The sequence below is a fragment of the Delphinapterus leucas genome, chromosome 16 (genome assembly GCF_059928025.1).
Source record: "Delphinapterus leucas isolate spDelLeu-1000000601 "Yukka" chromosome 16, BTC_Dleu_Yukka2, whole genome shotgun sequence".
NCBI classification, from domain to species: Eukaryota; Metazoa; Chordata; class Mammalia; order Artiodactyla; family Monodontidae; genus Delphinapterus; species Delphinapterus leucas.
Window position 1 is genome coordinate 42358619 of NC_143144.1, and position 71349 is coordinate 42429967.

Consider the following 71349-nt stretch of genomic DNA (forward strand, 5'->3'; position numbering starts at 1 on the left):
CTAGGGGTCTAGAGACCATAGTACAAAATCGAGCCTTGGAGATGCACCTGTCTGTTAACCCAACAGCCAGACCCCTGCCTCCCTCTCACCTTGAACTCCTCATGACTGAGGTGTCTCTGAGGAGCCGCAGCTCTGAGTGCTGAGTGTGGGAGAAATCTGCAAGATCTCATAGGGAAGGTGGCATTGCTTTGGGTCTTGACAGGGAACTGAGTTTCCTGGCAGAAAAAGAAAGGTGGAGCCTTTTAAGCAGAGATAGTGCCATAAGCAAGAGACAGAGGAGAAAGCGTAGTGGGCCCTGCTACCCTGAATTTGGGAGGCACCCCTGTGACAGAGCACAGAGCCCAGGTTAAAAAGGCACAGTCTGGTCCCCAGAGTATTGACTTGTGCAGAGTTTTAAATTTAAGTAGCTTGCCAACTGGTCCATCTTCTCGAAGCACTTAATGACCTTCCATAGTTTATGTGCTTAATTACTTATGTATAGTGCCATTTTCTTTTCCCCCATCCCCCAGAATGTACACTCCAGGAGGAAGGGGGTTTGGGTTGTTTCGCCTGTTTGTTTGTGCTTCCTTTACTGAAGTATTTCAAACACTTATCCCATGTCTGGAACATAACAGGTGCTCAATAAGAATTTTAATGAATGAATGGAGGAAGTGATGGCACTGATGGGTCCCACACTAATGTCTGTCCTGGGGTTGCGGGGCGCGGCCAGACAGAAGGCCCTGGTTTCCCTTCAGCCCACGCGGGTCCCTCCCAGTGGCTCCCTCAGGCTGTGGGAGCAACAACCGATTTGTGACCAAAAGCAAACAAGCGAGATGCTTTGACATTGGCTTTGGCCGGACTTGCAGGTAAGGCTCCACAAGCGCGGCTGTCGCCGGGCTCTTGCCTCTGTGGTGTGCCCCTAAGTCCCGGCCACCCGATATATGACTGAACCTTGCAGCTTCACCCGTCTGTGCAGTGATCTGGGGCAGGCCTGAGTCTTGGTCCACTCGGACCGCAGGAGCGCGGGGGAGGGGGAGGAAAGGGGGGAAATGAGAGACTTCGCCACCAGAGGGCGTCCGAGCTCAGCTGCCGCGCGCCAGCTTGTCAGCAGCGGGCTAGGGCTCCAACTGGGACATTACCCGCCCCAGGTCTCCCTAGAGGAGGTGGAGACCGGGGAATGCCGGAGGACCGTCTTATCCATTGGATTGTTAGTTCTTTAAGGGCAGGGACCAAGTCAGTGGGATTCCCGGCTCTACACCCAGCACCCAGAAGCGGGCTCGGCCCGGAGTGAATGAATGAATGAATGAATACAGGTTCACAGAGCACCTAATTGGGCGCGAAAGTAGTTTGGGAAAAAAAACGAAAAATGCAAAAGACACCCGTCCCCACGGCCGGAATCCCGGGGCTCTCGCAGCTTCCTGCTGATTGCCCCTTCCCTTGGCCCCCAGTTGGAGCAGCTGAGCCCAGGCCGGACGGGCCCCGCCCACTCCCCCAAAGCCAGAGATCCGGGACTCCAGAGACTTGTTCCCACCAAACACCCCTTGAATGGACGCGGGGACAGAATCCACTCCATTGTCAGGGTATGAGGGAAAGAGCAGAGGGAGGTGGCCGGAGAGGCTTGTGACCACTAGCGAGGCTCAGAAGGGCACTCTTCTCACTCCTGCGCCTCCCAGACCGCCGCCTGCTTGCAACCGTGTGCTCTGCTGGGGCCATCTCGGGTGTCCAGGTTAGGATGCGGCAACCTACCAGGAGGGCTGGACACCGCCGAGAAACGACCCCGTGGGTGTAGTTCTCTGCACCAGAAAGACGTGGAGCAGCCTCCTGGTTGTGGGGGGAGAGGGGAGTTCTTTCATCACTTTGGGTGGTGCTGGGCATCCTTTGGGGAGAGGGAGAAAATAACTGAAGTGTAAACAATTATTTCTAGCTTCCATTTCTTGAGTACAGACTATGTGCCAGACGCAGTGCTGAGCACTTCGTGGTGGTCGGGAGGGGAGTCTCAAGTCAAATCCCACAGTTCCCCTCCGCGGGGTGGGAACTGGGTTTATTCCATTTCACAGTGGAAAGAGCAGGGGTGCAAAGGGCTAAGTAAATTCACGTTTACTAAGAGCCTCCGGGGCGAACTGCCATTATTTCCTTTTGGTGGCAGAGCACTCTATTTTAGAGCTTCAATTTCACAGTTGAGGAAACTGAGGCTTGGCTAATAAGTTATAGCTCTGGCTTGGAATCGAATCGGAGTCGCTCTGACTGCAAAGACTAGTCTGTTTCCCTTAGTCCCAGCTTTCCCGGCCGCGGAGCAGCGAGCTGAAGCCGGTGGTCACCTCCAGGTCCTACACTCCCCCAAAAGGACCCTCATAGCTACCCGGGACGCAGCTGGCCTAGCTGGCCCTCACCTCTAGGACCGATCTGTTTGTTTTTCTTTGGTTCTCATTCTGTTCCCGCCTCTGACACTCAATCTTTCCATCTGCATAATGGGAACAGTAACCAGTCCCATCCCCGACCCTCACTGAGCGGCTGACTTCCTCGGTGCAGGTTAGGCCTACAAAGCAAGGGCCCAGCGTAACCAAGAGGTCAAAGGCTGGGGCGCACCGCAGGCCCAGGAGCATCCCGGGCGCGGAGCAGGGGTGGGAGGGAGGGGACAGGGGGAGCGGCCGCGTGGGAGGAGACTCTGGTCAGAGCCCCGGGCCGCAGGCAGAATTCGGCTCCAGGCCCGCCCCTTGCCGCGCGCCCGCCCCGCCCCACCCCGCCCCGCTTTCGCCTCTAAAGTGCTGGGCGCGCGCCTCCTGCTGCCGCACTTTCACTCTCCGCAGTCGCATACCCTCCGCGTCCTGCTTCCGTCCACCCGCCGCCCGCTCTTGCCATGGATGCCAAGATCGTCGCTGTGCTGGCCCTTGTGCTGGCTGCGCTGTGCCTCAGCGACGGTGAGTGCGCCCGGCGACGGAGGCGTGGGCAGGCGCCAGGCTCTTGACTCCGTGCGGGGCCACGGCTCCTCTGCCCCGGCCCGCGCCGTCCCGAGCGAACCTAATCCGCGCCGCTTTGCACCCGGGAGGTCGAGGCAGCCCACCTCGCGGGGCGCGCTCCCTCGGCGTGCGGCGTTTGAGGTCCCCAGCGTAGCGCCCCCCGCGCTGAGTCTCGCACTCCGCTGCTGAGCTCGGGTTCCGGGACGCGGGAGCGGCCGCCAGACCTCGGGCGGGCTGCAGAGCGAGGTCGGGCAGGATAACTGGATGCGAGGGCGCCCAGGGCGCTTTCGGAGCCGGAGCGGGAGGGCGCGGAGGTGTGGAGCCGAGTCGGGAGCCGCGGGTCCCTGGCCCTTGACCATCCACCTCCCAGCTAGTGCCTTCCCACGGCCCAGCTCGGTTTCCAGAGTAGAATGGGCTCCTGGCTCCGTGCGGGGCCACGGCTCCTCCGCCCCGGCCCGCGCCAAGGCCCCGCTGGGCACCGCGCTGGAGATGCGTTCTGCGGTTCCTGTTGGAGAGAGCGCTTTGCAAAGCCTGTCTGGCATCGCGACTTGCTTGTGGTGGCAATGCGATCGGGTGGAGCTGCGAGGCGTCCCTCGCAGTCTTATCGTTTCGAGCAGCTGTCGGGTTTGCAGCGAACGCCTGGCTGCGCTTCTGTACCGCAACGCGGTCCGCAGCGACGCGGCGAAGCTGGAAGCGCATCCAGACAGTGCCTTCCCTGCCTCTGTCTGGGGTCACCCAGGAGAGGCCCAGGGGCGATCTGGGTCATGCATGCGCCTGCCCAGCCCCCAAAACACACCTGCAGGCTGGCGCCTTTGTCACCAGACAGGCGAGCACTGCTCTATCTCGGAGTGAGCGCTGCAGCAAAGTTCAGTCGCCAAGGCTTTAGGCCATGGGGAAAGGTGGTGTACCGTTTCACTGTGAGAGGGAGAGACCTTTTTTCCTTTTGAGGCTTAAGCGAAATCTCACTGTCCTGTTACAGGACACCACTGCTGCAAACCAAAATAAACTGTTGCCTCTGAACACACAAAACAAAACCATGTCAGCACGGTCAGGCCATGCCAAGCTTTCTTGGCTGCGAAGTTTCCAACGAATCCTGCAAAGGGTTGAAGGACACTGTCCTTGGTGCAGCTGAGGTCTGTGCAGGGCCCCAGGCCCTGGAGCAGTCTGCTAGGTGCCAGCTGAAGACCTCTGCTGCATTCTCACTGGCTGGTGGCTGACCACCTGGGAAGTGTTCTTTAAAAGTGTAGCAAGTTGCTGGTCAGAGCTGCAGAGAGACTGGCACCAAAGGGAATTCAGAATTTTTCTGTAAGCTGAAAAAGTAACCTAGCCTGTGTCTTTACACTGACACTGACACCCCCAACCCAGGTCATGGGGCACACTCTGGTTTGGGTATTAACAATTGAGTGGTTTGGTGAGAGTAGACATGTCATCATCCAGCTGTGGGAGGAAATGGTGCTTCTTCTAGCTGCCCCCTCCTCTGGGGAACTGCAGAAGTGACTAGAATGCAAGGACCCAGGTCCCTGAGTCCTGGGCACAGCTGACCTGGGGGGAGCACAGAAGGAGTGGGGGCCTCATCCACAGACTCCTCCTGACTCTGGGAAGGGTTGGTTGCTTGCCCATCTGAGTTGCCCTCTTGGCAGCCAAGTGGCCAAGTCAGGGTCCTGGGCTCCCGCTTAGTCGGGCTCTCCTTGCACGCATAGGCCAGAATGAACTTTTTGACCACCTGGAGCCTGTGTACCCATGCTGGGTCCCCTTGTTCAGGCTCTGACTCGGGCTCCTGCCCTCCCTCCATTGGCTAACCTCAGCCAAGCAGCTGGGTCCCCGGATGCCCTGGGCTTCTAGGGGTTAAAGTCAGGGTGGGCCCCATTCCTAGGCCTGGCTGGAGGGGCTGGCTTGGGGGCTTTTGTCTCTGCATTCGAGTGGAAGGACTGCTCCGGAGCGGAGCCAAGTTCACCAGAAGCCAAGTTCCCCCGAGCCCTGGGTAACATCTGGACCAGTCAGGCCTCTTGCCTGTACACGGACCACATGCAAAACAGTTGGAAAAGTTAGTAATATTGACAAAAAGCTGGCAGGAAGGTCACCAGCTGGACACAGCACCTAGCTCTCTTGGTAAGAACACTTGGGGCTCTGTCACTTTAAAAAACCTGTTGAAATTCTCCACTTGACAGGCAGGCAACTGGGTCCTGGGAGCAGGAATAAAAATTGCCTTTGAAGGAAATGGATAATCCCAGGAGGTGGAGAGGGGAGAAGAGAAAAAGAGAAAGCTTGTGTTCTGAGCTCAGAATGGGCTCTGATTTCTGGCCTGATCGCCACTGCTTCGCTAATGGACTCAGAACAGCATCTCAGGGACACGGGGGAGGAGCTGCCCCCAGCAGCTGTCATACTGTGCACCTTGCAGTTTGCTGCTCTGGGGTTGGGACCAGTCCTGCCTCACCAGTGGGCCCCACATGCCGGTTCTGCTCAGCTCTGAAGGACCCCTGAGAATTTCAGGGGAACCTGGAAGCAGGACACTCGGAGGGGAGACTTTGGCTCTTCCTTTACCCTGGCCACCCAGCCCCCAGCTGCAGGCCACTTTCCCAGGTGACCTGGTTACAGGGCTATACAGACTTCTGCAGGGACCCGGTACACTTGCTAAAAGCCAGGCCCCAGCAGCGACTTTCTGGACTTAGCCCAGGTGTAAACCTGAATCCTGCTCCAGGCTCTCCAGTGCCACGAGTCACTGAGAGCCTTGAAGCCAGGCTTTCTTCTTCCTGGTTTTCAGGGAGTCAAGTTTGGTCTTGGGGGGCCAGGTGGTCTGCTTTCCCCCTGACTTGTTGGCCATGCCATCTCTTGACGGAGTTCAGCCTCGAGGAAAAAAAATTAAGTCCCTCACTCACAGGCCTCCCCAGCTCTCTTGCCCCAAATATGGAACTTCAGAACCACCAGGAGCCCTCTGGGAGCTCTGTAAACAGGCAAACTTTTTTTTTTTTTAATCTCTGGACTAAATATTCTCAGACCTACATTTAATCCCTGATGAAAGGATCCACAAATTCAAATAATTTGGGGTATTAAGTAGGGCTTGGATAAAATCTGCAGAAAACATGCACACATACACGCGCGCACACATATACGTGTGCGGGCGCGCGCGCGCGCACACACACACACACAAAAGTCAGTACCCACCCCCCCACCCCCCGGGGCTTGCAATTCTAGACTTCCAGGGTGAGCTGTGGGTTCTGCAGGAGCCCTTTGCTAATTTACACTAATGAGTGTCAATTATGGCATTTTGCAAATTGGTGAATTGGCAAACAAAGATGTAATACAACCCAGGAGGCTGGAGCATCCCTGCACAGGCAATGAAAGCCACGTTTGCCTCCAGCCCTGGAAGTGCAGGGAAAAGATGGGCCCTTGCCTGCCCTCTGGGGACGCCCAGGTAGGAAGCCAGTGGGATTCTTTTGTGATTGCCTGGGCTTAAGGTAAATGTGAGGACAGAGAAGACTGCAGGTGGGGGAGGGAGCATTCCCAGGGGAGCTGCAGTGGCTCCTGGGAGAGAGCGAGCCTGGAGCCTCCTTCTTCCCCCTCCCTGTTCCCTGAATCGGGAAGTCTTTCTCAGTTGGCCATGGAGCAGTTTATTTTGCAAAGAATAACTAGGAACCTCAGTACCTTGGACTGAAACAGTTCTCTCCTGTGATTAATGTCCTTTATCTTGAGACACCCAAGCAGGGGCCTTCCGATTTTAGCTTCCCTTCCTCCTAGGGTCCAGCTCTCCTCAGGTCCTTCTGGCCTCTTGCCCTGTGGAGGCTGAGCCTCAGCCCACTCAGAGCTCCCTGTGCTGCCCAAGGAAAATGTCTCTGCCAGGATGCACCCATGACTCCTCCCATCGTTCCCCATCCTACCCTCATTCCACCATCTGATCACTCGGCTGCAGACTCAGACACACTTGTATCCCCAAGGCCTGGCAGGATAATAACAAGCTGCTTTGTTCTCGTTACCTCTCTAGGGAAACCGGTCAGCCTGAGCTACAGATGCCCTTGCCGATTCTTTGAGAGCCACGTCGCCAGAGCCAATGTCAAGCATCTCAAAATCCTCAACACTCCGAATTGTGCCCTTCAGATCGTGTAAGTCTGAACATCCTCCTGCAGGGATGTTACATTTGATGGGCATAGTAACACCTAATTAAAGCTAGAGAAATGACACAAGCCGAGTGTCCAGGCTCGAGCCTGGCGTAATTAGGGGCAGCTGACTGTACCACCAGGCAGGAGTTTTAAAAGCTCCTCTTACCCTTGGTGCCCTAACCTTGGTGCCGTGCTCACTCAGAGAGGGTCCTTGCCTCTTCTTGCCAAGTTTCCTCCCTTTAAGTGCAAGAGATGGGAGCACATTCAGATGCACCCTTAGGCTGGAGAAACATGGGATTCACCAAAGTTTCTTTCTGCTGAAGAACAGTAAATTAGCCAGCCCCTTGCTAGTAATAGTTCTGCCAATTTCAGGGCTTTGGTGCCCTAATTTAATCCTTTATCACATAGCACAAACTCACAAGACTCAAATTCAGTTGAAGTCAACTGTTTGGTGAAACTCAAAATTACCAGCTCACTTAACTGCATTTTCTGAAAGCCAACACACAAGGTTTTAGTTTTGCTGGTGTTGATGGCAGCTGCTAACATTTGATTTTATTCATGTGGGAAACGAGACATACCAAAATCACACATACGTGAGACACTAAGATCTCTCCTGGAGAGCAGGAGGCTGAACCAAGTCCAGAAAGAAAGCCACACGTGGCCCTCCATTGCTCGGCCCTCCGGTGCCCATGTGTCCCCGTGCTCGCTCACAGCGAGCTTGGCCATGTGTCTAGATGTCGGGGAGTGGAGGCTCGGGGTCTCCTGGGCAGAGCTCACCTCCTGAAAAGTCCCAGCACTAAAAGCAGGATGGGAACACGGCAGTTGGAGCAAAAGCTACACCCATCTGACGACTCTCCACCCAACACCAACTGGTTTTAGGTTTGACTTTTCTTTTTCTCTAGCCTTTGCTGCCTTGAATGTGTTTGTCATTTACAATATGCTTTAGGGCACTAGAAGACGAATTTTTTTTGTTTTCATTTTCTTTGCTTGTAATAAAATACTCTCTTTTGAGAAGTATTTAATCAGATAATGAATTCAGCAAGGATGGGCCCACTTTGCAGTGCAGACTGTGGATTCCCTCGCCTCGAGGTTGAAGAAGCCAGATAGAATCCTCATGTCTTTCCCGGCAAACACGTTAATAAACAGCAATCCCCAGAATTGGACCTGGATCCGCCTTGCTCTGAGCCAGGCCCTCTGCACAGCTCATTGACTCAACAGGCAGGCTGTGTGAAGACTCCTGGTGTCCACGAGCCTCTGTGCTGGCCCCATGGGTCCTCCTAGACCCCAAGTGGCTGGGCGGTGGTGTCCTCGGGCTGCTTGAGATTACCTGGTACCCAGGGGCTTTATGGAGAGGGGTCCAGAGACAAGTCCAGGTCCTCTTCCAGGAGTCTTCAGAGAGGGAGGCTCTGAGTAAAGGTGAGAATTGGGAGGAAGGTGCAGTACGAACTTTCAAAGAACAAATGAGACCATGAACATTCAGTGAACTTGTAAAATCTCTCTGGAAACCATTTTCTGGCAAACTACCTACACTACCTCTCCCCTCCCCCTCCCCGTCCCCCCCACTGCCCCTCCCCGCACTGTACTCTCACCTCTCCCCATCCCCCAGACTATGCGGTACCTCTTTGTAGGTCTCCTGCCTCTAGGCTTACTCTTAAGTCTGTCTTCCATGTACTATCAAGATGGTCCATCAAAAGAAAAATCTGCTTCTGCCACCCCACAAGTTCCCGTCATAAACAAAATTGCAGATGAAGCCCCACCGCTTTGCCCCTTACATCTGGCCGCGGGCTTCTTGAATGTCCTGTCTCCCAAATTCCTCACATCGTCTCTGCACTGTTACCCCTTTGGGCTATTTGCTCTTGCTTTTCCTCCCCCCCTTTACTTCACTTGCCCAGCTCCTACTTATCCTTCAAAAGCCAACTCAAATGTTCCCTGTGTGAATTCTCCCTGGACTCCTTAAAGACTTTTCTTCACTCCCCAGTGTCTCTGGGGTAAAACTTGAAGCACGGCTAGCACTGTCTCCCCAGCACACCTGGGGTTCCTCCCGAGCCTGAGCCTGCCAAGCGGGGCACCCCGCTCCAGTTGGGTCCTAACCTGGGTGTCGGATGAGCAGATGTCCAGCTCACAGCCAGGTTCCCCTCCGATCAGCTGCACACTGTCGCCTCTTCTGTTTTGCCAGGGCAAGGCTGAAGAACAACAATAGACAGGTGTGCATCGACCCGAAGTTGAAGTGGATTCAGGAATACCTGGAGAAAGCTTTAAACAAGTAAGCACAACCACCAAAAAGGACTTTCCACTAGATCCACTTGAGGAAAGCTAAACCCATGTGAGATGAAAGGGCAAAGGTGTGTGGGGGAGGAAGGCCTGAACGGTGAGGACCAGGTGTGCCTGGGGGGCAGCGCATTGACCTGGGCACGGGCGAGAGGTTTGCCCAGCATGTAGACAACTGCATTTATAGCCTACGGTACAATATCGCAGCGTGTGTTCATCTGTGCCCCGTACCTTTCACATTGGCTGTTTTATAACTGGGGTTTTTCTAAGAAATTGTATCATCCCAATAGCATTTCCCACCTGTCCGTTCCCTCATAATCATCACAGTCATGATCATTCTCATTACCTTTTTTAAATCGATGCTTTGTATTTGGTTTGTTTTGGAGATTCTCCTTTTCTGCCCGGGGGAGTCTGAGCACAGTCAGGTGATGGCCGAGCAGGGAGCTCAGATAAGCATCCTTCCTCCAGACGCTGAGGCTCGGAGGAAGACTGTGGGCGACTCCAGCAGGGGGTGCCTCTCCTGAAATGACAACCCACATGCTGACCAGTGCTAGGCAGCGGCCACTACCTTCGCCCCCTCTTTCAAGCTCAGTGATTGGATGGGTGGGCTCCACGTAGAACCGCCATCACTGGGGACTGTGCTCAGAGACCCTCTCCAGGTCACTCCCGGCCTCTTCCTGCCTCCCAGAATATGCTTTCATCTGCTTCTGCTTCTCATTTCTCTACGCACCCAGCTGGAGGAGGGTGACCGCAGGGGCTCCCACCCTGTGGCCCCCTCCTCCCTTTGCCCGCCCCTCCTCTGCAGGCCCTCTGTGAGATCCTTCTCTGGCCTCCTCCAAAACGGGGCTGGCCCTCTGCTGGGGGTATGAGATCATGTCTCCTCCTTCCCATGAAAGACGGTCTTTGCAGAATCAAATGCAGTTTTCAATCTGAGAGCTTGCTTTGAGGAATTTGGTTTCTGTAATTGCCTCTGAAACCTATGTATGCCATGGAGGCTCTACAAACTCTGAGGTTTCTGAAATCAGAAGTGAAAAAATAGATGAATCAACGAGCCTCTTGCCACTAACCCCTCCTCCTGAAGCCACAAGATGGTTTCAGGTTCCAATCAGAAACGTTGGCGAGATGAAATCCCCTGCATAAATGTGATCCACAGATGGGCCTGGTGGTATTCGTAACTTTTTGCAAGGCATTTTTTTATATATATTTTCGTGCACAATTTTTTAAACGTTACTTTAGTAAACAAATGTATTTCAGAATATATTTATAGTCGAACAATTCCTATATTTGAAGTGGAGCCATATGAATGTCAGTAGGTTACATTTCTCTATTACCGTAAACTACTGGCGATTTGTAAAGAAATATATATGATATATAAGTGTGACTGCAGCTTTTTAATGTTACCCACAGTGTATTTTTCCACTTGTACTAAAATTGTATCAAATGTGACATTATATGCACTAGCAATAAAATGCGCATTGTTTCATGGTATAAACCTCCTACTGTATGTGGGAATTTATTTACCTGAGGTGAAGTCCGTTAGTTGTCAGACATGGGGCTCACACACATTTCTGGAATTTATTCGGATAAGCTGGCCTGCTGGTCAGGTGCCTTGCATCCCTCCTACCGAGTTCACATGCAAGTGACAGCACATGGACCTTGCTCAGGAGCAGATTAGATCTGCAGCTCAAGTTTTTATGTCTTTTTTTTTTTAAACCCAGTAGAAGCAGTGGGGCTAGTTTTCTGAAGAATCATATTTGACTCACTAATTCCTCCTCCCCTTCTTACTGCTCCTTGGTCCTCCTAACATCCCCACGTAATCTCCAGAGACTCAATCCTCATCATATCCAGCTTTCACACTTTCCCATGTAAAAATCCCATAATTCCAGCCCATGGCTAATATCAAGCTTTCTCAGGAACAGGTGGCCTTACCCCATAAATCATTAAATACCATTCAGCTTGAATCATTTTAATGTGACAGTCAAGAGCCAATTGCTCTAATAAAGTTGCTCTAATAAAATTCTGCTAACCAGCTCTCTCCCTTGCTCTCCAGAACAATCCCAGTCATTCCCAGGGGGTGTGTGCACAGGCGTCCAGAAAGGAGAAGGTGGGATCAGGCTGCTTTCTTTCTCTCCTCCTGGAAGGCCATCTGAACCTTGGGCCTCCAACCTCCAAAGCTTATTCGATTTGAAATGCAGAGATTTTAAAGATAAAGCAGAGAGTTCAGCTCTGCATTGAGATGTAAAGAAGCCCTAGGAGAGCAGGTTGGGGTGAGACGGAAGACCAGTCCAGCCTGTCCCTGGGCGTGCCTTCCCACCCTTTCGGATCAGTTCACGGGTATCTGTGTTCTGGAAGCCCGTCTAACATTTTTTTGAATTGGGGAAAATGTCTAACTTATTTTAATGAAGTACTGACAGACAGTGCTTTGCCCGGGGGCCTCCAGACCTGAGACTAAAGACAGGGTTAAACAAATACACGGGCCACTTTTAAATATTGTGCAGACTGAGAAAGATTCCTGTTTATTTCAACGTTATTAATGGTTCTACTAATTTTATCTAAGGGGGCGCAGAGAAGAAAAAGTGGGGAAAAGAGAAAAGATAGGAAAAAAGAAGCGACAGAAGAAGAGAAAGGCTGCTCAGAAAATGAAAAACTAGTTATCTGCCACCTCGAGAAGGACCACAGTGCACTCTGCTCTTGTGTCTCCCGGCGCTTTGTAAATCTGCCCTAACCCTCCTCCAGGGCAGAGCCCCTGCTTCCCGGGCGGGCGCTCAGACTTCCATGGGGGAGCAGCATTTTGCCGCCACTGTGGCCACCCCGGGTCCTGTATTTATGTGCTTTTTAGGGCCTTTCCTGGTCTGCTAAGTTAAGAAGAAAGTAGTTGTACAAAGACCGGGGTTGGAGTCTATGACACAGAGCCTGTGTGCTCAGGACTCTATCTAGAACAGCCTGGGACTCCGGGATGGCCCAGCGCTCCATCTAGAATGGCCCAGGGTCTCTCTCCAGCATCACCCTGGGCTGGTGAGCCTCCACCCTGCCCTCCGCTCCCTCTCTCGCAAGGCCCATGATCATGAGCGCTCAGAGCTCACACAGCTCCACACTCTTACAATCTGCGTTCCTGTCTGAGGCCAGCGTGTGGCCACCTGGCCTGTGCACAGAGCGGCCTGCTGGCCCAGCAGCTGGCATCTCACCCAGCAAGGGCCATGTGCCTGATACCCTCTCACCTGCCACTGCCGGTGGCATCACTGCCTTTGCGGGGCAGAGCTGGCTGTGGCCATGCCATTTGCAGGCGATAACTGACTTCTTTCCCCAAATGCCTGCTGCCTGGCTCTCCACCACTCTGCCACCTGGGGTAGGACTTTTCTGGCCTCTCCCTCCCTGGGCCTGGGGCTGTATGAGCGGTTTTACCTCCAAGCTTGGGTGGGTTTCTTCAGACCGTGTGGGGAGAATGGCTGACAGCTCTGCATTTCCAGAGAGCAGTTGTGGAAATGCTTCTCAGGGAGCCTCTTTGCAGGGCAATTCACTTTGTAGATTCTTTAAACGGGTCCCTGATGCAGAGGAGTTGTGTGAAGGGCCTGTAGCTCTGGGGACCCCTAGCCTATCCCCTTCCCCCTTCTGCGTGACCCCAAGTGATTAGGTTCTGGGACGCAGCTGCCTCAGTCCTCACTCACCACCCCGACCTCAACACACATACACATGCAGATTCATGGCTGAGCTTTCTTGCCAAGTCTCTCTAATTTGGACTGGAAGGAGGGGGATCACAGGGGAGAGCAAGGCCCTGATTTCAGTAGTGCTTTGAAAAGGGAAACCTTGAATATCTACTCTTCTCCCCATCCCCCTGTCACACATGGACACACACTCACCCTGTACCCCAGACCCCTGGTCATAATTTCAGTACATGGATCCAGAAAGACGACATAGTTGAAGGATGGGGCACATGGATTTCAGGAGAAGGAACCCAAGGTCCTTGCCTGTCACCTGGGTCACAGAGCGCTGTGTCCCCCTCACGCTTTAGTGCGCTCCTTTTAATTGCAGCATAAGGAATTACAGCCATTACTTTTCCTCACTGGAGAAGTGTCCCCCTAGGGCACTGTAGCCAAAGACTTTTACTTCCCACTGCCATCCCTTGTACCTGGCTAACTCCCCCAGCCTGTGGCCCTCTTGCCAGCAACAGGGATAGCAGGCCTGCTCCCGGGCGTGTGGGTTGCCCACTTACCTCATCCTGCCTGTGGTGCCTCCGAAGGCCTCTGGATGGCTGCTGGGCTACCCAGGGCTGCAGTCCTTTCCGTGGAAGCCAGCAGCAGTTCTTGTCTGCAGGACCTTGGCCAGGGTAGCGCTACTCTTACAAAAGCACCTGCAGAGGGTCAGACCTGTGACTCCACGCTCCCTTTTTCACACCGCAGGAGCAGTACATTTCTGTGCCAGAGAGGGTGACAGGTCTGTTCTGGGAGAGCTGTTTGCCCTGTAGCAGCTGTGGGTCAAGCTATTGCTTCCCTGAGGTAAGCAATAGCTTACAAACCGCTTTCTGCAGTGCCCAGGGAGACAGCATGTGCCACCTCTCCGGGGGAAGCCGAGGCTGCGGGGACTCAGAGGGTTGGACCCACATTAGAAAACATAGGCAAGCCCCTGTCTGTCCTTATATGACTCCATTGGCCCTGGGGCCTCACTGTATCTGACCAGAGGGCCTCAGCCCCGCTGAAGGCAGGGTCGCCGTGGAAGAGCCGAAGAGCTGGACCTCCATTCCGTTGTGGGTTGAAACTGACTAGGCAGCGCTCGCGCGTCTGCCACCAGGTGCGCATGCGCGGTCCCAGTGCCGGCTGCCTGGGGGCCTAGCTCCGGGGCCGCTCCGCCGCGCCAGCCCAGAGGTCTTGGGGCTTAATGTCTATGCTGGGCTAAGGCATCGCACTTCGTCCTGCCTTGTGACCACTGTGCCATGCCATCTCCGTGCCCTTGTTCGTCCATCCGCCCTGTGCTTGCTGTGCCCACCTGCCCTCTCTGCTTCCCGCCTTCCATCCGTCCTTCGCTTCTGCCATGCTGTCTCTCTCATTTCAGTCCCCCTGCTCAGGGTCTCGGAAGGCAGAAGCACCACAGAGATTTGGAAATCAGGGGTGTGTCCCCGGCTGGAGCGGGGCTCAGCGTCTCAGGTGTGCGGCCCGGCCACTGCAGGAACCCGCCTTAATGGTGTCTCCCTCTGTTCTTGTTAACAGGAGGTTCAAGATGTGAGAGGCGCAGGTTGGGTCAGACGCCTGAGGAAACCTTACAGTAGGAGCCCAGGTCTGAAATCAGAGTTAGGAAGGGTCTGTAGCTAGCCACTCCCCTGCACCCAGGCAGGCCTGAATGCATTTCCAAGGGCCTTGTCTTGCACAGTTTGCCTTACTTCACCATTTGATTATGTAGCAAAATATATGGCGTTTATTTCTCATTTAGTCTGATTATCCAGTGTCACTGGCGACAGATAGGAACTTAGATTAAGGCCATTCTTTTACCTGCTTTGTTATAATATCCTTCCCGGAACCCCTTATCTAGCCAGAGGTTTCTGAGCTGTGCAGGCTGGAACCCCAGACGGAGGGAACCTTGCCCACATCACCATGTCCAGGGTGGAGAGCCACCAGGAGGTGTCAGGACCAGTCAGCGTGGGCAGACCTTAGTGAAGGCTGCCCTGTGCAGGGGCGGAGGGGTCGGGGAGAGGTTCTGGGGAGCCAGGCAGGAGCCTCACCCTTCCTCAGGGTGAGAGCAGGGTTCTGCCTCTTTGGCGAGTACCGCAGGGCTTCCCTGAGCTGAGGCAGGCAGGAGTGTGAGGCCAGGGTAGGGTGAGATTCACCCCTCATCCCAAGCTCTCCTCTACATCCCATCACGTCCTTCTCATCATTCTCTCTCTCATCCATCATCATGTGTATCCAAGACTGTCTCCATGACCCAGGAAAAGGACTCTCTCAAGAGCAAAGCTTTACTTTAAACTGGGCACCAAGAAGTAAATCAAAATGTCTCGTGTTACCCGGTCCTGAAAGCACTGTGCACGTCTGTGGCTTGTTTGGAATATCGTCCATTGTCCAATCCTGTGTTTTTGTTCAAAGCCAATGTCCTCGGTGCATGCGCTGTCAGTTCCTCCAATGCAAAGCCTGAGAGTGAGGAGATGCCCCTTGGGGCCTTTGACCAGGTTTTTGATTAGGGCTGTGATCCTTTTGGATGGAACCTTGTTTTCCCCATGATCACAAACCCATGTTGGATCAACAGAGCCCAAGGGAATTCGGTTTGCTGCAGTATGACCTTCGAGGACGCAGACCCTCAAGGCGTCTATAATTGTTGGTACCTCAGAACTACAGAGGGTTGTGTCTTCGTGGTGTCGGCACTGTTTGGGGAACAACAAGAAAAGAATTTTCAACTTTTTCTTGGTTTTGAAAGCCCAATCCCTAAAATAATCAACCCTGGACTTGAAGATTCCTTCCCGATTAAAATCTAACCTCACTTTTGCACCATTTGATGATCCCATCATCTCTTAACTTTGCACAGTGGCCCCTGGACCTTCTCTGCTGCCGCTGTCATCTTGTGCTTACAGGATGTCCAGCAGGGCATTCCTCTTAGAAAAGAATGGGCTGGTTGGGAAAGTAGCTTAAAATTCCTGACATTTAGGTTGTTTCCCTTTATTGAGAGCGGTTTGTAGAGCTGCGTTAAACAGTTTAAAACTCTCACTTTCCGAAAAGGAGGCACTTGAGGGCTTTTGGCTTGTTTTGTTTTTCATTTGGTCTCACTAATACTTTTCCCCTCTGGTTAAGTTTTTTTTTAATTAAGAAAGTAGAAAAAAAGAAGGGCGAAACAAGGAAATGTATCAATTGACAGGATGATGTAAACAACATGCAGAAAGGATATTCTTGTAAAATAATCTTGAATTGTAGGTGTTCTCAGATTTAATAATCTTTGGGTTATCAGTAACATGTGTTAGGCATTTCCATAAATATGCCTTTAAATTAGATCTTCATGCAAATAGACGCAAATCCATCAACCAAACAAAAATTCACATCCTCAAACCAGCTTTGTTATATTGAAAACAATGGAGTATGGAGGGGCCTTTATTAGTTATAAGGGATACAGAGCTGGTTTCAAAACCCTCTTCTGAAGTTAACCTGTCACTACAGGCCTTCTGAATTATACATGAAATGATCTAATTTTCAGTGGGAGGGTCATTTTCCAAGTAATTCAAGACATTTTAAAATCATATGGAAAATTTGGAATTATCATCCCCTGGAGCCCATGAACCAGAACCATTAAATCTCTTTCTCCAAGAAAATTAACATGGCCCTAAATAAATCTTGACTACAGTTAAGAATAATTTTTGTTTCTCCCTTATAGGGGGAAAAATAGATAAGAGGAGAAACTGCAGGAAAAATGATTTGTGTGACAATCCCTCTACTTGCAATCTGCTCCTAAGTGGAGACTGCCCAGCTAAAGCAAATATGCATTTAAATAGTCCATTTGCAAAGGAAAAGGCTCTCCTGATCCCCTTTTGCTTTCAAAATACAAGTTCCGTGGATCACTTTGATTAGGGGTCACCTAGCTGTTCTTCCTGGTCCAGTGCTGCCTCTACCTGACCTTCCCTTGGGCTCCGTGTAACCTCCAGGGTGGTCCTCCACTGCCAGCCTTTGCATCAGGACCCAGGCAGAGAAGACTTGGGGGGACTGAACCCACAGGCGTGCTATGTGTTGGAATCCGAATCTGTGCCTTGTGTTGTTTTGCACCGTTCTTTGTCCCACTCCGGCCAGGTGCTGAGACCCCAGCGAGGCACACGAGGGACCCTCTGCTTATCTGCCTGTTCTCCAGAGAAAGGAGGGCCAGCTTTGAGCAGAGGGCCTGAGTAGCAAAAGGTTGCAGTCCCCACTGTGTGAAGTCCAGAGAACTTCTAAGCCTTTTCACTTGATCCGATTTGACCTTCCTTTTCTGACTGCCCCCTGGTGTTATCACTATGGGATCTCTCACTGGGAGTTCATCACCTTTCCCAGGTGGTGCATCCTTTTGTAGCTGGATGAGAATTGTGGGGTCCTGATCTCTCTACACATATTTCCTGGGAAATTTCCCATCCCTGGGAAATGTTCCCTGGAAACCTTCAAGTCCCCTAAGGAGACCACCGACATTGTCAAGTTGAAAAAGCCCATAGACTGTTACTCTGCAACCTCGCTGGACTCTCAGTCTCTGAGCGGTGATGGGTTCAGTGTTAAATGCGATAAATACTGTATTTTGTATTGTTTAAACTGCATCTCCCACATAATGTGAAAATGGTCCAGGAGAAGGCAGCTTTCTATATGCAGTGTGCTTTTTTTTTTTAACAAGTAACAACTCCTTTTGAGAAACAACAATTTCTACTTTGAAGTCATATCAATAAAAAGATGTATATGCACTTATAATTTTCCTAATAAAGACATGTACTCAAATGTAGCAGCCAACGGTTTGAAATTAGTGTTACCATTTGGAACTCTCCAGACTTGGTTTTTCCTCCTCAAACCCAACACAGAGGGGTTATGTAATTCTAGCTGCAATAGTCAGTGAAAAACAGGCCATTGTAATCGTACTCATCACAGGCAAGAATTCTGGGGGCAGACTTGCGTCTCCTAGTCTGTGTACTTAGCAGGGGGAAAGGCTCTCCCTTTGCTCTCCAAAAGCGAGCCAGCCCGCTACTCCAGAAGGGATAGTTTTGTGCAAGGGCCTGGGTGTTTGCCTGTCAGCCGTGGGGAAAGAAACTTCCACTCTGTACTTCTCAGGCTTAGTAGAAGGCAACAGAGGCCCCGTCCCTGAAGGCATGGCCAAATACCCAGCATCTTTTGTATTTTCTGTCCTGCACCGGGGCCTCTGCTGGAAGCCAGTTGCTGATTCAGCCAGCAGTGTCCTGAATACTGGGGACAGGGGCTGAGCCCAACAGACAGGGTTCTGTCCTCACAGAGGTCGGTCAGCCTTTCCCACTTTCCACCACATCCTCTCTGATCCAGTCAACCATGCTGGAAAGGAGAAGCCAGCACAAAGCCCCCAAACCCAGATTGTTCTGTCCTCCAGACCCTCTTGCCCACATGCCCAGATGTGACCACGTCACCCCTGTGCTCAGTACATCCCGGGTATTTCTAGGGTGACTGCAATGTGGTTACCAAGTTGCAGATGAACTGGAGGAAGAAGGAAGGATTAGAGGGACCACATCCAGAGGCAGCGTGGCATCCTGGGACAGGCGTGGGGGTGAGGATTAGCAGGTCAGTGCTTGAATCCTGGTCTTCTCTCTGCTCACTGTGTGACTTGAGACCCTGGCCTGACTCTCGGTCTCCCCATAGAACGCTGGAGCTTAGAATCACCAAGAGTTGTGAGGATTAGACTGGGATCCTTCTCTCTCACCCCACTGCTCCCCGGGGTCTACAGTGTTGGGATAAGATCCTGCCTGCCTCTGCTTAGACCCTCAGCAAAGCTCTGGTACCAGCTGGAGCTCAAAGTGATCTTAGAAGTTGAGCTTCACCCGCTTAGCCAACAGATGGGGGAAGTCTGTTGGTTGGGTCTTGTAGGTGTCCCGGTGCCTGTGCGGTGCTGGTCCCAGCATGTCCCACCACTATCCTGGCAGCAGGAACTCACAACCTAACCTCTGGATTAATTCCATGGAATGATGTTGACTCTTCAGAATGATGTTTCATTAAAAAATAATAATAATAAATAACTGGATCCATGTCCTATCATGCTTTACACAGCGGATGGCCCTCATTTAGCCAGCCAACAATATCTGCCACGCCAGGCCCGGTACTAGGTGGGTAGTATGGATACTGTGGTGAGCAAGCTGGCGTGCCCCCTGATTTCAGGGAGCCTGTAGTCTGGGGGACTGTCTTGCAATTAAGTGAGCATTTTCGTAAAGCTTGGTAATGTAGGTCAGGGTGCATCCAGGGGTCAGGGAAGCTTAGAGCACCATCGAGGGCTCCTTTAAAAGAAGTGCTGCTGAAGCTGAGACCTGAGAGAAGTAGATTATTTCCAGGGAGGGGAGTATCCACTGACCCATGAGGACTGCCCTTGTGAGCCCACATGGTGTCCTGCTGTGAGTTAGAAATGGGAGCTTATTCTGCCAGGGGCGCAGCTCCCATGGGAAGCCCAGCGTGACGGCAGAGAGAGCTGGATTTCAGCCCCTCACTCCCCTGCTGCACCCTTGCGTAAGGCACAGACTGTACACGGCGGCTGAGAAGGCCTGGGCCCCCCACGCGGATGGGGTCCTGACAGCTGGGAAACATGATAAAGGGGTGCCCTCGGTACAGCTGACTGCATGGTTTAGACACCTGACCCTGGCTGCCCGGTCCAGTTTTCTGCCCCAGGAGTGCAGAGTTGTGATTCACACTTCATCGGGTTCTCCGGGTTTCTCTGGGCCTACAACTGAGAGCCTTGTTCTCGGGAGTGTGGGTAGCTGGAGAGAGAGAGACGTAGAGGGAGCTACAACTGGATGAAACAGATTCAGGGAGAGAAGGGGGGTGAGAGGGCAGGAGGCCCTAGATGCAGGTGAGAAGTAGACAGGGAGGTCCAGCCACACTCCCTGTCCTCGGCTTCTGTGTGTTCCAGATAAATCCCTCTCAAGAGCTAGGATGAGGATTTCTGCTAATTACACCCAAATAACCATCATTGGAGGCAATTAGACAGGCATAGGGGGCAAGGCAGGTGGGGAGCAGTGAGGCTCTGGACATGGGCTCGCACTTGCACAAGGAATCATTTTGGAGACCTCCCTACCTCCTCCCCAGCCTCCCCAGGGGTCTTTTCTGGGGTTTGTCCCTGGCTTCAGCTTGAACTCCAAGGAAAAACCCCTCAGGCCTGTGCTTCCTACCTTGTTAAGACTGATAAATGACCCAGAAGCATCCCTAAGCCCCTCCCCCCATAAAAAAGTACACAGATTCTGTTTAGGACCAAGATGCTCTTCCTTCCCTGAAAAGCACCAACCCAACATGCCCAGCATAAACTGTGGTGAGATGGCTGAGTCATCAGCCTGTGGAGAGCGCTAGCCCAACCCCAGATGTGTGGAGGGGAGGCTGCAGTCCACCCACAGCCTATGTGTCCAATGAGAACAAACTGGGACAATGGATTCTCAAGTGCATCCATCCCCAGGGCATCCCCTGCCGGGCTGCAGGCTCTGTAACGTCCTGTTGGGGATGGGGGAGCTCTGCGGTGAAGAGTGCTTGTCATAGTGGGTGTTTATAAAACATTTGATATGTGAGCTGATGTCCTCGAGTTGTGAGGCATCAACAGACCCTGGCAGCAGCTTCCCGGGCAAGCCACAACCAAGCCCTGGTGTTCCTACCTGGCACTGGAGCTAATCTCAAATTCCAAGGAGGTTGTTCTGCTAAGTTTCCAGAAGTTAACACTCATTTTAGAGCAAATGAATTGCAGCTACCTCTCGGCCCGTGAAACCAAACAGAAACATAGCAGAGTGAAGCCCTAGATGGAGGGGGGGGAGTAGAGTGGCAAGGGGTGCTTATGGGTGGGAGGAGCCTTGGATTTGTAGTGAAAGCGAGTAGCTGCGGATTGCTGTATGACCCATCCCCAGTTCAATCTAACTCAGTGCACAGGCCGCCTGCCTGCACCTCTGTAGCTGACTGGAGCTCAGAGAAAAAAGTACATCCCCGCCATCCGGTCTGTTTAAATTCCTGACACTCACCACAAGTGGGTCCTTAGTGCCGCCCGGATGCTACCACACTTCCCTGTTCCATTTCTCCTACTTCTCCTGGGTGCTGATTCCACACTTTCCTCTCTCTTTAAGTCTTCATCCCCCTCTCCCTCCACACTCCCAGCTGATGGTCTGGCTTCTATGTCAGAATGAAAGGAAGAGGTAAGAAGGGCATTTCCGTGAGTTTCCCCTCTCGTCCACTGTCTGTCCATCCTGTACCCAGTGTCACTGCTGTCACCTGGGAGTGGTGCCGAGTGCTTCTCACCTGCAAAAGAACATTCCTCCTAACTTCCCCCGTCTCCTACACCATCAATCTTTCACTGTCTCCGTCATGCCAACATGCTATGATAGCTCCCTTGGAAAGCAAAACAAAACAAAGCAAAAATAAAAAACAGCCTCTATACTGTATCTTCTACCCCTAGGTCCCCCTACAACTTCTACAGTATTTCTGTTTCTTATCACACAAAAGTCCTCAGAAAAGTTGCCTGTATTTCCTATGTCCACTCCTCTCCCCCTCTCTCTCTTAGCCTTCCTGAACCCACCCTACCACTCACTCCACTAGAGCTGCTCTTTGTCGAGGGCGTCATTGAGCCCCGTTGGGAAATCGAATGGTCGGTTATCGGTCCTCAGCTTCTTCAGTCTCCTGGCATCATTGGACAGCGTGGAACACCCTCCTGGAAACACGTTTTCTGGTTGGCTCTCAGGAGACGACTCCTGACTGTTTCTTTGGCTTCACGCCTTCTCGTGTCTTTGCTGCTTCCTTCTCATCCTCCAGACGTCATCCAGACAGGAACACCCCGGCACTCAGTCCTCAGATGCTCTTCTTAAGCACCAGGTGAACTCACTCACTCTCTTGGCCTTGAACTCCATGTGAAGGTTAAGGAAACCAGTGATCTCTGTCCTGGACTCTCACCTTGTAAACTCAGCACCTCCTCTGAAATTTACCATATGCAAGATGAAACTGCTAATTCCCAATTTTCCCCCAACCTGCTCATCCCGATTTCTGCAAATAACAGCTCTATTTCTTCCAGTTGCTCAGGCCAAAACCTTTCAGTTATCTTTGATTTACTGTATTATCTTACAGCCCTCAGCTAAACCATTACCAAACCCAATTAGTTGCCTTCAAAATATATCCAGAACCCAATCACCATGCTACCATCTGATCCAAGCCACAGTCATCTCCTCTTTGAATCCTTACACTAGCCCCTAAGCTGGCCCACCGTCATGTCCTGCAGTGTCCTCTCAACAGCAGCAAGGGTGGCCGGGCATGCTGATGTCACTCCTACTCAGACCCTCCAGTGGCCAACAGAGGCTTACGCCTGTGGGCCCCTGTCATCTCTCTGATGTCCCCTCTCTCTACTCTGGCCACGCTGGCCTCCTCTCCCTTGAACAGGCCAGGACTGCCCCTGGCAGAGGACCTTTGCACTTGGTGGTCTCCACCTAGAAACCACATGGTTTACCCCCTCCCTTCCTTCCATCTCTGATCGCCATCACCTTGTCAGAAAAGCCTTTGCAGACCCCCGATCCTGTACAGCAGCTCCTCACCTGCATGTACCCTGGCACCTTATCCTGCTTTTTCCTGTCCACAGCACCACCTGCCCTGTTTACTTGCTTGCGGACTGCTTCCCCACAGGAGAGGTTTAATACCACGCAGGAAGAGAGGGGCTTGGTCTGTTTCACTCACTAATTATTCTTCTTTGCGGCTGGTACATAGAAGGTACTAAAGAAATATTTTTTGAATGACTGCCTGATAAATCAACAGGATGCTAACATATTGGATGTTTTCTTTGCTTATCTCTAAAATAAAGATAGCAATGCTCGCAAGGTTGTGCGTTCATTCATGCACCCAAGGTCACACTGGTAAGTCATTACTTGCATCCAATTCATCTTACTCTACTGTCCGTACGTCCGTGGTCACACACATGACCCTTCTCTAGAATCCCCTGTGCCTGACCCTTCCCCCTGAAGTCCCCATCACATGAAGAACTATAGTGGTTCATTTCCTGTGAGTCCAGATTAAAGAATCATCCCTTTCCCCAGAGGCCCCTCCTTCTGAGCGTTCCTCCCCGCTGTGAGGATCTGCACACACTCCCTGTGCAGACCACAGGGGCGGTGAGTGCTGGGCTGGGGTCCAGTTGGCCTGGGCTCTGCAGCCGGGGGCTCAGGGGGAGGACAGCCACAGCCAGTACAGGTCCCCAGGGACGAGATCTCTGCTGCTGGCGCTTCATCACAGGCAGTGGATGGCTGGCCAGACCTTAGGACCCAGCAAGAACCCTAGAGGAGCACGATTCCCGAAATACTGAGCAGAAAAGAACAATCTACAGGGGTCAGCTACAGGAAACTGAGGCTGTGTGACCACAAATGGACACGAGTGGGAAGTGACAGGCTGGAGGGTTTCCAACCTCCATAACCATCAGGATTCCCTGCCTCATTTCTAGGGATGCCCATGTCTTTCCCACTGCCCTTCCCAAGTGCAGGGCTCCAGGTACCTGGATGCTGCTGGCTTGGCCTGAAGGCGGATGCTGGCAGCCAGACCCAGGAGGAGGTAAGGCCAGGGGCTGAGAGCTCAGGAAGGTGGGTGGCAGCAGGGACTGTGCTCAGCTTTCCTCGGCAGCAACCAAGCACTGCACTGCAGCTGGAGAAGTTGCTCAGGGGAAGCGGTGACCTGTCAGCCTAGAAGGCCCCAGATGCAGCCACAGGCTCTCACCTTGTCCTGGCCTCTTCCCGGGCATTTTCCTGAACACGGGAACATCAGCCCAGGTCACACAGGCTTGTAGGCCGTGAGGAAACAACCATTCTGAGCATTCCTGAGCTGTGGGGGAGGGGACTGTCCTTCCGGCCACTGTGGGAACCCCCAGCACCAAGCCAAGTCCTTGGCACCTAGGCACGAGGCCTGTGAGGGACCAGCTCTTTCCAGTTCTTCCCCTGATAGATCACCTGCCCAGCCAAGGCCTGCCCCCTGCTCAGGAGGCCAAGGGGAACCAGAGGCTAATGCATTCACCATGCGTGTCCTTATGTGGGCAGGACAGAGTTCCCAGTGGGGAAAAACAAACCCCTTGGTCAGGTGCTTTCCATCCTGCTGACATTTCTGGTGCAGCCTGTACCTGCCAGGCCCATAGCAGTACTTTCTAGGCATGGTCTTCTTGTCCTCCCAACAATCCCACGAGAGACCAGCCCTCTCCCGTGTGATGGACACAGGCACCAAGGTCTGGGGTGGCCATGGAGCCTTCATGCCTCAGAGCTGGGACGTGGAGATGGCAGATCTGATCCTGGGCATTTTGGCTCCAGTGCACCAGACAATCCGTCCTTGCTGTTTGCAAAGCGGGGCCCCAGGCAGAGGTGGTGCGCAAGGGCTGCCGGGTTTCAGATCCCTTCTGCCCTATGTGGCCCAAGCGTATTTCCAGACCGCAAATGAGAATCCATTTAGAAGAAATGCTAGGCAAACTCTGGCTGTGATGTCAGTATAGCCTGTCAGAAGCAGCAGTTTTTAAAAATGAAATAGCACTGAATAGAAAAGAAGAGAATAAATTGGAAAATATGGGAATATGTCACACTTACTAAAGGGAAGAACAATTCACACTCATGTGGGTATGTGTGTGTGTATGTTTCATAACGTCAAATGCAATTTTTATTGTAGACAGTGGTCAAAAGTGTACTGGTCTTGTGTACATACAACCCAGTGATGAATGTGTCTCACCCTCCCTGAGTAGAAGGAAAGAAGTTAGAGGATAGCACTAGATTTCCTTGATTTAATGAGTTAAAAAAATTCTTATGTTTCTAAAATGAGGATGCAGTAATAATAACAGTATGTATCAAATGGCTACTTACTTTTTTCTTCTTTCCTAAAGAGCTGTAGGCTTCTCTAGAATAGCAAAATCAGATCTAATCCACAGTGTACTTTTCTGGCCCATGTTCTCAAGTGGCAGGGGGGCAGGAGCCAGATCGCCATCATTATGCCTTTCCAGGGAGTCCAGTTCCAAAGGAGACCCCAACTGACCTCCCCAAGCCTGGTCTGTACTCAGGAAGCCCAAGGAGCAAGGGCCTGGAGCCTAGGTTCCAGAGAGGGTAGGGCCTGAACCTCAAGGTTCCCAAAGAGCGAAGCCAGAGGGAGTAGTCCCCCGGGCAATAAAGAGTATCGGTGATGCTGTTAAAATGCCCTTTCAGGGTCCTTAAAAATGGAGTGATCCTGGCCCCCGATGTGCCCAAACAGTCCCAGTGTCTGCCTATTGTCCCAACAAAATCACTAATAGTGCCCTTTCTCTCTCAGAATGTCCTAGTTTGAATGATAAATTATATGGCCGCCTTATCAAAGGATGAATGAGTGTGTGGACTCCGCTAAGCTCATGCCTGCTTCTCCCAGCCCTCGTTCCCCTCTTTCTCCTCCCTTCCCTTCAGGAAAGCCTGAACAAGCCTCAGGTCCCTGTCCCACTTCCTCCCCTGGCCCTCATCTCCTCTGCTCACCCAAACCGGAGCTGCTTTCTGGGCTATCTGAATCCCTGGCCCAGCCTTGGGCCCCTCATTCTCCCCAGAGGCCAGGTACAAGATAGGGCGGCTGGCCCAGGAAGAGGAGACATCACAATCCACAGAGCTTTTGAAGAGTCACTGGACCCACAGTCAATGCCCACCTGTCCCAGACCACACTGGGGACCCAGGGAAGCCTCTGTACCTCCCTGAGCCCTGGTCTCCTTGTCTGTGGTTCCTCATCTGGAGCTCACAGAGAGGGGAGAAGGGACAACCCTGGGTTGCCCTGGAGGTGGGCAGGGCAGGCGCCTGAGTGCAGGGAAGGTACCAACGTTGCATTCATTGCATCTTCCTTGTGCCCGGCACACAACACACACTAATGGGTGCTCACTGCAAGGGAGATGGTGTTCCTATTTTGCATATCAGAAAAGTCGAGTTAAGCACTTTCCAAAGCCATGTGTATAAAAGTAACAGAACCTTGAGTCTCCACATGTTTTATTGTACCATCTGTATCACCAGTTAGTCCTCCTTCCTGTGTGTCTCAGAAGTAACCATCAGCCGTGGAGGGATGAAAGGGAGGTGCTGGGGTGGGGAGGGGTTATGATGACAGGAGGGAGTCACTTTGAGCCTAAAAGGCAGTGGACACTCTTTCACCATCCACTTAGCTGGGGGCTGCCCAGGGATAGAGGGGTGACGTGATTGCGACTCTCATGGGGTCTGCACATGCAACGTATACAGAAGTGTCTCCTGGACGTGACCCTGTTGACTGACATACCCCCAGCCACGCGCAGCCATGGGCTCAGGAGTGTGGGTGGAAGAAATGCATTCTTGGGTTGGAAAAGGGGGGGCAGGGTTAGACCTTGCCCTGAGCAGGAGGCATGGAGGGAGCCAAGGTAGAGGCTGATAAAGAATATCAGGAATAACAAGGACAAAAATGATGCCCGCTAACGTTCCCCACATGCTGATTATGTGCCACACAGGGCTGGCTGCTCTAGGTCTGCGACCTCATTCAAGCTGGGAGAAAGGGAGTGAGTTGCTCAGGGACACGCAGGATCAGTGGCAGACGCGGACCAGATCCACCCCATCTCTGCATGGTGTGGGTTTGAAGGCTAGCAATGGGGGCTTTGCAGCTTGATATGTTGGGTTCCAGGGAGTGCGGTGCTGGGCTGGGGTTCCCCTCCGTATCTTTGCCCCTCAAAGCTGCCAGCATGAGACTCTTTCATTTTTCAGGGCTGCCTCCCACGTCCTCCATTTGTAATCAAACCCATATCTTTATGAAGTGCCAGGGGCTCTTGGTAACGTTCATCCCCTCAGCTGTCTGTGTTGAGGGTGTTCCTTTGCTGGAGACCAGGCTGGGATAAAGGGATAAAGCCCACCCCACCCCCCCCCCTTCAGCTTTTTCCCTAGGGCTGTCTCCCAGTGGGCTCCTCCTGGGGTGGCCTGGGCTGTTTGAAGTACCCAGGGCAGGATGTTCTCATGAAGCCAGGATTCAGGAATTTTTTCAGATTCATGTGGTTAGGCTCTGTCCTTGGCCTTAGGGTACACAGGCCCACAGTCCACCCACCCTGGGCTCAGCCTGTTGCTTCCTTTCCCTTCCTCATCCCCATGCTGCTCTCTGTCTGTAGTCTCACCCCATCCACAGGGACCCCAGCTCCTAGCTCAGCCCTTCTCCAAGATTTCCCACTCATCCAGGGCTTTGGGCCCTGTTCCCCTGGGCCCATCATCAAGAGTCACCAGCTCTGCCCAATTTCATGGAAATTTCCAGCTCCTAAGTCTCCATCTTGGGTCCACCACTCACTCATCGCAAGAAATTTTAATTACTTGCTGAAGAAAATATTTAAACAAACAACTGAGGTTATGTAATTGCCACTGGCTGCAGCTCCCTGACCCGCAGCTCTGGAAGCGTTGGGACAACTGTGCTCTGGGCTGGACCCAGAAAGAGTTGCCCATCCCTGTGACATTTCAGCACACATGGCACATCTGATTATGTCTGCTAATGAGGATGTGGTTTGAAAATCATTTTTGCTCCTTTATCTTGAACTGAAATTCTTTTATCTGGATTTTACCATTGCTTAATTTTGCTGAGGGTTCACAAACCACAGATCTTTACAGTGTTGAACATATGTATTCTTGGGAGTTCAAATTCCCAACTTTCATCCTTCACTCCCAACTGTTCCAGCTTCAGCAATTTCATTTCACCAGCTGTCCTGCCAGGGGACCCCAGCACCACCTCATGCCAGTGTTACAGATCCTTTCTCAGAGCAGCCAGATGGCCTCCTATGCAAAAAAATTTTTTTAATTAAAAATGGTTTCCAAGTAAAATAAGACAGGCAGACAGAGTCTTCCACCTCGTCCCCTCAACCTAAGCCACTCACCGCTCAAACTGGTCTCCACCCAGAGGTTGCTTAGAAACACGTACAGAATGTCCAAGGCAGCTTGGAAATGACTTGCATCTCTTCTCCCAACACACACCGTGGGCTGTTTTACAGGAATCAGATCAAAGTGGAACAAACTTGTGAAGTTTCCAGCAACTAAATGCAACTTCCCCATTGTTTTCGCTCACATGCTCGCACGATTCACTATCAAAGTGAAACAAAAGACAGAAGAAGGCATCTTTGGCGGGTTAGGGCTTGGAATTGTGGCTGGAATTAAAGACACATGAGAAATCCCGTCTCAGGGACCCAGCCAAACCCAAACTGAATGAGTCAGGGAGCTGCTGCCAACCTTTGGGAGTAACTCCAGCCTGATATGTGACTCTTTGGGTATGCCCCCAATGCTTAGGACAAGGGAAGACATGTTTTCGGACCTTTGCACTTCCCAGCATCCAGAAAGAGAAACAAAAGAGGTTACCTGATTCCCTGGACGTGGCCGGTGGGCGTCATCCATGGTGAGAAAAGAGATGCAGTGATTTAAGAAGAGCCTGGAGGGAAAAACCAAGCAAAAATGGAAATGGATGGAAGGAAAACATAATTTACAAAATAATATTAAACACTTAATTTTAAACAATGTGAGGAGAGTCTTTGGAATGGTCTTGAGCCTTTTAGGATTTTGGATTCAGTGTCTTTCCTCACAGAAGAATGAAAAGTATCTCAAAGGTAGCAACGTGTTAGATTCTGGAGAAGAAAGATCAGCCTCACCTTGCTTTGGGGTTCCCTGTGTGCTCAAGAAAGTGTGACTTCATTGTAGGCACTAAATAAAAATGCTCTGCGTGGACCTTAAGATCCTTTATTTGAAACCCTCCAAGAAATTCCCACAGCTCCCCTCTGCAGCCCCACTTCCCTTCCCCCTCCTCAATCACACCATCTCACCAGGGTCCTCAAATGCATCTTTCCTTTGCCCAAGCCTCTTCCCAGACCTTCCACCCCATGGCTCTATTGATCCTTCATCTGGACGCTCCCCTCCACCAAGATGCCTCCGTGATAAGCATTTCTGCTCCACGCTGTTTCCCTCACAACGCACAGATCTCCACATCACCTTCACTCCCTTGTTCACGTGTCTGTGTCTGTGGTCTGTCCTCCCCCTGGTTGCCAGCCCCACCAGGCACTCTCTTCCACACTGCACCCCAGCTGTCCCTGGTAGGACAGCCTCTGCGGGCAGCTGGCATTCTTCGGTCTTGTCTCTCTGGAAGTTTTCTCCTGTCACACGGCCAAGTCCAAGTTTGTTTACCTTCTCTTTAGCCAAAGCCTGATCTACTATCCCAAGAAGGAAGGCAGCAAAACTGTCTCCTGTTAACTATTTACAAAGCAGTACCTTTTTTGTTGCTGTTGCTTACATGCCCTGAGGGTTTTGCATTGGTCAAATTGACATAATTTGAATAATGTGGTAAGTTAATATTTCTCTAAAAACTTTCATGTGGTTACATTTGTAATGTATGTTAATACATTAATATAAACTGTAGTATTCATTTTATTTAAAAAAATCATTTGGCAAGTTTCACATGGAACACTGTTAAGTCCCCAAGACTACAGGCTGAAGCGTTAGGAAAAATCGAATATATTATTTTTAACATACTGTGCAAAACTCCCAGAGGATTTGCTCACAAGGATCTATCTTGTTTAGGCACTTTTTTTTTGGCAGTGCATGTTTGGAAAGACGATTATCACCCTAACTTGTTTTCAGTGAGTAGATGAAAAAAAGAGAAGGCAAATCCAGGAAGAGGATTTAGTAAAAAGAAATATGGGAAAGCAAAGAGATAGGAAGAGAAAGTCTAGAGGCAACAGAGTCCTCCTGGGGGAAGGCCCAGTCCAGGGGCTCAGCCCGAGCTGCACGTTAGGACCACGATTCCCAGACTGTGACCAACAAAATCAGAGTCTGGGGTTGGGAACCAGGTGGCAGTACTTTCTTTGCTCTTAGGGAAACTCATCGCGGGAAATCACTGCTGTAGACCACAGGTGCTCAAGTTTGAGAGGTGATCAGAGGGCTTCTTAGGACACATTTCTTGGCAGCACCCCAGAGCTTCTGACTCAGCAGGCCTGGGTGGCCCCTAAACAGGTGCATTTCTAACGGGTCCCAGGGGATGTGACGCTGCAGGTCCAGGACCACAGGATGACAGCGAGCCTGTGCTCTGGACCTGGGATGCTTTGCCTTGGGGAAAAGACAAAGCCCCAGGGATTGTTTGAGAACTAAATCAAACACTCTAATAGCTTCACACAGCCTCTGGGCCCCCATGCCTCATTATACCTGCTTTTGCCTATACCTCTGTGGGCTGCACAGGAAGCTTTCAGGGCTTGCGGGGGGAGAGTGGCACGTGGAAGTGGGAGGGGTGTCCGGAGGCAGAGGCAGGGCCAGCCCTGCAGCCGTGTTGGGGCAGGTGTCCTGCCCATCTGCTGCCTTCAGCCATGGGCACCCTCCTCTTCCTCTTCTCAGCCTGTCACTGAGGACCCAGCCTCTGTGTTGCTGCTCCCTCTTCCTCTGCATTAATTTCTTTCCCTCTCGTTTGATCAGTGGGATTCTCTGAGTGTATATGGCAGACCTCATGCTATTCACTCAGTGCCCTGCAGAACTTGAGGGCAGTGGGCTGCGGGGGCTTTGGTTGGGAGGAACGGTCCAGGTTTAGTGAGTGTGTCGAGCACTCAGTTCCTAAGATGGTATTTAGAGACATAGCTGCCAATAGAGGTTACTTTATAGGATGGGATTCTGGGGCACTCTGTGGAATATCTTCTGTCACCTTCCAGACCCAGTCCCACACTCTTGGGCCTGACCTCTGCCCTGGGAACCAACCTGACCAACACCACTGCCGGCATCACCAGCAGGAGCTGAGGACGACGGGATGTTTATTCCCTGGAACCTTGAGCCAAGTCATCCCACCTCCCCCACCCCCCACCCCCGCCCGCTTCTGCTGATGGAAGGTGGGAACTCTGTCCCTCTGTCCAGGCCTGCTCCCAGACTTTGTATCTGGTGACTTCTCCCTCCCCTCCCCCCTCTCCGGGGGAGGTGACTCTGTGTCCTGCCTGCACTTTTGTAAGGAATTCCTTTATTAAACTCTCCTGAAATGATGTTAACTGGAGTGTGCCGTCTCATCTCTGCTGGGACCCTGATTGCTACATTTACTTTCACATTTTCAGATTATATTTTTCCATGACGTTTGCATTTCTTATAACAAGCCCATGTTACTTTTACAGTAGAAGAAGTAAACAGCAAAGAGGAGAAGCGAGGAAAGGCAGCAGTCAGTATGCTGCATGGGGCGGAGAGCTGCTCCCTGACCTGGCCCACTCTGGGCCTAGGCTTCAACCCCCAAGGGGACACAGAACTGACCCAGGTCCCTGCATCTGTGCATAAAATACCCAGGGGAAGATTTTAACTCAGCGAATTATGATGATGCAAAAGGATTTGCCAAGAACGACTCAATTCACCCTCTGGAGTGAGAAGGTTATAACTTTACTCTGCCTTCATTTCAAGGTCTACATCAAGCTCAGAGGCTACAAGGCCAGGCTTTGGAGTTAGGCAGACCTGGGCTCCAGCCTGTGTGACCTCAGAGAAGTCACCTAACTTCTCTGAACCCCAACCTTGTCATTGGCAGAATATCAGCTGTGGAGAGAATTAAATGAGATAATATATTTTCAATCTTTAGCAAAATGAGCACCCAGCAAGTCCTCAAAACACGGAGATAATTCTCATATAATTATTATAAATGCTATTCCATACCTTGAGCAATCGTGAGTACAGTAAGATGGATGATGATATACACACTTCTAGTTTTTCACATGGCATGTGTGGCAAGAGGCATTTTTGGTCCCAGTCTGGCCTGGGCTGCTCCAAGGTCTTCAGCCCCTATTCTGTCCATCCTCAGCTGAGGGTCCCTAAATACCTGAAGCACAATTTGCTCTGCCTTGGGGTGGCAAGCCCTCCTCTCAAGGGCTTTGCCACAGTTGGCAGAAGATCCGCAGTCTGAGGATCTATAGTCATTCAAAGGTCACTTCACGCACAGATGTGTTACCACCTGATGTCTGAGGAAGGAAGCTTCCCTCCAGTAAGTTTCCCAGGACTCCAGCCGCCAGCCTGGTGGTCAGTTGGGACAAGCATCTTGCTGTCAGTCACGCGAAGGCTCTGTGTCTGGCTCAGTGTGGTTTTAGGGCTGCCATCTTAAATGTTTGCTGTTTGGGAGCAGTCTTTTCCAGAATGAGATTCAAGCTCAGTGCTCCCACAGGATATGGGACAATTCCCCTGTAAAGGCACCCTGTCCTCTCTGTACATACAACCACTCCTCCATGGTCAGAGGGCCTCAGTGGAAAAAGCACTATGTGTTTGACCCTGTCCATCAGGGGTTCATCAGAGATGAAGGTAGGAATGGTCACCTTGAAGCTCTACGTCTCCAGGCCTGAAAGACCGAAGCGACTTCCTTGTCCCACCCCTATGGGCTGGGAGCAAAGGCTCGCACAGGAGCCTCTCGGGATGGCACTCGAAGGACAGCTGGTCTCCATGGACTATGTCACACTCTTGTTTCTGTCCTTCCCTGGCTACTCTCCCTCTATGGCCCAGGTCTGTGGGAGGATCACGGAGATCATGGGTGTAGGGTCCGCGTGGCTCGGGGCTCAGCTCTTGGTGTTCACTATGCAACCCCAGACCCAGCTGCAGGACACGTGTCCACCAGTGGGGTTCTCTATGGCACCAGACCCTCTACTGGGCATCCAACAGCTCCCAGCTGCCAGACTGATCTTTAAAATATAAATTTGTTCATACCCTTCTCCCTGAGTAAAATTCTTCAATGCTTTTTTTCTGTGCCTTTATAATAAAATTCAAGCATCTCTCTAGAGCCCACCCACAGGCTCAGGAAGCTCTGCCTCTGGTTACCTTCCAGTGCTCATCAAAAAACACCCCATCACCTGTTTCCTGAGATCCAATCTCCCCACCATTTCTTTGTCCCTTGACCAAGCCCCACTTGCTCCCTCCTCAGGACCAGGACGTTTGTACTTAGGGTTCCCTTGCCTAGAGCACTGTCCCCTACATCTTCCCACACTGCCCCCTCTTCACCCCCAACTTAAAGAAGCCCCCCCAGGGAGCCCTCTTCTGGTCCTCAGGCAGACACCCTCTCCTCTTCAGTCCTGCCTGCACCCTAACTTCCCCCAACCCATTTATCATTTGACATTTTCTCCCTCATTGTCTGTCTGTGAACGTAAGCGTGTAAAAGCAGAGAGCCTGTTCATTTCCACCTGTGTCAGCAGGCCCCTAGGACAGTGAAGAGAACATAGTAGGGGTATCATAAATAGGTGAGGATGGGTGATGATTCCCCAAGTGCCTTACAGTTTAGAGACAGGGGGGTCCTGGCTCCAGGCCAGAGAGCCCAGAGAAGCCCAGGCAGCCATGCCCCCTGTGGACCAGTTACACAACAGGGAAAAAGAGGTAGGAAGTGTCCCAGCCTGGCTTCTGAAGAGTGCAGGCCCCCAGTGCACCTAATGGAGAGAGACTGGGGATGCAGGAGAAGTGGGTATTCAGAAACCGAGGACACTCAGGTGTGGGGAGCACACTCAGGTGTGGCGGAGGACAGGTGTGGATGCAGTGGGTTTCCAGCAAGCCTGAGCCCGACACCAACCAGTGGGATGCTGGGCTTTGGAGCTAGGCGGCTTGCCCAGGCCACAGCTGGCCAGGCTCAGCAGAGCCTCCCCAGAGGGGGAGAGCTGTGTAAACAGGAAGTCCACTGCCCGGACGCTGATGTGCCTTTGATAAGGGTGGAATCCTCGGAGGTCTCTTTCTCCCAAAGAGTTTCTCTGTTGGTTTGAAGCCACAGCTCCAGTGCAGGAAAACAAACTGGAAAGTGTGGACAGTTTCCTCCTTCCTGACTCAATCTCCATGGGGGAGGGAAGGGAGGGGAGAAGAGGAGAGGGGAGGGAGGGAGGGACTAGGGATACATGAGAAAAAGGGTGAAAAGCGGAAGAAAATAAGACGAGGAAAATGAAGGAGAGGGTGAGACACCGAGGAAGAAGCAAAGGAAGAGCTGAGTGATTACGTAATTTCTCTGAAGTAAAACCAGCTAAACAAAATGGAACTTTGAAAAGCTAGAGGTACTTTGAAGGGATCAACATATGAAGTTTCATAGGTTAGAACTTCTGTGGAGCCCCTGCTTGCAAACACCCGAGTCAGAAGCACTCTCTTTCCAGGAACGGGTCTCTCCAGAAATTCCGTTTTCTAGTGTGCGCTCTTTGTGGAGAAGAGAGATAAGGCAGCTTAGCGCCATCCCTGCCGGGTCTGTCCAGCCCTCTTCTCCCTGCTTCCTACGCAGTCTCCCACCCAGAGCTTATCTAGCCCAATTGTTCCATTTAAATCGTTCCCAAATCTCCACTCTGTCCTCATGTCACTTCCAAAATTCAGTCTCACATTTTCTACTACCACCTCCAGCCTGATGCCCCATCGACCCCTCAAACTTACTAAAATCTGGCCTCTGAGCATCAAGTAATATACAGAAATAGAAGGAATGCATCAAAAATGAGAAGTAGAAGGACTGCTTGGAAAGCAATTGTATTTCTGCAGTATTCCTCCACCTCCCCACGCATTACTAGGTCCTTTGCATGAAGCAGGTGATCAATGGCTGTTCACTGAGTGAATAAATTGATAACAGACACCACCATCCACCCTTGTGAAGCCCATTGAGCCCCACCCCTGCCACCCTCCCTGTCCCCTCTCTGCCTCCCCAACTCGTCTTCTTCTTCAAACAGTACTATGCGGTAGCATCTTCATTTGTCCCCCTCTTCAGTTTTCCTCCATTCCAATGCATTTGGCGAGCTAAATCTTTCTCAAGCCAAGGTTTAATATTTGACACGTACACATATGTCCTACTGTGTGCCTGGCCCTGTGCTAAGCATCTCGCATACATGGTATCAACCTGCTCATCAAAGTCACCACGTTACGCAGGTACCCCTATTTCTCCCCCCATCCCTGTACGAGAGGAAAACTGAAACCCTCGTGCAATATTAGTGGCATTGTCAATTGGTACAGACACTATGGAAAACAGTATGGAGGGTTCTCAAAAACCTGAAAATAGAACTGCCATATGATCCAACAATTTCACTTCTGTGTATTTACCCAAAGAAAACAAAAACACTAATCTGAAAAGAGAAATGAACTCCGGTGTTCATTGTAGCTTTACAATTGCCGAGATGTGGAAGCAACCTAATTGTCCATCAATAGACAAATGGATAGAGAAGATGTGGTGTGTATATACACATACATACATACATACATATATATATATATATGTATGTGTATATACACCTTGGAATATTATTCATCCATAGAAATAAAATATTACAATTTGTGGCAATATGGATGGACCTAGAGGATATTATGCTAATGAAATAAATCAGACAGAGAAAGACAAATACCATGGAATTTCACTTATAGTCTAAAAAACAAAACAAACAAATCAAAACAAAAACAGACTCATAGATACAGAGAACAAAGGGGTGCTTGCCAGAGGGGAGGGGAATGGGGGAGCGGATAAAATAGGTGAAGGGGATTAAGAGGTACAAACATCCAGTTATATAATAAATAAGTCACAGGGATGTAATATACAGCATAAGAAATATGGTTAATAATATTGTAACTTTGTATGGGGATAGATGGTAACTAGCCTTATGTTGGTGATCATTTCATAATGTATGCAAATGTCAAATCATCATGTAGTACACCTGAAACTAACATATTCTTGTAGGTCAACTATATTTCAATTAAAAAATAAATAAATACATAAATAAATAAATAAGAGGAAAACTGAGCTTAGAGGTGACACAGCTCACCAGGTTAAAGCAGGGAGCCTGCGGTGACTCCACAGCTGATCACTACATTGCTCTCTTGGGTTCTCACTTAGCGCTCCCCAACGCTGGAGAACATAATAGTAAGTCCTTCGCTCTGACGTTCCAGGCCTTCCCAGTCTGCGCCCCGCCCCCTTTCCAGGAGGATGCCACCTGGAGGTCTTGCAGTTTGGCTCCTCTGAGCTCCTTCCCCACATGCTCACCTTTGTTCTTTCCCCTGCCTAAAGGGTCGTTTCTCAACATATTCAAACCCCACGCATTGTGGAGGGCCAAGATCATATAACATGTGACATCTCCTTTTGGAGGTACTTCCATGTGACTTTCCTGTGTAGCCAGTACCTGGCCCTCTTGTGCTGATGTAGCCTCTTGGGGAAGTATGTCCTGGCAGCACCATGGTGTCTCTCCCTCCCGGGCCTTGGGGCAGAAAGGAATATCCACCCTCTAGTGGTCAAACTGCAGGAGACCTCCCAGCTGTTCCTGCTGCCTTCTCCTAACAACCAGACTAAAAGGGGAGCTATTACTCAGAGCTCACTATGAACGCCCCTTAAAGAGACATCGTCACCAGGGAACTCCATCTGACCAGCTTGCACCCAGGGAAGTCAGTACGTCCAAACCCTTTCCAAAGAATTCCAGAGCAGAAATAAATAATTGCTCTTCCAATACGCACTCTGACTTTATTGCCAGTTAAGTAATTTTGGTGTTTTTAAACTTTGGACTCATTACTCGAGGTCATTAAAAATAATCGTGAGCTTCAACATGCGGTACACTAATTAAGAGTTTGTGGCAGATTCCTGTCATTTCCTTCAAGTCCCTGAAATCCAAGTTCTCTCTTTCCCCAATTTATTGAAATTCGAAAGCACGTCCTGTGTTCTGTCAAGTTCCAGGTGACCCTGTATTAAGAAGCCACTTTTTGGGCGGGATGAGTGGTTGGTATGAATCTGAATGTAAGAACAGATTGATTAATTTTTAAAAGTATAGGACATGTAATTTTTTATCCTTTCAGAGTCCCCCCACCCCCTAAAAAAAGTCATGGGATTCTTCCCCCAAAGAGCCCCAGGGACAACTTAGCAATGTACAGGAAATTCAGAGGAATCTATGTTAGTTTGATGCTTCCAAGCCCCACCTTGGAAGAAAGTACAGAAAGTTAAATGCAAGAAAAGTTATGCCCTGAAGCTACGCTAGTTTAACTAAGAAATGAGATGTGGCAGGTCAGGTTGGGAAGCTAGATCTGGGCAGCTGCCACGTCCAGGTTCACATGTAGCTGGCACCCTGTGGAGGCACTCTTAACTGCCCATGCACCCATGGCTGCCCTGTCCTCTGCCCTGGGGCTCTGCCTTTTCAGACCGACAGTCTCCAAAATGTGGGGTGAAAGGGCTGGTCCCTGAGCAGTGCAGAGGAGAAGTGTGCGTGCATTCGGAAGGCTGCAGCTGATCTACACGCCCCAAGATCTCAGTAACCTTCAAGGTAGCCCTAAGATGCACGATTGCTGCATGTCCAAGGCTTTCAAGTTCTCATCTGTCTTTTTCTCTGCAGTAGGGCTTGCTAAATTGTGTACATATTTCTGGGTTGGTAGGTTAACTTTGGATCTTGGTTCTTTCATCCAAGGCAGTTGAAATTCCTCCCATCTACACGCGGTCAAAGTCTTGATCAGAACTTATATAGTGGACCAACGTCTCAAATGCCCTTTTGGCACCTCAACCCTTCTTCCCCTAGTCTGCAGGTGATGAGAGAGACCTGGGCGACAGGTCTTGTTGAGGACTAACTTGCATTATGTCCCCTTCTTTCCTTTGGGACGTGTCTTTTAATTCCTTCACTATTGTCATGGATCTCTTCCGTACTGTTCAAGTTTTTTAGGTGCCTTTTAAGAAATGGCACCAAGAGCTGAGTTTGGACTAGAAAGCAGGACTCTGAGACTCCCCGCTCCCTCAGGGGAAAAGGTGGAATCAAGGATTCCCCTTCGTCTAATCCATTTGACAGTCATCCTTGCCTCTCTCAGCTGGATTGTGACTCATTTACACCCCATGTGGAAAGGATGCCCCATGCTGCCCACTGCAATCCCATTTTCATATCTTAGAGATACACCAAGGCTCTAATGACATTTTTCCAAACATTCTTGCTCAGAAAAGTTTAAAGAGAAAGGATGAGCCTAGAGTCCTTCTGCAGGTGGGATGTGGAGAGCCAGATTTTCCATCCCCTTGTTCCCTCCCCTCAACAAAAGTGGGCATGGCTCTTTACACCGGTCTGGGCTGGGCGGTGGAGTCTGGGAAACAAATAGTCTGTTCCTTTCTCTTCCCTCCCTAAAGAAATGCATTTCCCTCCAAAGCAATCTTATTATTTGTGTATGTTCTCAGTGTCCTTCATTACAAGTGGCTCGCAGCCAGCTCAAGGGAAACTGTGAAATTCACAAGAGAGCCCCTGTAGATGGAAAGAATCACTCACTAACTCCAGTAATTATGATGGTTTTTTTTCTTTTTATTAATAGAGTAACCCCCAATGCAGCCTCAGCTAAGTAATTTATCAAATATAAATTCCAGAGCCTATATATAACTGGATTCCTTTTAAAGATTTTAACGGATCCATCCTATAGACTTCTTTTGTTGAGGGCTCTGTGGAACACGAGAAGATGAAATGAGGGGAACTCGGGAGTTAACCCTTTAAAATTGAGATTTCTTGAGCTGGTTCAGAGAAGGCTATGTTTCTGGGGAAGAAAAACAAAGAAAGATGAGACAGGAAGAGGTGAGAAGTCTTAGTATTTGGTGTAATGAGTACTGTTTGGGGAGCTATAGGCCTTCAGCCATGCCAACAAAATCCTCCCTCAGCAATATTTCAGGACTATGTAGGAATATTTCTCCTAAAGATGTGAGTAGTTCAGTTATGTATTACTGTCTACCAAACCATCCCAAACACAGTGACATAAAGACACTTCACCACCACTTCACTGTGCTCATGGAGTCTGTGGCTCTGAGTTTGAACAGGGAAGAAGGGGGTGACTGGTCTCCCCTCCATGCACTTGGGGGCCTCAGCTGGAAATAACTGAATGGCCAGGAGTGATGCTCACAGCTGAGGGCTGAACTGAAGTCATCTGGAGGTGCCTTCTCTCAATGTCTGGCACCTGGGCTAGACAGCCGGCAGGTTAGGCTCCACTGTGATTTGCCAACCACAGCACGAAGGCCTTGCCTTTCCTTGTAGCCTTTCTTGGATTCCAAGTGAAAGGGCCTGTGATGGTTAATTTTATGTGTCAACTTGACACGGCCACAGTACCTAAATATTTGGTTAAACACTGTCTGTATGTCACTGTGAAGCGGTTTTTTTTTGTTTTGTTTTATTGTGGTTTTGGTTTTGTTTTTTCTTAGGTGAGATTAACATTTAAATCAGGACTTTGAATAAAGCAGATCATCCTCCGTAATGTGGGTGGGCCTCATCCAATCAGGTGAAGGCCTTAAGAGAAAAAGACTAACCTCTCCCAAAGAGGGAATTCTGCCTCCAGACTTCCCTGGAACTCAAGACTGTAACATCAACTCTTCCCTGGGTCTTCAGCCTGCCTATCCACCTACCCTGCCGATTTTGGATTTGCCAGGCTCCACAATCAGGTGAGATAATTCCTTAAAACATGTTATTACTTCTGTTTCTATTAGTTCTGTTTCTCTAGAGAACCCTACCACCTAGGGGCTCAAGGCAGACAATCCCGAGAGACCTAATCGGAAGGCTGAAGCATCTGGGCCTTTCCTGGCTGAGCCCCAGCAGTCACAGAGCGTCACTGCTCCATGCTCTGTTGGTTAAGCCCAGATTCAGGGGGAGGGCGTGTAGACCACCTCTCAACAGGAAGCATGTCAAGGAATGTGGGTCCATGTCTTACACCCTGCCCACTATAAAATCCACAATGGCCCTTTGAGAACTAGGATAAGACACAGGGTAAAGTTTCCCAATAATTATCTAAGGAGCCAGACGAAGTACAGATTGAAGATCGTGTCTGTGCCAAGAGCCCTGGCATCATCACACAGCCTCTGAATGCATTTCCTTACTGGAGACAAGAGGGGATGGTCAAGGTCACATTTGTCCTGGGTCTTGGGTAGGACCAACCGTCGAGAGAACTGCTGCCTTGCTCTGAGCTTTGGGAGAAGCCTGTGGCTTGTGTACCATGGGTCTAATCTGTGTGACAGAGTAGACAACTTGGAAGAGGGCATATAGGCAGAACCTAAAATTTTAATGTGGGTCAGGTTGAGGGGATGGCCGAGTGCATGCACCACAAGACGCCTCCTCTCAGTGTGCTTACTGTATAAGTTTGTATTCAAACTCTTTCATTGTCTCATTTAACTTTTCAAATAAGCATGTAGAGTAGTTATGCGTTGTTGCTGAACCAATCACCCCCAGATCTAGTGGCGTGCGGCAGGAACAATCATTTCGTTATCCATCCTTGTGGTTCTGGGTGGACTCAGCTCAGCTGGCAGTGCTCCATGGACGTGTCTCAGGTGGCAGTGAGGGGCGAAGTCACCGGAGGCTCACTCGCTCACAGGTCTGGTTGCTGAGGCTGTCACGGAACCTCCACTGGGACCGTCAGCTGGAACGTCTGCATTGGTCCTTCATGGAGAGTGACAGGGTGCTGAGAGGGAACAGCCCAAGAGAACCAGGCAGAAGCTGGCCAGCTTCTTGTGACCTCACTTTGGAATCACGTAGCATCACTTCCACTGCATTCTATCAGCTGCGAGCATCACTGAGGTCAGGCCATATTTAAGGGAAGGAGTATCAAAGCACTTTCAGACATGCTAAAAAACATCACAGGTTATTGTTCCTCTCCTTTTACAGATGAGGAAACTAAGATCTGGAGAGGCTGAGGTGAGTGGTGGTTCACACAGCTAGTAAGCAGCAGAGAGGAGACCTGAACGAGCTCAGCTACACCCTGCCTCTACGTGAGCCCACATTCTAGCAGGGCACGTAAAACACAGATGTATAGGACCAGAAATTGAGGTTGAAATTGATAAGTACTAGAAGAAAGGAGCTGATAAATTATTCTAAGAGCAAAGAAGGAATGAACCTGTCCTGCTCAGAGAAGTAAGGAAAGGCTTCCTGAAGCAGGTGGCTTGGAGCAGAGGGGGGAAGGATCTGTGTAAGATACAGATGTTCAGAGAAGCTGGGGGAATGGTGGGGAAGGTGGAGAGGCACAGGCATTTCTGTCAGAGACACAGGATGAGTGGATATGCAGAGGCAGGAACACACACGGCAGCCCTAACTGTTAACAGCTGAATGTGCCTAAGATATTCCATGGAAGTAGATGCAGGACACGAGGACTGCTACCTGATGATGAAAAAGGGCTGGGATGCCAGGTTGAGGCCTTTGGCTTTTATTTAAAGCTGTGCTTCTCAAAATGTGATCCCTGGACCAGCAGCATGGGCAGCACGAGCACCACCTGGGAACTTACAAGAAATACAAATTCTCAGTCCCACCCCAGACCTACTCAATGAGAAACTCTGGGGAGGGGGCCCAGCGAGCTCTGAGGCAGGCTCTTGTTTGAGACCCTCTGCTCCCAGGTACTGGGGGATCCCACAGCGGTTTTGAGCAAGAGAGTACTGTGATCTAAGATCCTCTTAAAGCAGATTGCCCTGGTTGTGGTGTGTTGGGCAGGCTGAAATGAGAAAGCAGGTACTTGTCTCCAGGAAAGAGGTCCTGCACAATCGTACAAGTGCAGGAGGAGTGGAGGATGGGGCAGAAGTGATGGGCGAGGCACCGGGACAGGCAAAGCCCTGGGACTTGGAAACTGGTGAGGATTGTGGTCCCTTCCCCACAGCATCCCCTCTAAGGACAAATAGTTAACAGGCACAGTTGGGCTATTTAGAATTTCTCTAAATATTTGAACCACGTGGCCCAGGAACCTGAGTATAAACTGAGGACCCGGGGGTTGGATTACAGACGCGGTTTCCTGTTACACAATCAAGCTACTCTCTGCAGTTTTCCCAGGGGAAAGCATTGCTTGGTCCAGCGTTTTCTTCTTGCTTCATTACAAGGTCTGTTGGTTCCATCATGCTGTTGCAGAATGGGTTTAATAATATGAACTATCACATATGGTTGAAAATTAAATAATTCCTGCAAACTCAATATATATTAGCTATTTTAATTATTATCATCCTCGTTGCCATCATCAGTATTCATTTATTAAAGGTACATTTTCTGTGCACCTACCATGTGCAAAGCACTGAGAACATAGTGGTCCATCCTCTGGATCTGTCTATCCTTTACTGAGAGCTCACCTGTGAAACAGACAAGAACATGGATCTTAGACTCTAAAAAATTGGGTTTGAGCTTTAAGTTCTGTAAAGTCTTAACTAATCTTGGTAAACCACATCTCTAGGCTTGTTTAATCTTCTGCAAATGGGATTAAAAGACTTGTGTGAGGATCAAATGAGAAAAAAAAGGGAAGACAGTTCTTCACGTTTTTTTTTTTTTTGCGATACGCGGGCCTCTCACTGTTGCGGCCTCTCCCGTGGCGGAGCACAGGCTCTGGACGCGCAGGCCCAGCGGCCATGACTCACGGGCCCAGCCGCTCCGCGGCATGTGGGATCTTCCCGGACCAGGGCACGAACCCGTGCCCCCTGCATCGGCAGGTGGACTCTCAACCACTGCACCACCAGGGAAGCCCCGTTCTTCACTTTTTAATCATAGTCAAGGCTATGCAGACTCAGAGAGGTGCCGCAGAATCAGTGTTTCTTGCCCCTTCCTCCCCCATCCGCACATGCCCCTCAGCTCCGAGGCCACATCCATTCCTGGTGCCTCCCTCTCCCTCCCTGCTCAAGGCCCAGTTCCCCACTGGAGTGTTGCAGATTTCATTGTCTCTTTTTCTGGGCTGTCCCCAGCTGCGCTGCCAATTCAATGAAAGCCAATTAAGTCACAAATCAATTGGCAAAATGACTAATTCAGTGACTATATAAATAAACAGATTTATCAACAGCTTGTTTCTTTTGATTCTTTATTGAGACTTTGGCAATCTTACTGGATGTGATGATTTTATCAGCTTATTGATGTTTTAAGGGATGTTTCACTTGTGCTGCTGTAGGGATCCTGGAGGGCACCGGGTCATAAAGGAATTCTCTGATGGAGGACAGGCAAAGGCAATCAGCACATGGATCCCCCTGGACTGCCTGACTCAGAGAGGGAGGGGCTGGCAGTATCAGCAGAATATGGAGGCCCCACAGCCCAGACTCCTACAGCTCTCTTAGGCCCTGCCAATCCATCAAATGTAAATCGCTAGAGACTTTAATAAATATTTTGGTAAATCTGCCAAGTTTGCAGATTTGAAATACTGAAACATTAAAAGCTTTACATTTAAAACATTAAATTAGCCCTCCAGTGCCCAGTGGTCCAGTCACCCATCCGTGTGTGGTCGACTGGTTTTTAGGGACTTGTTGAGGCCCAGACAGACATTTCCGAGTGGACTTTCAGCGCATGTGGCCGAGCCTGGTCTTCAGTGCACTGCGATTAGCCTCGTCTCTGGCAGTCGCCTGGCTCTGACTTGAGCCCGCAGACCTGCTCACTGACCAATGTTTCAGCAGAAGCCACAGAAGCAAAAGGGGGGGGACCTGCTCTCCAGGACTCCACACCCGAGTGAGATTTGGTACCACCTGGAAGAGTTCTGGCCTGAAAATGATTGTGTTAGCTCTCCTGGGGGCCTGCGTTTTGGGTATTACTTCTGGGGAAACTGAGGGCTGTAGGCCAGGAGGAACGTGCTGAAGACACGTGTCAGTAAGAGACGAAGGTGAAAGTGAACAGCGGGATTCTGAGCCGCTCCATCAGCTGTGCTGGGTGTCTCCGCTGGGTCTCTCCGAGCCCACTTGCTTCCTACTCTACCCAGCAGAGAAACTGGCTAAAACTCCAACCTGATCAGATGTCTCAGGCCCCACTTCACCTCCCAGCATCCCCTCGTCCTTGAGGACAATTCCCAAACTCCTCAGTTTGGCACATGTGGCTTTAACTATTGGAGTCCTGGCTGTGTCTCTGGCCTGACCACCTATTCTGGTGTTTTACTAAACCACAATGTCACTGCCACTTGTGTGTCTTCTCACATGCTGGACCCCTTGAATGAATGACCCCCATCTTGTTTCAAGCCTACCTCTTACCCAGTGTATTTGTCTGCCAGGGCAGCCATAATAAAATACCACGGTCTGGGTGGCTGCTACAACAGGTATTTATTCTCTCACAGTTCTGGAGGCTGGAAAGACGGAGGTCAAGGTGTGGGCAGGGTTGATTCCTTCTGAGGGCCATGAGGGAAAGGTTTTTCCGGGTCCCTCTCCCTGGCTTGCAGATGACCACCTTCTCCCTGGGTCTTCACAAGGTCTTTCCTCTGTACGTACATGTCTCTGTCCCAACCTCTGTTCCTTATAAGGACACTGGTCATGTTGAATTAGGGCCCACCCTAGTAACCTTCCTTTAACTTACCTCTTTAAAGGCCTTATTTCTAAATTCAGCCACATTCTGAGGTATAGGGGGTTAGGACTTCAACATATGAATTTTGGGGGACACAGTTCAGTTCAGCCCAAATCACCAAGCCCCAAGTAGGGAAGTAATTGCCCTGGCTTGAAGGGGATTGAGGGGTTTTCTACAACGTGAGACTGTGGATGCTAAAACTGGGACAGTCCTGAGCAGACCAGAGCCGTTGGTTCCCCAGCCCTAAATCTCCACGGGTGGGGCTCCCCGCACGTCTATCGCATCCTTCATCCCATTGTTCTCCCAAGTGTCTCCGCCCGCCTAGTATGAACTCCTTGCTTACTCATCTTTGCATATACCTAGCATAATTCAGTGTTCATATATACAGAGGAACTAATAAATATTCCCTGATTATGTTCCAGACTCTTCCTTCCCTCGTTCCTGGAGTGCCTCTCACCCTCCCCCTTTTAACTTGCAGTTTTAATATCAGATCCATGATAAAGGCTCAGCTTGAATGCAGAAAACCATTCCAGATTTGTCCACCAGAGCTGACTGGGAAGGTTTCTCCATCATTTGTGCCTGGCCCTCTGCATCCGCTGTCCTCTGCTTTGGGCTTGGTTATGTGGCAGGAGGCTTGACTGTGAATGTGTCTCATCCTCTCCAAAGGCTTGAGTGCAGGAAGCAAGCCCAGCCCCCACCCCCCTAAGGTGACAGTGCTTGGTCGGTTAGACCAACAGTGCTCAGAAAGCTGGTCCTCATCTCAGGTTGTTTCGTTCTCTCAGAGCCTGAGAAGTGGGGTCCAGAGAAAGTCAACAGCCTGGGCAGGTCACACAGGGGCAGGGGTGGAGCTGGGAGGTTGCACTTCCAGTTGCAAATCTGTGGCGGGTGGATGGAGTCCCCTGAACACCGAGCCAGGTGACCTCTGGGCCTACCTGCTCTGCCCGCCTTATGTCTTGCTTCCCCACAGGCGTTGTTTGAAGCCCCTGCTGGCCTGGGGCTTGATGAGTGTGCGGGTCTCTGACTCCTCCCTGCATCTATAGTGGCTGGGCACAGTGCCCACAAGATGCCTCTAGCACTTCCTGGTTGATTTTTGATCACCTGCTCTGTGCCCACCTGTGATGTGCAGGCAGAGGCACTCATTTTAGGAACGTGAGAGTTGAAGGCTCTCAGACTGTAGCTGTAGATCGTGGACTGATCTAAATTTAAATTATAGGCAACCCTGTAATAATAGCTAACATTTATTCTGTGCCAGACCCCTCGGTGAGGGGGCTCCCATGTATTAATGTGTGTGAGCAGACTAGAACCCAGTGAGGCTGCTTCTCTTGTTACACTGCAAATGAGGAAACTGAGGCACTGGGAGATTACATGATCTTTTCAAGGACACAGACCAGGCGTGACCCACTGAAATTCACACCCACCAGCCCTCTCACAACCACAGTTACACTCTTGAAGTTTGTGTTCCACTCTCAACTGGAATTTAAATGGGAAACCTTCAAACTAAGAGTTTACAAACACACACTCCTACAGGATGGGGCCCCCTGAGCTTGTCCAGTGCTGGCAGGCTCTGTGTGTCCCAGGGTGGGAGCTCGGGCTGGTGCACCTGCACGCAGCCACCTGCATCCCTCCCCTCAGTGTTCCCTCCACGTCCATCCTCCTCTCCTCCCAGCTCCATCCCTCTACTCCGTGGTCACGCTGGCCTCACTGCAGCCCGATTTCACCACAGCTGTGGTCCGGGCCACAGGATTTTGCAGGGAATCAGTCTCTAATTGTATCCTATGAGTCACGACCATCTCCCAGCTAATAATAACTATGGCTACCCCTGCACAAGACCTCGAAAATCTCAGAGCTCTTTTACCTGGGAAAGTGCAATTGATCCTTCTCGTGGCCTCATTAGGGAAGCAGGTGGCAGTGCTGATTTTCGTCTTCTAGGTAATCCAAGGGCCGGGCAAAGGGACAGAGGAGAGTGGCTCCTTTGCCCTGTGCCTGAAACGTGATGCTGGGCTTCAGTGTGGGGTGGAGCCTGTGGAATGTGGACGCTGTGGCTGATTCTATGTGCACTTTCAGAGACCACACAGATGGGACAGATGCTTTGCTCCCAATATGCATCATTGCAAAAGGCACAGAATGTAGTCTCTACAAAAGAATCTGTAAAGAGACAGAGAGGAAGAAGACAAAACAAAGCCAGAAAGGAGAAGGCCCTGCTCAGCAGGCACGTGGAAGTGATTGGAGCCTTAGTGGATCGCCTTACACCCCTGGGAAATCAAGCAGGTGGTGATGCTGGGGATCTAAGGGGGTTTGAAAGTAATTATCCCCAGTTTATTATTCAGAACAGCATCGTTTATAGCTGAGCAAGAAGAAAGAAAATCCACCTTTCCTGAACTTTGGCCTTCTTGCCTCCATGACGTCTAGACCTAGACTGTAACCTGGGCTGTGAGGACATCTGTATTGGACAGCTGGATCTGGGAGAAAGGCATGCATGCCTCAAGGAAGGATGCAAGCCTGTGTTATCTAGGAGAATCTCACAGCTGCAAGACAGAGTGTCTTGGGGTCTTCATTTGTGGCAACTTGAAGGGACAGAGGGGACTTGGAGGATTAGGGGAAGGCTCCCTGACACCCAGATGCAGGGGCAGGGCTGGGCCTGGAATCAGAGGTCTGCCTCCCAGCTGGGTGCCTGCCAGGACCCTGCAGACCAGAACGGCCCCTCACTTTATTGATTCATTGATTCATTGATTTATTTTTGGCTGCGTTGGGTCTTCGTTGCTGCGTGCGGGCTTTCTCTAGTTGCAGCGAGCGGGGCCTATACTTTGTTGCGGTGCGTGGGCTTCTCATTGCGGTGGTTTCTCTTGTTGCAGAGCATAGGCTCTAGGCCCGTGGGCTTCTGTAGTTGTGGCACGTGGGCTCAGTAGTTGTGGCTTGCAGTCTCTAGAGTGCAGGCTCAGTGGTTGTGGCGAACAGGCTTAGTTTCTCCCCAGCATGTGGGATCTTCCCGGACCAGGGCTCGAACCCGTGTCCCCTGCATTGGCAGGCAGATTTTTAACCACTGCGCCACCAGGGAAGTCCCAGCCCCTCACTTTGAAATGCTCTCGGGGTGTGGGCCGACCTGGTCTCAAGCACCTGAGCTCAGCTTCTGCAGCAGGAAGCATGTCTTTCTCTCCAGCCCAGCCTGTGATCCACCCACACAGTGCAGGACGTGAGGGGGTGTTTTTTTCCTTTCGGAAGAAAGTTGGGCTTTGTTTTCCTTTTTTCCCCCTTTCTCCTTCTCTATTTCTTCACTTAGAACAGACCAGTACCAGGCATATAATGAGTATTCAAGAAACAGCTGTTAAGTATAGTACTTTATTCTTCTTTTTAAGTAACACCTTTTTAGTTATGGAATTAATATGAGTTCAACTGTGGGAACTCTTGAAAATATAGATAAGTATAAAGAGGAAAATAAAAACTCTCTAGATTTCCACACTTGGACAAATACATGTTAACATCTAAACATATCTTCTGGTCTTTTATAGATGCATACATTTACATACATAGTTAACAAAGCTGGGGGGCATCATTTATATAAAGTTTTAGATAGATCGATAGATAGATAAACATAAAATATATTTGATTTTCACTTATTATTTATTTATAGTTTTATATATATATATAAATATGCAGAGATTTGATTTTCACTTATTATTTTAACAGAAATATTTTCCCCACATTTTGTTTTTTTGGCTGCACCATGGCATGTGGGATCTTAGTTCCCCCACCAGGGATCGGACCCGTGCGCCCTGCACTGGAAGTGAGGAGTCCTAACCAATGGACCACCAGGGAATTCCCCATTTTCCCCACATTATTCAACTTTCTTAGAAAAAAATGCATCTGAGAGCATGCTCACCATTTCATCATACAATGGGCCGTAATTTATCTAACGCTTCTCTTCCTATAAACACTGCTGCTATGAACAGCACCATGCACAAATCATCGTGTGTCCTTGGTGGGGAGCGGGTTCTTTAGGGTCATTCCTAGAAGGGAAGTGAGTGGCTTTAGGGCCCCGTGCACACTGCACTCTAGGCTGCTTCAAGGGCTGTGTGGGTGGGTCTCTGTGACTTGCTCACTTCTCTGGAGCTTGAGAACACTTCAGGAGTGTCAGGCTCCACGGGTACTTAGCAATCTGTGCCTGTGAGTCATTAAAAATATAAAATAAATAACGGAAGGTGGAGCAAAGGCATGGGATGTGAGAGAGGAAAGAGGCAAAGTGCACACACCAGGAGTCTGGCTCAAGGACAGTGAACCCTTTGTCAGCAACTAGGTCTTCCCAAGGTGTAAACAAGCCGATGCACCTATAGAGGTGTGCATGGTCACTTTCCTATGATCGAGTGACTCTGTAAGGCAGTAAAAGGGTGCCTATTTCCTGTAGCCTGGGTAGCTCAATAAGTATTGATATTAAAATAAATCCCAGTGATTCCTCTGAAATGCTCTGAAATTGCTCTGAAAATGATTATGGTTTTTGTTCTCAATAGATAGAAGTACCAATTTCTCAGACCTCCAAAAAAGGACCCTGGCTTATCTTTCAGACCTTATTTTCTACTTATTCACTTGCATAAATTTCAGACTCCAGCTAAGAGAGAAATCTCTCTGTGATCCAATCATGTCTGCCCCCCCACACCATGCCATCACATTTCTACTTCCTGACTGTTGCTGGGCCAACTCTCTACCCCTAGAAGACCCCCTCCTCTCATAGTTCCTCTCACTTCTTGTAGAGGTCCTGATTTCTCAAAACCTGGGATTTACCCAAGAGTCTGGTTTTAAGAGTCTCGTTTGAGGTCCCTGCTGTGTCAAGAATCAATGGATCACAGCAATCCCACTCCTGGGCATATACTCAGATAAAACTATAATTTGAAAAGATACATGCACCCCTATGTTCATAGCAGCACTATTTACAATAGCCAAGACATGGAAACAACCTAAATGTCCATCGACAGATGAATGGATAAAGAAGATGTGGTATATATATATATATATATATATATACAATGGAATATTACTCAGCCATAAAAAAGAATGAAATAATGCCATTTGCAGCAACATGGATGAACCTAGAGATTATTATACTAAGCAAAGTAAGTCAGAAAGAGAAAGACGAATACCATATGATATCACTTATATATGGAATCTAAAATATGACACAAAGGAACACATCTACAAAACAGAAACAGACTCACAGTCAAAGAGTTTGGGGTTAATAGATGCAAACTATTATATATAGGATGGATAAACAACAAGGTCCTACTGTGTAGCACAGGAAACTATATTCAATATCCTGTGATAAACCATAACAGAAAAAATATGAAAAAGAATGTATATATAGATATATATAGATATATCTATAACCGATATATGTGTAACTGAGTCACTTGGCTGTATAGCAGAAATTAACACAAGGTTGTAAATCAATCATACTTCAATAAAATTTAAATTTAAAAAAAGAATTGATGGATCAGATGAGTAGCAAAACGTCATACATCCAACACATCATCTAGTAAGAGGAGAGGCAGAACTACTGTGAATGCTGTGCCTCTGCTCAGTCGAGAAGGAAACACAGCAGAGGATGAGATGTAACCATGCCTAGTACCGGGGGACAGAGGGAGACGTGTTAACTTGCCCTAACCATGGCTCTGGGCCCCAGGCTGAAGCAAGGTCCTCTCACCTCTGATGAAGATGCTCCTCAATGCAGCTGAGAAATGAAACTTGATATGGAGTGAAATTCAACATTTGGGTCTGGGTATCCCCAAATTGAATTTTTTGCTCAATCTGGACCACTTCCCAATGGAAACAGCAGCACTGGCTTGTAACTGGGCTCTCACCCCTAGGACTTCCCATGAACAAAGCTTAGAGTTAGAATTCTGGGGAGACTGTGGGTTGAAACTGTGTTTCTTATGCAGGAGGAGCTCTGGAAACCTGGGTCTGAGAGGCCACAGATGCTCAGGCCAGGCGGAGCAGGTTTAAACATTTGAACCATCTGCCCATCACAGAGATGGTAAAGAAGGGAAGGGTCCAGCTATGATGCAGAAGAACAGATTCCTGGAACTAAAAATGAGAACAGATGTCTTAAATGGGGCTGGAGATGATGGTCCGTGTAGAGGGGAGGGTAACCAGGCAATTCCCAGAGGCGTCAAGGAAACTGAAGCCTCTTCCTTTTTTTTTTTTTTTGCGGTACGCGGGCCTCTCACTGTTGCGGCCTCTCCCGTGGCGGAGCACAGGCTCCGGACGCGCAGGCTCAGTGGCCATGGCTCACGGGCCCAGCCGCTCCGCGGCATGTGGAATCCTCCCGGACCGGGGCACGAACCCGTATCCCCTGCATCGGCAGGTGGACTCTTAACCACTGAGCCACCAGGGAAGCCCTAGTTTCACTCTTTTACCAGGAAAGGAGACAGGTAGTGAGAGAGGAGTTGATAGTTGGAAGCAAAACCCGGAGGAATTCCATGAAGTTCCAGAGAAGCAGTATTCAGCTCAGCCAAGGATGAGCTGTTAAGCATTTTGAGCTCTTCAGATCTCTCTCCCCACCTCCACTTCTCTTTCAATCAAGCTCTTGCTTCAGGTAAAATAGGTCTCTCAGGTCCAGTGGGAAGACCCTACCATTTCTGGAGTAATCTGAACATGGGAGGGAGTTCTGATTTCCTTTCACCCCAGCCATATTCCTCCCAGTAAACCAGGTAGCAGAGCTCGCTGTAGCCTTCCCATGGGTCTTGTGATTCTTTCCCTTTACTGCTACTACTAAAGCTACTATTTAAAAACATTCAATTATTACCTAATTTAATCCTCTCAGTAACCCTGTGAGTTATACATACCCATTCTACAGATGAGGAAACTGAGATTTTCCTGAAGTGACTTTCCTAAAACCTCATTAGTTGGTAGTAGAGCTGAAAATTAATCCCATGCTAGTCTGGTCCAGATCTCATTCATGTTGACCACTGGGTTGACACCCTCCCCTAGCTAAGTAAGAGTGTTGGAGCACCGGGTCCATTGTCCTGCGTGTCCAGGTCTGAAGTAAGATTACTCACCCAAGGGTCTAGATTCATGGGGCAAGATAGTGACTCCAAGGACTTTCCAACTAAGATTTTTCTTAAGTCAAGAGGTACAGGATCAGAAAAGGGAGCATCAAGACACAAATTTGGGAAACTAGTAGATAGTCGTGTTGGTAGCAAGGGAGTAGATGAGAAGCCAAGCTAGGTTTTCCCTGATTTCTTTCCTACTATGGTAGGTTGATTAGTGTCCCCCACCCCCACCCCATCCCAAATACATGTCCACCTTGAACCTCAGACTATGACCTTATTTAGAGATGAGACCTTTGCAGATGTAACGGTTAAGATGAGGCTATCCTGGATTAGGGTGAGCCCTAAATATGACTTGTGTCCTTATAGGAAAAGGAGTAGACATGCAGAAATACATGTATTATAGATAAGAAGGTCATGTGAAGATAGAAGCTGAAATGCTGCTGCCACAAGCCAAGGGACACCAAGGATTGACTGCAACAATCAGAACCTGAAAGGGCCAAGAAAGGATTTTCCCCTAGAGGCTTTGGAGGCAGTGCGGCTCTGCTGACACCTTGATTTCTGACTCTGTCCTCATGAACTGTGAGACAAGAAATTTCTGACGTGTTAAGCTGCCCAATTCGTGGTAATTTGTTATGATAGCCCTAGGACACTAACACACCTACTCAGGAGTGAGAAGGGATATCCCTGTTGAAACAGTTGAAGTGACATTTCCAGATACCTCTAATTTCTTATTCTTTGGATGACCTGACTTGCGAAATTATCTCTGCTTCTTGGCATGTGAGATGCAAATGAAATAAAATCCTAGATCTGAAGCTGCTTCTCAGTACGCTTGGTTCTGGCTGGGATGGGCTTCTCAAAATGAGCAATGTGTGGCAGGCAGTAGACCCTGCATATTCATATTTGTTGAATGGATGAATTAATTTATGTGTGATGGGTATGGGAAGTAGAAGAGATCATTATACTTCTTTATGGAAATCAGGCCTCTTCATATTTTTCTTTGATTCACTTGTCTGTTTTGCTGAAGTGGTCTGGTTTGCTGAAGTGGTAGAGAATGTGCTTGATAATCAGATAAACTTCAAGTTCCTTGCTGTGTGACTTTGAGCCAATAACTTAGCCTCACTGAGCCTTTGTTTCCTTACCTGTGAATAGAGGACAATGCCTGCCTCAAAGGGTTAGTTATCTGAGTACCTGGGCTATCATATAAGTATACATAGTCACACCTGCTATAATGTTGATCCACTTGCTCCTCAAGTGGGTGGTGCCTAATGGTAATACTTGCAATGGCCTTTTGAAATTGGAAGATGCGTGCACACATTTTGCGGTGTGTGTCTGTGTGATGTATGTATTCTTAGGTGTGAGGTGTGTACAAAGTAGTGTGTGTGCATCGGATGGCTGTTCTTAAATAAACCTGAAAAACTGTGACCACCCTCAGCTGTTGCTGAATTCAGCTCTAGAAAAATCCAAGTTTTCCAAGTAGCCCTCTTCTGGGACTGGAGCATCAAAGAACTGAGTCACTTAGTCACACATTTTAAATCTCTGTAACATTTTCCTCATTCATCCCAGGACTGTCAACACAGCTGTTATGCAACGTAGGTGTAGACAGCTTTCTAAACGGAATGGTAAGTCCATTGGTTTTGGTTTAACAGACACAGTATTAGATGTTTTCCACTTTTGACTACTGTACTCAATAAATCATCTCCTCTGGAGGAAATATAAAGGAATAAAAAAGAAGAGGGAGAAGAGAAAAGGCATCAGTCTTGACTGATAATGATCCCAGGAGCGTCTCTCCCAAGGAGGAGTTTAGGAGGAGCATGTGAAGGCAAGTACCAGAGGTGGACACAATTAACCTGTCTGGAGATCTATATGTCAACATCCCTAACGCTGAGCTGTGCCCCAGGGAACACACCCCCAAGTGGAGAGGAAGGTGAGGGAGAGTGGAAAATCTGACGCTGAAGAAAGTGGCTCCAGGTACCGTGGAAGCAGATGCTGGCAAACAAATACTATGCACGACCTGGTCCCCAGCCAGTTTCTTAAGCTTCACCAGATCCTATAACCAGAGCAATGTGGCTTAAGCCTCATTTGGCTGATTTTAAATCCAGACATACACACAAACTATTAGATGACATTGCCCTGGTATTTTTATGGCTTTGTAAATCCATTCTTTGTCTAATGCCTTAGACACCTTGGACAACTGTTTGGGTGGCTGGGAGGAGGGGGAAGCAAGGAATCCCCTACACAAGGCAGTGCTGGTATGAAAACTAGATCTGATTCCACTGCCTGTGCTCTTTCTACCCAGCGCACTGCTTGGGGAATGGCAGAGACTTAAGGCCTTCCATCATCCGACCCTTGCTTCTCTCCTTGGTCTAATTTGCCATAAATCTGTACTTGCCTTCCCGGTCTCCAGCCACACGGAATTCCTCGTCTTTCATGGACACACATCAGCGCTCAAGTCAGTGTCTTTGCACTTGCTGTTCCTTCTGTCTGGAACACTTCTCTGTTTAGAATAGCTTTGGCCCTTTTGGCTGCCTGCCACAATTCTGAATAAAGGCCAGCCACTTCTGAAAAATTCTCTTCAGCTCTCTTTTCTATCTCCAGGCTTTTCATAGCTCCCTTTTCGATCGTATATCTCTGAGTCTCTGTTTACCTGGCTGCCTACCTCACCTTTCAGTTTTATATCTCCATAGTCAGGAGTATTCTTGAGCTCTGGTGGCATTTGACAAAGACCGTTTAATGCATGAAGGAAGTAATGAATGGATAAATCCAAGGAAAGCTCTCAGCAAAAGTCCCCAAAGCTTTGGGAGGAGGTGAACTATAATCATTATACATCACACACAACATTACATATCGTGCTGAATAAACCATGACTGAGTCAGGTCTCCCTGAATCAGACTACATGCTCCTTTCTGAGAAGGCAGAATTCTCAGTTTGGGTTATAAATTAAGCACCAGAAATAATCAGCATTGCAGACATCAGCTGGTGTAGTTGATTATCTCACATATCCAAGGAGGGAGTTTAACTCCTAATTCAACTCCTGGCTTAGCATGTGACTTCGAGCAAGTATCTGTTGTTCTTTAATCTTCCCACTCATACGAGAGGGATAAAGACTTTGATCTTTAACTTAAGGACTAATGAGGTTGAGAGTGTGAGTGCTCTGAGCATCTTGGGGGAAAATGCTTGCCACAGGACTATGAACATGCACTTTCATCTCCTGTGGGGCGTGTAGGGTGGCTGAAGTTGTCTCCATTCTTCTCTACCATCTAAGGCAGATAATCTGGATTCCAAATGTCACTACATGGAAGGTTGCAGTTAGACGCTATTTCTGGCTAAGGAAAAGATAGAATTGGCATTTCTAGAATAGTTTTCACTAGATTGGGGTACAAACTAAGGCCAACACAGCTTTATAGGATTAAATTTGGAGCACTCATCCTGCAAGCTGTGGGAAAGTCTATCTTCCCCATCTGGCATCTCCCTCCCATGATAAATGTGAGAAATCCTTTCTCAGCCCTGGTGATTATTGTCATCCAGAGGCTCCACTGCTGCAGACACTAAGTTCTGTCAAAGGTTCCTCATGCTGAAGGGTGGAAGAAGCCCTGAACTCAGTTATGGGTGATCCACCCCAAGACACCTTGGCCATGGGTGCTGTGGCTTTTGCCTTAGTCACATGCAGTGCCTGGAATGAGCCTTTCCCACAGAAAAGCTCATGACATCTAGATGGCAGCTCCTCTCAAATAAAGAAAGTCACTACAAGTAAATCAAGATGGGATCCTAAGATATTGTTCAAGTAACCCAAAGGAAGGCAAGAAGAGAGAAACAAAGGAATGAGAAATAGAGGAAAACAACAACATGATAACTTAGGTCCTGCCACAACAATAATTGCCTTAAGTGTGAATGATCTAAATGCCAATCAAAAGAGGGATATTGACAGAGTGGATTTAACAATAGGGTCAAAAATACACTATGTACAAGACATATACAAATACAAACATCAAATACAATGACCTAGGTAGGTTGAAGTAAAAAAATGGATAAAGATATGCCATGAAAACATTAATTAAAACAGAAGTCAGGAGTGGCTACGTTAATATCACATAAAGTAGACTTCAGAGGAAAGAAGAGAGACAAAAAGGGACATCACATAACAATTAAAAAAGTATACCACGATGAAGACATAATGATCTTAAATGTGCTTGCACCAAACAACAGAGCCTCAAATACATGAAGCAAAAACTGATAGAGCTGAAAGGTGAATAGGCAAGTCCACAATTACAGTTGGAGACTGCAACACCTGACTCTCAGCAATTGATAGAACGACAAGAGAGAAAATCAGCAGGCATGTAAGAACTGCACAACTACTGTCAACAAACAGGATTTGACTGACATAAGTATTCTACTTAATAACAGCCAAATACACATAATTTTCAAGCACCCATGGAACATTCACCAAGATAGAACCATATGCTGAGTCATAAACAAACCTCAATAAATTTAAAAGAATTGGAATCATACCAAGTATGTTTTCTGACCATAATGGAAATCAAACTAGAAATCAATAACAGAAAGACAACAGGAAAATCTCCAACTTAGAAGTTAACACAGGACTTCCCTGGCGGCTCAGACGTTAATGCAGGGGACACAGGTTTGATCCCTGGTCCGGGAAGATCCCACAAGCTGCAACGAAACTAAGCCTATGTGCCACAACTACTGAGCCTGCATTCTAGAGTCCACAAGCCACAACTACTGAGCCTGTGTGCCACAACTACTGAAGCTCACATGCCCTAGAGCCTGTGCTCCACAACAAGAGAAGCCACCGCAATGAGAAGTCCATGCACCACAACGAAGAGTAATCCCTGCTCGCCACAACTAGAGAAAGCCCATGTGCAGCAACAGACTCAACACAGCCAAAAATAAAATTAATTAATTAATTAATTAAATTTAAAAAAAAAAAAGAAGTTAACACAGTTGTAAATAACCCATGGGGCAAAGAGAAATCTCAAAAGAAGTAAAAAGTATATAGAGCTGAATCAAAATGAAAATATAACACATCAAACTATGTGGGCTGCAGTTAATGCAGTGCTTAGAGAGAAACTTGTCCTAAATTCTTAATTTAGAAAAGAGAAAAGTTCTCAAATCAATAATTTAAGCTTCTACTTCAAGTAGCTGGAAAAAAAAAAAAAGAGCAAAATAAGCCCAAAAACAAGCAGAAGAAAGAAAATAAAGAAGAGTAGAAATTTACAAAGTTCAAAATAGGAAAATAAATTAAAGAAAATCAATAAACAAACAACTGGTTCTTCAAAAAAATAATAAAATTGATAAAACTCTTGCAAGGCTAACAAGAAAAAAGAGAGAAAACACATCTCATCAATATCAGTTATGAAACAGAGCATGTCACTACACATTCTGAAGCCATTAAAAGGATAAGAGGGAAGTACTTTGAGCAATTTTACTCTCATAAATTCAATAACTTAGAAGAAATGGGTCCAGGTTAAGAAATGGGTCCAGTCCTCAAAAACCACAAGCTAGCAAAACTTAATGAGGATAAAATATTCAACCCGAATAACCCTATAACTTGTGGAATAAATTGAATTCATAAATTAAAAGCTCCTAAAAAACCAAAGACAGTACAAAAAAATTAGGAAACTACAAACTAATATCTCATGAATTTTGATGCAAAAATCCTCAACAAAGTAGGAGGGAGGTGCAAGAGGGAGGGGATATGGGGTATATGTATACATATAGCTGATTCACTTTGTTATACAGCAGAAACTAACACACCATTGTAAAGCAATTATACTCCAATAAAGATGTTTAAAAAATAAAATAAAATGCTCATAACTGAAAAATAAATATTAGTAAAGCAAATCCAGTAATGCATAAAATGAGTTATAAACCACCACTAAGTGGGATTTATTTCAGGTGTGCAAGGCTGGTTTAACATTTAAAAGTCATCAGTGTAATATGCCATATCAGCGGCCGAAGAAGAAAATCCATATGAGCATATCAATTGGTGAAAAAAATAACTGGCCAGAAAAAAAAAAGGAAAGAAAACTTCTGTTTCACCGAAAAACCAGTATGGGTTGTGCTGGCCTTGTCCAACTGTGGCAAAGGTCAAGATGAACAGTCTTTGGTTCCCTGTCCTTGGAGAAACAGGAAGTCTGGAATGGAGCGGAGATATGCAGAAGGGCGGAGATAGAGCATTTGCATTATGGGCTCAGGAAGGCTAAATCATTTGCTAAATGCCATCTAGCCAGTAATGGAGAATAAGAGTTTTTGATATAGCAAATCCAGAGATCTCCGCACTGGGGTACCCTGGAACTGTACTCCAGATCAAATTATTTCATAAAATTACCTACACGCACACACACACACGCACACACACACACACGTGTGTACGTCAGAGATGAAAAATACGTCTCAAGACGAGAAGATAGTGAACACAGCAACTAGGAATCCTTGAAACAATATGAAGTGGTGACTCTTATTCTTACAGTATTTGGCATCACAGAACTCTTTCATATGCCTAGTTTTACAATGATGGAATCGAAGCTCTGAAGATTGTCTTGCCAGAAGTCACACAGCTACTTACAGGCACAGAGAAAACTAGATCTAGTGACTGGAAGGAAAATTGTTTTTTACTCTGCAGCTCACTAAAATGTTAATTATGAATGCACTATATGTATTAATTGTATAAGAGAACCCCATGTACTTTTAAAAATGTTAATGCCATGTCAAAATCCAGCCTCACTGTATCATTCGTTGGAATTGTAAAAGGGGCTTGTACTGTAAACTGTCTCAAATTCTTTAAAATTATGTAAGAACTGCTTTATAAACACATAGGATTACATCTCACGTATATGATCTCTGATATGAGCATTTCAGCAAATATGGTAAATATTAATAAATATCTAATAATAAAATCTGGGGGGCTTCCCTGGTGGCACAGTGGTTGAGAGTCCGCCTGCCGATGCAGGGGACACGGGTTCGTGCCCTGGTCCGGGAGGATCCCACATGTTGCGGAGCAGCTGGGCCCGTGAGCCATGGCTGCTGAGCCTGCGCGTCCGGAGCCTGTGCTCCGCAATGGGAGAGGCCACAACAGTGAGAGGTCCACGTACCAGAAAAAAAAAAAAAAAAAATCTGGGTATTTTCAGAGGGTATGAAAGGGATTGGTTTGGTGGGATTGCCCATATTATTTTAAAAAGTTGTTCATAAAAATGGGGGCAACGTCTTAGTTTTCCTTCAATACATTTCCTCAAAACAAAAAGCTGTTCAGAATCCTTCCATGAACTATTCTTTTCACAAGGATTTTGAGCATCTGGAGAGGAAAGCAGTTTTTAAATCTTATCTCATCAACATTAATGATGATTTTTCTCAGGGCACAGCTCTGGGCCCTTTCTATATTTTTCTTTCTTTTTTTTTTTAATCTTCACAACACTCTTCCAAGGTAAGTATTACTAATAGTAATATTATTGCAATTTTACAGGCAGGTGAACTCACTGGCTCACCCAGCATCACAGGGGGCTGGTGGGAAAGCTGCGACTGGATCCAGAAACCCATGCCCTTTCTCATTCCTATGGTTCCTCCCCTCTACCCTCCCCATCCACCCCTAGCATCGGAGGTCCGTGTGACATTACCTTCCAGGATACCACAGGGGGAAAATTTGAAGGGACTGTTCAGAAGGAGGGGGAGACCAGGGCGGTATGTAGAGTTCATGTTCTTGGGCTGATGTAAATGCCCGGTATTTTGTAGAAGGAGCCAGGATGGTGATGACTAACCATTACCTGGGTGCACAGCTGAAATTGTGCCCACTGCCATGCAGATCCACCACACACAGCCAGCCAGATACCTCCAAACTTCCACCCTAAAAGGAATGGTTGCTTTGACAGGAGGGATTATCCCAGTTGCACCTGGTTTTGGATCAGTCCACAATTGACATTCATTCTTTTGCTTCATATTTTCCCAAACTTAGGGAGGAACTAGAACTAGACCTAAGAGGAACAATAAATGATTAAAGGGAAAATTAAAATTCACCCTTTTAAAGTATACAATTGAATGGTTTTTAGTATATTCACAAGGTTGTGCAACCATCACCACTATCTAATTCCAGGACATTGCATCACCTCAAAAGAAAATCTATACCCATTAACAGTCACTCCCCACCCCCACCCTCAAACACCTCCACCCTTGGCAAGGGTAATCTATTTTCTGGCTCTATGGATTTGCCTATTCTGGACACTTCATGTAAAAGGAATCATATATATGTGGTCTTCTATGTCTGGCTTCTTTCACTTAGCATGTTTTCAAGGTTATCCATATTGTAGCATGTTTCAGTATTTCATTTTTATTGCCAAGTAATATTACATTTTTGTATATACCACATTTTTTTATCCATTCATCAGTTGATGGGCACTTGGGTTGTTTCCACTTTCTGGCTGTTATGAATAACGTCACTATGAACATTCAAGGACAAGTCTTTGTGTGCACATATGTTTTAAATTTTCTTGGGCATATACTCAGGAGTGGAATTACTGGGTCAAATGGTAATTCTCTTTTTAACTTTTTCAGAAATTGCTAAACTGTTTTCCAAAGTGACTGCACCATTTTACATTCCTACCAACAATGTATAAAAGTTCCAATTTCTCTACATCCTTGTCAACTCTTGTTATTATCTGTTTTTTTTTATTACAGTTGTCCTAGTGGGTATAAAGTGGTTTTGATTTGCATTTCCCTAAAGCTGTTGAGCATCCTTTCAAGTACTCATTGGCAATTTGCTTATCTTCTTTGGAGAAATGTCTATTTAAATTCTTTGCCCATTTTTTAAATTGGGTTATATGTCTGGGTACTAGACCCTTATCTGATATAAGATTTACAGATATTTTAGATACTTTCTCCCGCATTGGCTGTCTTCTCACTTTCTTAATAGTGTCCTTTGATGTACAAGTTTTTAATTTCATTGAAGGCTGATTTAACAACTTTTTTATTTTCTTGCATGTGCTTTTGGTATCGTATCCAAAAATTCATTGACAAATCCAAAGTTATTCAGATTTACCCTATGTTTCCTTCTAAGAATTTTATAGTTTTAGCTCTTACATTTGTATCTTTGATCTATTTTGAGTCAATTTTTCTATGGAGTATGAGGGTAGGGGTTCAACTTCATTCTTTTGCGTGAGGATATCCAGTGGTCCCAGCACCATTTGTTGAGGAGGTTATGCTTTCCCCCACTGAATGGTCTTGACACCCATCTATTGATCATAAATGTAAGGATTTACTTATGGAACACTTTCATGAGGAAACTTGCCTCTGCTTTTACTTTCCAACCAAGTATGTGACTATCCAGTGATAAGAATGGATGTGAAAATGTGTGGTAACCTTATAGTGCTGTGCACATCAGAGGGTGATGACGTTGATGATGAAGACTGGTCAGGTAGAAAATAGAGAGGTCTGGTTTGCCCCCTGCCTCATGGCCGAACAAGTTGGATCTGTGCTCTCAATTTATGATTTTCACATTCTGGGTGCAAAATGCGTGTGACCAATGTCTGCATGAACTGAAATAGGACATCAGGGAAGAAGGATGCCTAGAACAGGCAATGTTCTTTGGGGCAGAGGGAGCATAGGACAACGATAAAATAAGAAAGGCTGGAGATTTGCTTCCCTGCACACCTGCAGGAAGGAACGGAACATTCACTGCAGCCCCTAAGGGCCTGTGACCCCTTCACCGCAGCTTCCTCTGCAGTGCGCAGTGAGGCCACGTGTCAGAAGGAAAGGGATGTGGAAGCACTTCTTTGTCACAGGACGACGCAGGGCACCCGACTCAGTACAGGGGAAGGGAAGTGGGGGCAGGCAGTGCCTCGTCCCTCCCAGCCAGGTTGTCTTAGGGGACTGAACGCTGCTTAGCCCCCCCTAAGGGGTTGGTTGACTTCGCGAGCCTTGGGTTCACCAAAAGCTTTCTTGACCTCGGTATTTCCTGGAATAAAGCCCTTTCTTTGGGGTGATTACCCATGATGGGACCCAAATGTAGCATTTTCTACTAAGTGATTTGGTGCTGAAATTATAAACTTAAATTATAATTGAAAAATATTTTCAAGAGGAAATCTGGAACTTGTCAGGGGCGTGTCATTGCAATCACAACACTCACAGCTGGCTCATTTGAAAAATGGAGCCAGAAGACTTCTTAAAACAATGACCAAAAATAAAATGTCCGGGGTTCTTGGCGCAGTAATAGCCAACAGCTTCAGAGAATAGAGAGGCTTACTTTCTCTTGCTGGCCATTCTTGGTGCACCGGAACTGGGCTAGTAATGTCCCTTGTGTCAGCACTGGGGACGAAGGCACCAATAGGATGTACAATGGGACGCATGTTGGATGGTATTCTCACCCTGGACCTTACCAGATATAGTCCAAAGTAAAGCACTGCTTTGTGTCTGTGAGTGTGCTGTGCAGTAAAAACAAAACAAACCCCAAATTCATTTTTTTTGGCCTCTGAGCCTGAATTAGTGGAGCAATTTCACTACAGAGTAGATGGTCTTTGTTTAGCAAAATACTTTGGTACGGTACACCGTTGTAACATGAAAGAGGAGGCTCCCAAGATGTTATTTGGAAAGGGACAATGGAAGGTATAGTTAAAAGACATTGTCTAGAAAATCAAAGGGAATGCAGGGGTGGGGAAGGCCACAGAGGAGAGGACACATCTTAGAGGAGGGGAGAAAAAAAGCGGGGTGGGAGGGAGGGACAGCCACATGACCCACTTAGAAGAGAGATGTGCAGTGAGAAATTCCCAGAGGCACAGGGTGGCTGACTACTTTGAAACACAGGGCTAGCATACATTAGTTTTATTTTTTTTTATTACATGCTACTGACATTTCACTTCCTCCTACCCTCTCAAACCTTTAAGGATCAGCTAAACTCCTACATCCTTTTGAGGTGGTGGTCTGGAAACACGATATTAGCAGCAAAGGAAAAGAGGTTTCCACCTCCTTTTCGGGGCCATGATCCCAGAAAGTAGTATCTAAAGAAAAGGTCAGAGGTCCTGAAGAGGCCTGCAGTCACCAGAAGCAAAGAGAGCTGAGGGAATGCCTAGAGGAGCCAGGGCTGGTGGGAGGGGCTGGGCTGGTGGGAGGGGCAACTGCCAAGTTACTGCAGGAAGGAACGAAACATTCAGGAGCACTTTCAGAACCAATCCTATTTGTCTCATCACAGAAGGAAGTGGGTGGTGCAGGGGAGAGCTACATAGGTATCCTCTCCTTAATGTCATTAAAGCAATGAAAATAGAGAATTGATTCAAAGTAAGAGCAGAAAGCTGGGAAAATTGGTGCTAGTTTTATGGTTGAGAGGCTACAAGTAGTGTTGGATGTTGCTTGGACTTCAGAGGCAGCACAAATCGAATGGGAACCCTACTTCTGTCACCTGTGAGCTGGGTAATCTTGAACGGAACAGAGCCTCACGGGACCCCAAACTAAGAAATGGAAGTAAGAATAATGATCTTGCTGGGAATCATGCCCCCTTTATCCCTCTTCTCCTCACCACTCCCAGAGGAAGAAGCCAATTTCCCCCTTCACCATGGCCACCCAAGGCATTAAGAGAGCCAGGGGATCTGAATTAAGGAGACCCTATCTAAAGGAGCTCCAGCTCCCTCTGTAGTCCTTTCTTCCTAAACCTGTGCTATCCCAAGGGCCCCCAGCTTCTCTCTCTGCTTGTGGCTGCTAGGGAGCCCCTTTTCATGCTACGTGGACCAACTCCCCTCTCACTCTCCAGCATCATGCAAGCCGGCAGCTCTAGGGCAGTATCTCAGAAGTGGGTTTGCAGTGGATTCCAACACAAACTGAGCAGCCCTTTATTTTTTTTAGCAACATGTTTGGAAACGTAGGAAGTGGATGGGTGGGGAGAGGTACAAAGAACCCACCCTGTATGAATCAGGTACAGCAGGAGACAATGATTATGTCCCGAAAAGGAAGTTCTGGGACATACCCTGCACTCTCAGCATTCCCTGATTTCTTTATGATGCCAGGATTGGACAAACATTCCCCAGTGGAAGAGGCTTTCTAAGTCAGAGAGCAGAAGCACCACACGCCTGGGCTGGGGAAGCCCTCATGGCAAAGATACAGTTTCTCTGACCAATACACTTTGCAGAACCCAAAGATTACCTTGACAGCTTACCATTGAAAGTCTTCCTTGGTGCTCATTTCACAGCTCAGTGATGACCATCTTTGTTAGCTTGTGTCCTGACTTTCTCAGTCCAAACTTGCCTGTCCCCTACCCTCTTCTGCCACGCCAGGCATCTAAAGCCCTCTCAAGCTTCTTAAAAGGGTCACAGGCTGGGCTTCCCTGGTGGCGCAGTGGTTGGGAGTCCGCCTGCCGATGCAGGGGACACGGGTTCGTGCCCCGGTCCGGGAAGATCCCACATGCCGCGGAACGGCTGGGCCCGTGAGCCATGGCCGCTGAGCCTGCACGTCCGGAGCCTGTGCTCCGCAACGGGAGAGGCCACAACAGTGAGAGGCCCACGTACCGCAAACAAACAAACAAACAAAAAAGGGTCACAGGCTGTAATGCAGCTACCTGGGGTGCCCTACCTGCCTGGAAGACTCAGTCCTGTCCTTCATTTGCTCTGCTTTATTTTCTTCTGTCCTTCCTCCAGATTTTGAGCTCCTCAAGGACAGTCACTTGCTGGAGGTACCTGGGCATAAAAACATTTTGTTGAATGAGTGATCCTTTGCTGTTGGTTGTTGTACATGTACGCACACACACGCATTAGTCAGTGTTTACTGATTTCACCATGTGCCAGGCATTTTGCTGAGCATTTTATATGCATTTTCTCATTTCATCCTAAAAACACATTGTCCCAATTTAAAACCAAGAAACAAAGTAATTGACCTAAAGTCAGACGACTTGTAAGTAGCAGAGTCACGACTCTGACCAGATTCATCCACCTGCCCTCCAGAGTTGTTTGAAGGTAGAAAACTTCAGAAATCATTCTAAGCAAATTGGAGAGATGAAATCCAGTGAGCTGTGCAGTTCAAGGAATGTGCATGAGCTTATTCACTGTGTGACTTTGAACCTGAGCCTCAGTGTCTTCTATCTATAAAATGGGGATAAGGGTTTTGAACAACAGGCTTTTGTACGAATTAAATAGGCTAATGTTAATGGGTCTTACCAAACCTCCTGATCAGGGCTAGCACTAGGGTGAAGCCAGCCGGCCACCCACCAAGGGCCCAACTTTGAAAGAAGGTGGTCTCTCTCAGGAGCCGACCTCCACCCAGCATGACCTTGACCTTGAGCACCTGTGTATGCCTCACCCTAGTCCTGCTCCTGGCCCTCAGGAGGTGAGGAAGCATTATCAGTGCCTCTCTTTCTTATTTCTCCCTAACGAAGCTGAGTTTTCTCAGGCACCAGGGTGGAATTGTTCTATCTGTAGGAGGAGCTATTTCCTCCAATCATCTCTCTTTCCTCGTAGTCATACATACTTCAGTACTATTACTGTATTTATTAGGAAACCCCCCTGACCCCAGAACTACCTTCATATCTTCAATGCAGTTTCCACACACGGGGGGAGTGGTTTACAGTGGGTCTAGTTTTCTATGGTAGCTCAAAGGGTGCCCTTGTGCAGATGTGGTCCCAGGCACAGTCTCTCCAAGAATCACGCTTTTCTTTCCATTTCTATAACCTTCCCAGCTTACGCCAGACATAGGGATCTTACCAAGGCTTCAGCAGAAACTCTGCCCTGGGCTGTGGATGCCGTGCTTGTGCCCTCAGCCCTGTGCTGGGCCTGAGGCTTTTGACTCCTCTTTAACTGTTGGACATGCAGGTACCTCTGGGGCCACGTCGGAACGTCAGCCAGGCCCTGGTTGCTATAAAGTTGCTGAATGACGTCTGGGTTCTCTGGGAATCATTGCCCTGCAGAGCTGTAAGGGAAAGGCCGCTGGCTGCCAGGTGGAGGAGATAGGGCAGGCGGTGCGCCACATGCCCCCAGGACTGGGAGCTGCTGCAGGAATGGGGGCTCAGTGCCGGGTGGAGGAGGGACTCCTGTCCCCTCGTTGAGAGCTCTGTGCGTTCATAAAGTAAGTGTGAAGATAGGCCTCGGGGAGCTTAAAAAAATATTCAATCTTTTTATTTTGTTAGCATTCACTCAATATTTTCATCCTCCCCTTTTTTCTCTCCCTCTTGTTCTTAATAAAATGGCATATTTTTTTCCTAGAAGTTTCTGAAATGTAGCTTGAGAAATAACCCTGCCCAAGGACAGAAGAAATTAAGTTATATGGCTAATGCCCCTTTCTGTTTTTGGAAATATTTCTTTGGGCATTTATTCCTGTTTGCCCTTCCTGTCTTGAAAAGCCAAATAAGAAAATGGAGCTTCGATTCTCGATGCAAGCTCTCCATCACTCTGTCCACCAGAAATGTGTGAACCACACATGGAAGCCACACCTGTTATTTTCAGTTTTCTTATAGCCACATCCAGAAGAGTGAAAAAAGCAACAGTGAAATGAATGTTCATAATATATTTGCTTTAACTCAATATATCCAAAAGAATATTTCAACATACGATCAATATAAAAAATTATTGATATATTTTACATTTACACAAAACCCAGTGTGCATTTCACACTTACAGCACATCTGCATTTCAGCTGGCCACACTTCCAGTGCTCTGTAGCCACATGTGGCTAGTGACTTCCACACTGGACTGCACAGTTCTAGATTTTCTCTGTATCCACTGAGTTAGAACCACCATGCCTGGCAAGGCAGCGTGATGGATTCAGGCAGACCCGGCCCACCAGTTGCCACATGATGGTGTGTCACTTTGAGCAAGTGACCTGAGCATGCTGCACCTCAGTCTTTCTCATCTATAAATGAGAACAGCATCTCTATCTCCTAAGTCTGTTATAAGGATTTAAAACATTGCTGAATTCAAAGTCACAGATGCATAGTCAATGAGTGTCGATCACTGTTACCAGTACTAGTAGTAACAGCATCCAGGTACGGATCTCACAGACAACGGGTCTATATTGCGAGTGATCATCTCAGGACGTGGTGGGAGACTTGGAAGGGATGTTTGACATCATCCATTCCCAGCCATCCATCACATAAGCAAGAAGACTGAGGCCCAGAGAGAGGAAGTGATGCCGCAACACCACGCGGCAGGTTAGAGTGGACCCCTGACATCTAGTCACATGTTCTCACATATTCCTCCACCTCCCAAAGGCACATATTAGGCTCTGACATCAATTCCACATTTTTTATTTTATTTATTTATGTTTTTATTGAAGTATAGTTGATGTACAATATTATATAAATTACAGGTATACAATAGTGATTCACAGTTTTTAAAGGTTATACTCCATTTATATTATGATAATTTAAGGAGAGATAAAAGTTCTCACGTTTAATGTATTATACAATTAATATGTAATATAATATATAATAAGTATAGTCTAGTAGGTAGTATGAAATATAGTATAGTCTAGTATACAGTGTGTACTATATATTATAAAATAAATCTAAAACAGTAGCTATCTTCTATAAGATCCTTGTCATACATACCATACACATAGCACACATATTCGGGCATACCCTGAAGAGATGAATGTTATTTGTATTAAAAACAAAAGGTGTAAGAAGACATAATAGTATGAAATCAGTGCAGGACAATTTATGAGTAATATCAGGAAGCCTTTGTTAAGTGTGCCATCTATTATTAGACTAAAATAGCCTCCCCAGGGACACAGAGGAGGCCTCATGACTTGAGACATTTCAGCCAGGACAAGGCACTGCTAAGCACAGAGAGAAACAAAGTGCCCCCCTCCCAGGGGATGCTCCCAGGGACAAAGCTTGAGTCTTAGCCTCCTATCTGAGTCTAGGATGTAGAGCAGAAGTTTGAGCCCGAACAGAGCATGCCTCTGTGTGCAGCAGCCTCATCTTAGTGTCCGACCGTGTGAGCTGAGCTATAGGCTTAGAAACTACTAAGGGCAACTTAAAAGATGTTATGTCAGAAACCCACAGCAGGGCAGGGGAGCACGAAGGCAATTACTAGCTGCATGTAGAGATATGTGATTGGGCTCAGTGTCTCTGGATTTCTGTGAGGTGTGTGACAAGGTGACACGTGGAAGCTTTTTGATCTAAAGATGACAGAACAAGAGCCTCATGGGCCCCTCATAAAAGCTTTGGTAGTTGATTGAACAATCTCTCACAAAGGGGAGTGATGAATGTGGACCCAAGGGAGCTCTCTAGGAGCTGCAGAGTCTCCTTAAATAAATATTAAGATGGATTGTGGTAATCAGAGGCACTAGGATAGAAAGGCTGCCTGCCAAACTCACTAAATTGTTTTGGAAAGCACTACAGATATACTGGGTATCAAAAAAATAAATCACATCCCAAATGATGATACAAAAATTGTGAAGAAACACCAAGATTGAGCAACAGTAATAGCAACTGGCTGGCGTGCACTATTCAATAGGGATGAAATGTTTGCTGGCTCAGTTAATGGATGGGATTAATTAATAGCATGTATAAAAATAAAAAGTTGAACATAAACTCAAAGTGTGTCAGAAGTGCAAAGGTTGTGCCACATCAACTGCTGTGACCTCCACTGTGTGCCCAAGTCCAGCCGTCAGCCCTGGGAGGTGACATCTCATCTCGTGCACTGGTCAGACCCTGCCTACAGGGTCAGGTGGGCTTCTGGGCACCACTGTGTGAGAGAGGGTTGGAGAAATGAATTGTGTCTGGAATCGAGGGATCACATCACAGCCCGACGGCTGAAGGACTTAGGAAGGTTTAGAAAGAGGGGAGGAACTCGGGTTAGGTGATGGTTGGGTTCAAATTCCGGAAGGATTGTTGTGAGAAACAGAACTATTTTTGCTCAAGGTGACTTAAAAGGACAGAGTCAGGGGAAGTGGAACAAATGCTAAAGGGCAGATACTGGCTTAACATAGGGAGCTATTTCCAATGGTGGGAGTTGACAACAGTGGAATGGACTGCTGATGAACTCCCCGTCACTGCAAGTGTTCAGTCAGAGGCTGGACAGTTACTTCCCGTGTTTGGCACGAGCAGATTCGATTCACGCCTGGGGTGGACGATCAGACTGGTTTGTATGCCCCTTAGGGTTGAGTCTAGAGGAAGGCTGCCACCTTGCTGGCCCAGGCAGAAGAAGCCATTGCCAGCAGAGGGCGTGCTTACTGATGACCGGTGCGTGGGCTGCCTGGACCACGGGCTGGTGTTGTAAGGAGATGTGATGGGATTCGAAGTGAAAACAGCTGGCAGGGGCCTGGTCACCGGGTCCAGAGAGAAGTTGATGAAGCAGGCAGGGCCCAGGGTGAAGAAACTTGTTCACCTGAGCTAGGGGGCCACGGGTTTCTAGCGCTGGCATGAATGCAAAGGCCTGCAGGCCATAGGCAGCTGCGGTCAATAGGTGAAGTGGGCCAGGAGGGGCCATGGGAGAGCTTGGGGCCCCTCTGGAGGCGACAGTGGCCACTCAACTCCAGACCACCCACTCTTGCCCCTTCCTCTGTGCAGCATGTCAGGAACTCTTACTAAGCCACAGTCCTTGCATTTCTCACGTTTACACTTTGTTTGGGTTTTTTTTCCATACACCATTCTCTTCAGGCCTGCCTTCCTTCTCCCCCTGCCCCCAGTTGGGTCCCCTCCATATCCACACACTCCTGGTCTCACGATGGGCACCTACAGGCAGTGGGGGAAAGGGGGTTTCTCCGCCTGGACCTCTGGGAATCAGCTGCTCAGATATGAACCCTCTGACTCTGTGTACATCTCGTGCTAAGAGGTGAAGAGAAGCCAATCAGCCCTAGAGGCAAAAAAACCATCTTTTCGGTGCCACCCTCTCTGGTTTCCTTAGTGGCTTTTCACTTTTACACACCTTAACGTGAAAATTCCTCTGCAGGTTTCCCTGGGGGTAAGCCCAGTCGAGTCACACCTGGACTGCACTATTAGACACCAGCATCCTGCTTCCCACCGGTTTAGCAAACCCCACCATCTCAAGTGCCTTCCCCACAGGGAAAAAGGGATGAAGGGAAGTGAGACTCATACTGAGTCTCCCAGGGCCAAGTCTCTGGTCTGTGTCAGTCACATCAGGCAGCCAAGTTTTTACAGAGACGTCTGGCCCTTGCTGGGGCACATTTCATCTTTATGAAACGTGTCCTTTTCCCTCTGTCCCCTAGCCCACCCTCCCTCACCGTGTGTCCATTGGGCAGCAAAGGTGGTACTTCTGCTGATGCCCCAACCTGTGGGAGAGTTCAGCTTGTGAAAGCGGGCAGCCTGACTTCAGGCTTTCATTTGTGGACTGAATAAGCAGGCGGGGTTTCTCCGCATCACCCAGAATCCTCAGCACCAAGCTTGGAATAGTCTGCACCAGGAAGAGAGTCAGGGTGGCTTTATCTGGGGTCAGGAGGCTGAATGGGGAGGTGAAGAGCTGAAATTCCTCCATGCACACCAGGACCAGTTCACTTTGTCGGAGTGCCTCTCTCTCTCTCTCACACACACACACACACACACACACAAAACCACATGGATTATTCCTCTAAAAAGTTCTCTGATTTTTTGAACCACATGATGTTTTCAGTGGATAAACTGTTTATGATTCAAAAGGGCCACAGTTCATTAGACTTTGCTTGTTACAAACTGACTGTTTTCACTTTCTCTAGGCAGCCAGCAGCTCCCAAATGAGTAGCACCACAGTGCCCGTTTGTACCCGACAGCGCTGCATGATTGCGTATGTTCTGCCCTTAAACTTCCCGATGGCAGAGCCCTGGAAACTAGACAGTGGACCAGAGGAGGAGTAACGACAGCCAATGAAAGGGGAGCCAAGGCAGGCCTCCAAAGCGAGTCGCTTACAGACTGAGGGGGACATTTATCAAAATCCAAATCGTCCATACAGTTTCCATCATAACCAGCCAACCCCAACTGTAACACTTGAGTTTTTGGGGAAAAAAAAGTAAACACAGCACCCAGCTACAACACTATACTTTTAAACAAATTATTATGTAAACAATTTGGAAGATTTCTGCCAACGATTCACTGGGAAAAATGAAGAGGGCTTGTAAGTTCAAGATTTTTTTTTTTTTTAATTAGCAGAGGACTCTTCTATTTGTTTGTGTTATGAAGATTTAATCAGCTAGGTAGGCCCAAAGCAAAGGCGGTCGCTCTGCTTCCCTTTCCCGTGTTGAAGTCTTTACTCTCTATTTCTTATTTCTAGGCATTACTGAATTACCTTAGAGCCTCATGATGGATTGAGTTAATTATTCACACGAGAGGGCACAGGTAAAACATCAGATAGGACACTGAAGCTTAACGGGGACAATTGCTTAGAGGTCCAAAAATATATCCCGTTTGTACAGGGCTTGGCGCGGGGTTGGGAGTGAGACTTAGCTCGTGTTAATCAGAAGCACAAGAAGTTGGTAGATGACCAAAGTATCAACTGTTAATACGATATGGGAGTGTAATGTCTCACGCTCCCGTGGACTTGGCTGGCACACTTTTTTTTCTGAGCTGACCAAATTCAAGCCAGAAGGTTATATTCTGTGCACTGCCCCCTGGATGAGCCCTGGGTGCTGTTCTGGCTCAGAGGCAGATGAGAGGATGATGGGAAAGGCTGAGTAAATAGCTAAAATATCAACAAAAGTTTTTATCATCGCCCATCAACAATGGTTAATAGGCTCATGGCTTTTATGAGCCATCACCCAGTGTGAGAATATCTAGCAATCAATACTTTTTTTGTAATATTATTTTACTGATGCAGGCAAAGGACACTGGATATTTTTTGAGAGAAGAAACTATTTCAGAGGATATGTTAACCATGTCTCTTACTTTCTTTATTCTGGTGCTTTGACGTCTTAGGACCTTGCTGACCTTGGAGGGACTCCCCCTCCCAAGGTCAGAAAATTCCTGGAGATAGCCAACAACTTGCCTTTCAGCATGCCTGTCAAATGCTGTAAATTGGCCCTATGTCATTTTTAAAATTATAATAATATACATTCATAGTAATAAATCAAATAGTAAAAAAGGCTTATAATACAAAGTGGCAGTTTCTTACCAGATGCCTCCATAGCCCAGAACCAGCCTACAGAGACTGTTCACTCTTTCTGTTGGCAATTGTTCTGAAGTATCTCCCCATAACTCTAAATAACATGCATTATCCACTTATCGCTCCCCATTCTGCTGGAGATGTAGAGGGGTTTGGTCCCCTTACAACCAACCCCTTCCCTCCTCTCTCTTTGAAATGTTAGAGAATTGTATTATTATTTGTATTATTGTTGTTA

The 71349-nt window shown here is 48.3% G+C and overlaps 1 protein-coding gene across 3 annotated transcripts; it reads left to right on the forward strand.

Moving 5' to 3' along the window:
- The first annotated feature begins 2752 nt into the window (after positions 1–2752).
- Positions 2753–31684, forward strand: CXCL12 (C-X-C motif chemokine ligand 12). 3 transcript variants are annotated; one of them, XM_022569471.2, is made up of 4 exons: positions 2753–2897; positions 6916–7033; positions 9207–9293; positions 11856–18421. In XM_022569471.2, the coding sequence occupies exons 1-4, from the start codon at positions 2837–2839 to the stop codon at positions 11947–11949; spliced, it is 360 nt and encodes a 119-aa protein (XP_022425179.2). In that variant the 5' UTR covers positions 2753–2836; the 3' UTR covers positions 11950–18421. The 3 variants fall into 3 exon arrangements, with proteins under 3 accessions (XP_022425179.2, XP_022425180.1, XP_089753971.1); XM_022569472.3 differs by lacking the exon at positions 11856–18421 and adding an exon at positions 30584–31684 and having other exon boundaries at positions 2754–2897; XM_089897845.1 differs by lacking the exon at positions 11856–18421 and having other exon boundaries at positions 2754–2897; positions 9207–10004.
- The last annotated feature ends 39665 nt before the right edge of the window (positions 31685–71349 follow it).

Excerpts from the sequence above, each read along its gene's own strand:
- CXCL12 (XM_022569471.2), top strand. The coding sequence starts at position 2,837 with ATGGATGCCAAGATCGTCGCTGTGCTGGCCCTTGTGCTGGCTGCGCTG. Across the intron at positions 2,898-6,915 it reads TGCGCTGTGCCTCAGCGACG|GGAAACCGGTCAGCCTGAGC; the intron begins GTGAGTGCGCCC and ends TTACCTCTCTAG. Across the intron at positions 7,034-9,206 it reads AATTGTGCCCTTCAGATCGT|GGCAAGGCTGAAGAACAACA; the intron begins GTAAGTCTGAAC and ends CTGTTTTGCCAG.